Source organism: Acomys minous (assembly GCF_964271855.1).
Source record: "Acomys minous genome assembly, chromosome: 6".
Classification (NCBI taxonomy): domain Eukaryota; kingdom Metazoa; phylum Chordata; class Mammalia; order Rodentia; family Muridae; genus Acomys; species Acomys minous.
Window position 1 is genome coordinate 625198 of NC_140487.1, and position 71860 is coordinate 697057.

Genomic DNA, 71860 nt, shown 5'->3' on the forward strand with positions numbered 1-71860 from the left:
CAACTGTGGACTATTGTTCTAGGAAAAGAGGCCAACAAGGGCACATCCTCACCCACAGCATTTTTAACATTTTCGTAGCTATTTCAGAATCAAGATGCCCACTGAATGGCATTGCGTCCTTTCTAAAAGTAGACAAGAATTTAAGAAACACCCCGTGGTGGTGCAATTGTTCATTGCTTAAACTTGCTGCTGACTCATTTGCCCTTCGCTAGTTCTTGACCAACCTCGGTGGTGGCATCTGGTATTTACTACCCCCCCCCCCCCGTTCTCTCTTGTTGGGTTGGGAATCCAGGATGCAGTGACCTCGCCTCCACGTGTCCTCATTGGCTGGTGGGTGGGATTCTGAGGTGAGGTCCTTGAAGGGATGCCCTGGGCACATAGGTAGGCAGGCCCTCCTGCCCTCCAGGCTGACGTCAGTTATCTGTCACCCAGGGTGTAGACGCTTCAGGAGTGAAAGGGCTCTTTTAGCTCAAGGAAGCCAAGGTTCTCATTCCTCGTTTTGATAAAGGGTCAAATGACCCCTCCAAACAAAACCTTCAGGTATTAAAGGAGGAAAAAATATGATATTCACAATATTCACAAGACCCATTTGGATGAGTGTCTTCCCTACTTTACCTTAACTGTGAAATGCACCTTTTCACTCTCCTGAGGCCCTCTGCCTCTTGAAATGTCCTCCCTCTGAGACAGGCAATTTGATTGTGGTCCCTTTAACCTCCCCTCCCCCTTCTTGTGTCCTGTTAAGAAGCACTGACATCTCAGTGCTTCCAGGGGTGTGGGGGAAAAGGAGTTCCAGACTAGTTCTGTCTGGCCTTGAGGTGGAGGCATAGACTCGGTAGCCAAGAGCTAGGCTCAACACTGTCACTGCCAAGCCCAGGCCTTGGCCATTGTCCATGCTCACAGGCCCAGCGCAGGAGCAGTCCCTGGCATGCACGGAGGACTTTTGGGCTTGGGGCCAAAAGCCAGCCCTTTACCCTAGATGAGAACAAGCCTCGGAGAGTGCACCTCTTCCCTTCCCTTCTGGGTTGATGTAGCTTACAGAAATTTGGGGCTCTGTAGGGGTAGGGAGTGTGGGAGAATGGAATTATAGGATTACATCTTAGGACCACCTTCTCACCCACAGCAGACAGAAGGGGAGAAGGACCCACGGTGTGAGAGTGGGCAGCTCTCTTCCCTGGAGTTGATAAATTGTTAAAAAAAAGATATTGTTGAAGCTTGGTTCTTACTAGGCCTTTTCTCTTTTTTTGTCCTTATTACAAAACCACACACACACACGCACACACGCACATGCACACGCACACACACCACTCACAACACACAGTATCAGTTGTTCCTTTGGGGCCACTAAGTTCAGAGTCTGGAGAACTTTAGAGGTAAAAGAATTAACAGCTCAAGAAATTAAGACTTTAAGGGAAAGTAGAGTCAAGAGAACAAAAACCAGGAGTTATATTATCCTTACGGTTGATTTTGGTTCAGGGCAGAACACAGTCCTCGAACACACGACGTAAAGAGTGTTTTAGAATATGCCCATGATCGTTACCTTCCCTTGTACTGGGACAGAAGAAGAACAAGCTCAGACACCAGTTACAAAGGAAAAGCTCCTTTTTAGTTGAATTAATGTCTTCAGCAATTACATGTGCTCTCTCCGCACCCTTCTTATCTACAGTGTTAATTGTCCTTACTTTCTAAACTGTACATGAGCATGTGGCTCTTATCCACTCTTCTGCTCTCCCATGGCAAACCTGTTGAAAGGTGGCCAGTAACCACGCCACAGTCTGAACGTTATGTTGTCTCGAAATTTCTCCTGCCAAACAAATTAGTCCATTGCCTCTGAATCCAGACTCACTCAAGTCCCCAGGGTGAGGAGAACACGGCCAGAATGTGACACTGAATGGTCTCCAGCTCCACTCGTGATAGTCTCCATCACCCTGGGAGCCCTCACCAGCCAGAACGTCACTGCCTGTGTGCACTGGATAGTTTTACGTCAACGTGACACAAGCTGACATCATCTGAGATGGGGAAGCCTGGCTGCAGTTGGGTTCTGTAGGGCATTTTCTTTGTTGGTGATGGGAGAAGGTCCAGCCCTTTGTGGGTGGGCTCATTCCTGGACTGGTGCTCCTGGGTTATATAAGAAAGCAGACTGAGCAAGCCACGGGGAGCAAGCCGGTAAGCAGCATGCCTCCATGGCCTCCATTTCAGTTCCTGCCTCCAGGTTCCTGCCCCATTTGAGTTCCTGTCCTGCCTTCTTCCTTCTGTGATGAACTGTGGCGTGGAAGTATAAGCCCAATAAACTCTTTCCTCCCCCAAGTGCTTTGGTCGTGGTGTTTTGTTGCAGCAATAGGAACCCTAACTAGCAACATTCCTGGTCTTTTACCGTCCTGCCAGAATGGCCCTTTGAGCTCTGCTGTAGTGTTTAAGGGCGTCTTTAGCCCACGGGTCAAAACTCTTCCAAAATCTTCCTGCAAACCAGTTTCAAGGGTCTAAAAGCCAAAGGTCAGGCAGTCACGGCAATGGGAACAGATCGTGTGTGTCCATCACAGCCAGGAGACAGAGTGCATTAGATCCTGGTGCTCATGTGGCCTCCCCATTTTTTCCCTTTTTATTCAGTACGGGAACCAAGCCTATGGGGTGGTATGACCCACATTCAGAATGGGTCTTTCCTCCTCAGCTAAATGTCTTTGGTCTTTCAGAGCCTCCTTGCAGGGATTCCAGATGAGATACACATTTGGCTGGCCTCAGCAGCATTGTGGGACCTTGGTTACAAAGCCTCAGCGACCCTGTAACTCTTGCAGACACAGCCAGAGTTGTGCCGTCTTGATGATTCTAAATGCCAATCAAGCTAGTAATCACAACTCACCATCACAGGATCCCATTCGGTTAGTGCACAGGCCACCGAGCAAATTAACTAGCATGTCTGTGGCTGAGGCAGTTTCCCTTAAACCTGGCAGCATCAATGAGACAGGATTGAGGATATTTATTGAAGAATTATTTGTGACAGTGACAAATCAGGAAAAAAAAGTTTGGTCCATTTTCTGTTACTTTAAAAAATATCTATGACTGGCTAGTTTGTAAAGAACACAGGCTTATTTAGTGTATAATTCTGGAGGCTGGGGAAGTACATAAGCCTGCTTCTGACACCTGCTTGTTACCTGGTAAGCATCTGGAATGCACATTATGTTGGCTAATTGCCGTGCTCTATTACGCTTCTTAAAACTAAACTCTGGAAGCAAAGAAGCCTTCCCTTGTCTCCTACAAGACTCCTTACCTTGGGTCAGCCTGGCCCCTGGGTCTGTAATGGAGGTGGGGGTGGACAGCCAGCAGCCAAGGATAGTAAAAACATCATGTCCTTGAAAACTGCTGGGCGGTAAAGGAAGTCCAAGAGGCAAGAAACTCATCTACAAAGAGGAAGCTCAGTCAAGCAACTCCAGCTGACTGCCTCCACTTCCCCGTTAGCTTCTGCTGAGGCCTGTAAGCCCCAGCTTGGGGAGAGCTACCCTTGTTAGCTCATCCAATTAGGCTACACAAGTTGCCTAATGTTTAACTGCTGCGTCTGACTCTATGGTACTTGCTATGTTTTTCTTTTCTTTTTTCTTTTTCTTTTTCAACTTTTGCTTTCTACATACTTAAAGCAAGGTCTTGGGAGATCATCCTCTGGACTGTACAGAACGGGCCTTTCCACTGTGTCAAACCTTGCCAGAGCACATCTCAGGGTTAGAAAGAGCAATCTAGCCTGAGAGCTCACTGCGCTTTTGTGGTTATTGTGGTATTCGTTTTGTTTTGTTTTTTGTTTGTTTTTTTGAGACAGGGTTTCTCTGTGTAGCCTTGGCTGTCCTGGTCTCAGGCTGGCCTCGAACTCACAGCAATTTGCCCACCTCTGCCTCCCGAGTGCTGGGATTAAAGGTGTGCGCCACCACCACCCGGCTGTTATTGTGGTTTTCTTGGTTTTGGTTTAGTGTTTATTTAATGTGTGTGTGTGTGTGTGTGTGTGTGTGTGTGTGTGTGTGTGTGTGTGTGCGCGCGCGCGCACCTGCAAGCATGCAGCAACAACGAGTCACGGTGCAGTGCGGCCACACCTGCCACTGCATCTATGTGATATCGGGTCAGAGGACGATTGAGGGAATTGGATCTCTGCCAGCACCTAAGTCCATCTGAGTTATTGGGTTCAATGTCAGGCATTTTTCCTGCTAAAGCATCTTACTACCACCGCCCTCCTTTTTATACTTACCTATATATTTATTTTTGTTTCTGTCTTTGTACTGTGTTGGAGCTTGAACCTAGGGCTATTGGCCTTCATCTCCAGCCATTGTTCTTGTTTTATTTTGAGACAGGTCTTGCTCAGTTTTGGTGGAGGTTTGCATAGGAATGGTTGCTCTAGGCCCCTATATTTGAATCCTTAGTCTCTAGGGAGTGGGACTCTTTGCTAGGATTAGAAGGACAAGAGGTGTGGCCTTGGAGGAAGTGTGTCACTGGGGGGTGGAGGTGGGTGGTGCTTTGGGGTTTTGAACTTTCATTCCAGGCTTATTCTTGCTCCGGTTTTTCTGCCTGTGGATCAGGATGCAGCTCTCCACACTCCTCCAGCGCCATGCCTGCGTGCACTCCGCCACTCCGCCGTGCTCCCTGCCGGCAGCGAACTAAACCCCTGAAGCTGTAAACCAGCCCTCAATTAAATGGTTTCTTTTATAAGGTTGCCTTGACCATGGAATCTCTGCACAGCAAGTGACTAAGACAGTTGCTAAGTCTGGCTTCAAACTTCGGACCCCTCCTGCCTGAGCCCAAGCTGGAATAATAAACAGGCAGTACTCCTCCAAGGGAGAACTCACTTTTATTTTATTTTTATTATATTATTATTGTTGTTGTTGTTGTTGTTGTTGTTTGAGACAGGGTTTCTCTGTGTAGCCTTGGCTGTCCTGGACTCACTTTGTAGACCAGGCTGGCCTCAAACTCACAGCAATCCACCTGTCTCTGCCTCCCAAGGCCTATGCCACCACGCCCAGCTTTTTTTAGTTGTTGTTGTTGTTAAGGATGTCATTCTTAAGGTAATCTATTAATCCATGAATGGACTAGGCCATTCATGAGGATGCAGGGCCCTGGCAAACACTGACATGGTGGCAATCCAATTTCAACATGAGCTTCAGAAGGAACAAGCTGTATCTGGCTGCAATGGACTGAAATGTCCATTGGGAGGGGAGGGCACGAGCTGTGGCTTCCCCCGTGCTGTCCAGTTATTCAGAAGCTAAAATGAGTGTGCTTGGAAACAAAATACTAAATTTAAAGAAACACAGCAAGTTCTCAAACGGTAGGGTCAGTCTGACACCACTCATGTAAAATGAAAAGCACTCAAAGTATTGCTAGTTGTAATTTATGAGTAATACGGGGCGAGCACATGTATGAGGAAAAATATCCACTGATTGCAGGATAGTGGCTGTGTATTTGGAAAGAGAAAGGGGCACAGAGGTGCATCAGCAGCGTTTAAGGTCCTTTTTTTTTTTTTTTTAGAACCTGATGTAAATGCAGCAAAATGTTAGCACCTGCCATTTCCTTGGGGGAAGGCACAAGGCCCTCGCTTGATTTCTCCTTGTATTTTTTTTTTTTCTGTTTCTTCAAAACTGAGAGAGAAAAAGAAAAAGAAAATGGCACAAAACCCCAGCGGCACTCTTTACAAATTTACCTGAGGAGCACATGGGTGAGGGAGGACCTTTGGGCCTTCCTTCCCTGTGTTTCCAACAAGTGCTCAGATGTGTTTTTTCTCTGCTGCAGAAACGGACACCCAAAGGCGTCCACCCCCCTTCCAGCTGATTATTTCATGCCTTTGATCTCATGGCTCACAGAAGCTGACTCCCACTTCCCTCATTCAGATGTGGGGCGAAAATGAGAACACAGGAAACCGGCTGCACCAACCACCTCAGCAGCCTTCGGAGGCACCGATGTGTGAGTTCCAAGGCCGCCAGTTGCTTCTCCACCCAGAGAGAAATCCTACCTAGTTCTCTCTTCACCTGCCTTTTTCCCATCTCTCCCAGGGTTTCCTTGTAAAACAGCACTTCTTAGCCATTCAGCAACTCCTACTTTTCATTCCCCATGCTCCTTTTTTCTTGATTTCACCAGAGCCAAACCCTGAGACAGTGGTTCTTACATTCAAGTACACAAGGCGGCTTCTGAAGGTGTTTTTGGGCTCCACTTTTAACGCAGGACTGAGGATGATCAGGTGCTGACAATTGTCGAACCACAGGCTCTCTGAAGACATGGCAGAATGAACAAAACCAACAAAAAACCCCAATCACCAGACTGAAGCACTGGCCCACATCCACAGTGTGATGCTGAGCTATGGGTACCAAAGTGGTCCCTACTGTGAGAGCCTCGGCCCCAAAAGACCGAGCCCTGGATTGGGTCAGTGACCCTGTAGCCTCAGTGTTAAAGGAGTTCAAACAGGGACTTCTTGATTTTTCCAGCAAAGAAGCCACGTCCTGGACCACTAGTCTACAAGCTCTGTTTCCATCCTGGATGCTCTGACATACAGCCTTCAGGATGGGTGTGCACTGGGCCCCAAGAACCCCAGAAGGGCAGAATCAGATCTGACAATAATTTCTGACTCGACAAGCCAGACTCAGGGAAAGGAAGAGGGAAGGAATGAGATCGGAGGAGGGAGAAGGAAGGAAGAGAGAAGAGAGGACAAAGAGGAAGGCAAGAGTCCAGAACAGAGATGCTGACTGGGGTCACCAGCCGCCCCAGGACTCAGGGCACAAATGCAAAAGGGAGACCACCAACCACAGCCGTCCAGTGCCCTGCATGTGACCGCCAGCTTCACTGTTGGACCAGGCCACCATGGGGGAGCAACAGAGAGGCTTGGCAGACTGAAGAGGTGAGGACAGGCTCACAGGTGGGGCCGCTGAAGGAACCTGCTGAGGTCGTGATGGTTTGCAGGGTCACATGTTGTCACACTTATGGGAAGTGATCACTCCGGCAGCCTTTGATGTCTCTGCCCCAGCTGAAAACCCCTTAGGCTTCCTCACTGCTGCTCATCTCTCCGCCGCCCCCCCTGTCCCCCCCATTCCAGATAGATCTCAGCAGCGCCTCCCACCCCTACCCACAAACCTGCCTCCTGCTGCAACAGCTCCGGTTCTCATGGGGCCTTAGTCCAGCCTGCCTGTTAGGAGGGTGAGCCTGGGAGGGAGCGGGTACGTAGCCCAGATGTCCTGCACATCTCTCTGGTTACAGCGATGGTGAGGTCCGGAAGAGGAAGGAGATTGGTGTAAGATCTGCACGGCCTATAGCTCCAGCTTGAGTTAAATTCCAGCCTTCAGCGTCTGGGGAGAGGGATACCTACCTGCCGAGGTGCCCAGTGAAGCACCTTAAATCTCTGAGAGGGGAGCATTAGCCACCTGGAGAGATTTTCCATGTTGCCTCTCTGCATTCTCCTTCCTTCTTGATTCTCTTGGTCCCTTCTGTGCCACTCTGCTCACTTTCTTCCTCTCCCCAGGGCCCCTGACGATCCACAGGTGGGGACAACCTGTGCCAGGCTCTGCTTCTCCAGCTGGACAGCTGACCCCTCCAGCTCCTCAGGAAGCTGGGACTTCAGGAGCTACAGCAGGACAGCGTCTTCTGCCTTCTTCAGGTCTCTTCCCCTCGGTGACCTTTGCCCAGCGCCCTGTGGCCACCTTCCCCACTGCGTTAGGAACAAACAGCAAACTTCTTTCTATGTGGATGCTGAGGCAGAGGCCAGCACCTATGGCTGGTTACTAACACACACACACACAACACACACACACACACACACACACACACACACACACACACACGGTGAACATGCATGCAGAAGACAGCCATACACATGTGCTCAAGAGGATCCCACCCTAGAGCTGACAGGCATTAGGTCAGGATTGGGACCCACAGCCCCATAAGGAGGGTGTTATCAGCCCTGTTTTGTGGATGAGGAAACAAACACAGAGAAGGACTTTCCCACGAGCGCACAGCTAGTACCGGAAGACAGATTTTACTGACTCAGAAGTCCAGGTTCTTCCTACGAACGTTGAAAGCTGAAATCTTTTCTGAAGGATGCCCTCTAATGGAAACAGTTCCCCGAGGAAGCAGAACTGTGACTTGAGGTAATCTACTGAAGAGCAAGTGTCTGTCAAAACGTCCAGGTGTTGAGCCTAGAAACCGGTTTTGAGAGGTGACCTATCCCAAGGTGATGAGCAAGGTGTAAGCAAACTCCCTGAGGGGCGTCTCACACTAGCAACCTTCCCTGCCTACTCCCACCCCTCCCCAGGCTCTGTACCCCTTGGGGTGGGACTGCTCAGAAATTCCTAACCCGCTGGGAAAGACTGCTGTCCTCCAGGGTCAGGCAAAACCCTCACTCAATAGATAGAACGTAGGGTGAACTACCCCATGATGACCGCACGATGCCGCCCTTGAGCCACGTACACTGTTCCCACCGGCACTCTGGGAAGGGTGGCCTAGCAAATCGGCTTTATTGGGTCCAGAATTGGGAAGTCAGGGAGCATCAGGTCCCCAGCTCCTGTCTCACAAGATGCGTCAGCCGTATAACGTGGCTTCTTGACGTCGTGCCTTCTCGAAGGATGTCTGCCCGTCTCCAGGTGGGGGCGTTTGCCCTACACACCTCTAGTCCTCGCTTCTGACCTGGAGCTCAGCCTTCCTTCCTGAACCGCCACAGTGCACCCCCAGCCCCACTCAGGATCGCTTGGCACCCTTGAACTCAGTGAGGTTCACACACCAAAGTCGCCTTTGAGTTGCCTCCAGCGGCTTCTGCACAGGGACGGAACCGTTTGGGGGCTTTGTTAACAATGAAAGTGACACCGCACTCCTCGCCCAGGACTGCCCCACCCCACCCCACATCCCAACCCCCAACCTCCGCACCTGGGTGTGGAGAGCAGAGAGATCCCGATAAGGAAGGGCACGAGAGCCTGGCCTTTTCCAGGCCAGAAAGCACAGAGGTAGGATGGGGGGAGGGTATGAGACGGATACGCATGTGTGGCCATCCTTTGCAGTGCTGTGGCCTCACCACAGCTTCTGAGTTCTACCTGGCTCCCTCGAACTGGCAGGAGCCACCTGCAATTGCCATCACCTTTGGAAACCGAGGGCCCGGTGGTTTTAAATCTATGCTATGGCGATCCTCTGCTCTTTATCCCAGCACGGCGCTCACCTTTAGAAAGTTCCCCTGGACTTTGCCTCAACCCTCCTCTGTGGACACAAGCAGCCTCTTCTAAAGAGGATGATTTAGATGTCTCCAAAGTCGGCCCTTTTTCTCCAGCGTGCAGCCCTCCCTCCTCCCTCTAGGTGGCTCTGAATCAGAGGATAGCAATGGTACCCACTCTTGAGTAGTCAAGCGGTGACTCACAGGAGGAAGGAGGTAGCAGCCACTGACTCAGGCTAAGGGGAGGGCAGACGCAGTGCACCTCACCCTGCCGCAGAAGCTCACCACACCGGCTGCTGAGATCAATCCACATCAACCGTGGTGTTCCCAGTCACCATCCCCTCTGCACAGGATTCCAACACCCAGGCCTGCTTTGCATCTCACGTCTACCCAGTGCCGAGGAGGGCTGGACTTATTGATTGACAGTCCTGCCTGGAGTGCCCATGGTAGCCAGAAGCATCTACCCAGGTGGCCTTCTCTGGCCTTGACTGGAGCCGCTCCTATTAAACGTTGTCTACCAGGCAAGGATTAAAGGTATGGGGGTCACTGGGGTGCAGAAAGTCTTAGAACAGTGGTTCTCAATGTGTAGGTTGCGACCCCTTTGGGTATCCTGTATATCAGGTGTTTATGTTATGACGCATAACAGTAGACAATTACAATTATGGGAGTAGTAACAAAATAGTTTTATGGTTGGGGGGTCACCACAACATGAGGAACTGTATTAAAGGGCCGCAGCACTCGGGAGGCTGAGAACCTAAGTCTTAGGGCTTTACCTGTGGTCACCCAGCAACACGAAGGTATGGCCAGGGTGCTCTGGATCCATGTTGTATTCTTGGGTTTGGCATTACTCACCTGGAGCCCTTGAGGGTCTCTCCTGCAGACCACGCCTCCCGTAGATACTTTTTGGGGTAAGGGCTTCCTGGCTATGGTCGAGAGAACAGCAAGCCCAGACCGCAAAAAGATCCAAAGGAGACAGCTGTGGGAAGGTTTCAGAGAGGGTGCGGCTCCTTTGAGGCTGGGGCTCTCGCATCTGCAGATGGAGTTGGGGAAGCAAAGCCGGGACCTGGACGGAGGGAGGGTGGAGGAAGGAGGGAGAGAGAGAGAGGCAGAGCCTCAGGGCGCATGCATGCAGGCATCCAGGTGGCAGGAATCCCAGCTGCGGCTGCTCCTACCCACCCATGTCAATCTCATTCTTACCCGGCAGGCTGGTGGAGAGCAGGGCCGTCGTACGCCCTGGTGTGTGGAACAGCATGAATCTGTCTCCTCTTCTGCTCTGTGAGGAGGTTACGGTCTCCTGCTATGGCTGGGATTCAGCCGTCCCAGGGATCTTTTGTGTCCTGGATCCCACAGCATCAGAACACTCGGTTCCCCTCTGTGGACTCACCAAGAAGATGCTGTCCCTGGCTGGACAGTTCTGGGCATAAGGCACACATCTTGGTCAGCATCAGCAGATATCGTGGTATGAAGAAGAAAGGTAGAGGGATCGCCTCCACGTCCCCCCAACAGCCTACGTCTTTCCCCATCCTACCTGGAGGTCCCTGAGGCCCAGCCACAGAGAGCAGAGAGATCCCCGGCTGGGTGAACATGAAGGTGTTGTGCGTTGGATGGTTACTGCTTCTCAGCCATGTCCCAGCTCAGTGCCTGCCCAGGGAAGAGAACAGAATGCAGGATGAGACAACTTGGCTCCAGGGCAAACTGCAGAGAAGGACGGGGACACACACAAAGCTGTGGGGCTAGGAGGGCGCCTCTGTAAGAGAGATGCTTATGCTGCCTTCCTGTTGGGAGGCTGAATTCACTCTCAGGAGGGGACTCCTCTCCTACCCTGCCCAACAGCTATGCCCCAACCCCCCACCCCCCACTTCTGGATGTTCACTTTGGGAGATAGCTCCAAAGCAGACGGGGCTCCCGGGGCACGGGCTCCAGGGGCACGGGGCATCTCACTGTGGGCAGAAGAAGGCTGGGTCTAGCTGCTCCCAGCTTTGCCTGGCTCACCCCTCACAGTACGAGCCCTGAGAAACCTCTAGATCCTGTTCCCCAGCCCCCTTCCTGCCTCCCTTACCTGGCTGCAGCTCGTGCCAGATGAAGCTGGAAGAGGAGGAGGAGGAGGAGGAGGAGGAGGGGGAGGGGGAGGAGGAGGAGGAGGAGGCAAGGATAGGGAAGGGATGCACACGCTGCTGATGGGTTTGCACTGAGTCATGCGGGCTTGGAATCCAGGCCACCGGGCAGGCTGGTAAGTGCTATCAAGGGAGAGGAGCGTGGCAGCCCCTGCCTCCCCCGCACGGACACTCTCTCCTTGGCATTGACTCTGTCTTTCTCATACCCTCCCCAGGTTTCTCCAGGTTCTTTACTTCACACAGTCACCCAGTACCTCGGGTTATCCCCCGTGGAGGTCGCCCTTGTTCCTACATGAGGAAATGAAAGTCCAGCTCAAGGAAAAAATCCCTCCGGGTCTACCCAGATCTCCTATCTCATGCATCCCACATTGATGGGTCTTTAGAAGCCTCTAGCTCAGTGGTTCTCAATCAGTGGGTCACGACCCCTTATGGGGTCAGATGATGATGATAATGATGCTGATGATCATATAATCCTGCATATCAAATATTTACATTACAATTCGTAACAGTAGCCAAAAAAACCAACCAAACAAACAAACAAAAAAACCGGCAGCTATGAAATAGCAATGGGAAAAACAAACAAACAAACCAAACCAAAAAAAAGAGAAAGAAATAGCAATGCAATAATTTTAAGGTTAGGGGTCAGCACAGCAAGAGAAACTGTATTACAAGGTTACCCCGTTAGGAAGGTCGAGAGCCACTGGTCTAGGGGTTTCTCATCTCGGAGACATCTCCACAAAGAGGCCAGAGCAACCCTTTAAAGACAAGGGTCAAACCTAGCCATGGCTCGGTTGGTAAAGGGCTAGTTCAGCGCACCCGAGGCCCTGGGGATTGTTTTGGCCTCTGCACCATTGAAACTGGATGCGGTGGGGCACATACATCTGTGGTCCTAGTGAAGGATGGAGGCAGGAGGGTTAAAACCTCAAGATGATCTTCAGCTATGTGGAAAGTTCAAGGTTGGTTTGGGACATATAAAACCCTTCCTCAAAAATCAAAGGGAAAACAAGGGGAAACCCAGTCACCCAGCCATCCAAAGACCTACCACATCCCTGCATAAATCCTGTTTCTTTTTCAGCATCTCCCCATCTCAGTCAGACTAAAGGCCACAGTCTCCACCAAAGAGGTTACCAGCGATCCCATCCACCCCGCTGCCTCTCTCACTCATCTCCTATCCCCTGGTCCCTCCCTTTCCAGACACCCTGGAATTCCCTGCTTTCCATGACAGTGTCAACCCATGTGTTGGCCTCAGGATCTTTGTATATGCTGTCTCTTTACATGGAAGATCTTCTCCTGCATAGCCCAGATGCAGCCTCCACTCGCCCCCCCATCCTTCACCCCCTCATCCCCCCTTGCCCCCCCTCCCCCGCCCAACCCGCCCAGCTCTCTTCTCAAATTGAGGCTTTCTTGAAGAAGCTGTGCGGGCTGATTTTATGTGTTAACTTGACTGAGACCTTGAGCGTCCACTTATTTGGTCACGACACTGAATGTGTCTCCAAGGACATTTTTAAAGATGATATTAACATTTGTATTAATAGGCCAAGTAAAACAGTTGTCTGATGTGAGTGGGCCTTGTTGCAAAGCTGTGTGGTGTGGCTTGAGTGTAAAGTGTCCTCCATGAGAAGAGAGAGAAAGGGAAGGAAGGAGGGAGGGAGGGGGCAGAGCAGGAAAACGTGGCTTTGATCATTGCTCCACATATTTGGGCCTCGGAGTGTTAGCAAGGGGGCTGTGGAGGACAAGGCATCTGGGAGGACAAGGGCTCAGGGGACAAGGCCAGGACACCATTAGCCCAAACAGAGCCTTCGTGCAAATGAGAGAGACGTGTGTTCCCATGTCCAAAACTGGAGACACAGCTCTACTCTGTGCCAGCATTAGGTGAGCAGGACCCCACCAGGCTGCTCTTCAATGACAACTGTGGCTTTCTTCTCTCCAGCCACAAATGAGAGAAGTCCCTAAGTCCCGCCTCCAGAGGCTGCTCTGATTCCTCCTTCCTGCCCTCGGTCCCCAATCCCCACCTGTCAGCCCACCTACCCCAACTGTGGCTCTGTGATATCTAACAATAATGTGTTCCCCAATAAGACTCTCACTTCCGGGTTCGCTCCTGAGCCCTGACAGACCGAAAACCAGGAGCTGAGATGTGGAGACAGGTCCTCCGTGTCCCCGCTCTGCTCCAGCCTCTCCCACACTGGCCACAGGTCATTGGTCTAAGTTCTGTAATGTGCTTTCCTTAGGCCTCTCTCCTGAGGATCAGAAGGCATAAGGGGAATGGAGCCCATCCAGTATTTATGCCTTAGTGAGGCACGGTGGTATGGGGAGGGCGGATCTCACTGTAGCTCCAACATCCAACCTTAGCTTCCCCACTCTTCTGCCTGGCATTTTCTGCTCAGACAGAAGCAATCTCACCAGAGCACCGTCCTCCCTCTAAGCCAGCTGTGCCAGCCTCCCATTCCCCATCCCCTCTGTTAGTCTTGCCTTACCCCACAGAAACTTCTGTCATTGCCCACCTCGTCCTTCTCCTGCTCCAAACCCTCCCTTGTTGCGCCACCAACCCCACCTGCTTCCAGCAACTCCCCTTGGGCACCTCAAGCCCTTTCCCCAAGAGTCCCAGCTAGCAGTGAAATTCCTTCCCACCCAGCTGCCCACTTGGTAGATACCACCTGAGTGCCTGCACTCACCTTGCCCTGTGCTGAATACAGTGGGTGAGAAATGAGCCACTTACAGATCTTGCCTGCCAGGGGCTTCCAGATGAGAAGGCCAGTGTGGACATGTCTCCCTGGGTGCTGGGATCACCTCCAACAAAGCATCATCGTACGGCCACCTGAGGCATCTCTGCTGGAGCTGGGCCACCCTCCCATGCTGCGCAGCTCCTGCACCAGCAGTGACAGGACAAGGCCGAAGGTCTGTAGGTAAATGGTGGAAGACAAACCCAGGGCTGGAGGAGGCCAGGAAGCTGAGACTCCCCAAGACGGATGGGATGAAGGAGGGGATCCTGGGAAGCTTCTCCAAAGAGGTTATGTTTGGGCAGTGTGGGAAAGTTTGAGGTGGTTGGAGACAGGCAGGTGGAGAGAAACTGGAGGACACAAAGGCTCAAGACACAGAGATGGAGAGGAAAGAGACTTCTGCCACCAAAGCTTGGTGTTCCAGCCAGCCCACAGGCTTGCAGCTCTTCCAGTGGGCCATGGGCCGTCTCTGAAGGGTTTTGAGCAGGGAACTGAACTGGGGCAGGCTGATGTGGGAACTAGCTTTGTAATGATCTGATGAGCAGCAAGCAATGAGGTGCAGATTGGCTTATGTGGGTGGAAGAGACTGGGTTGCAGCAAGCATATGATATAATAGACAAGAAAGGATGGGGGTACAGGTTTTCTGCTAGGTGAAGAGGGTAGGGGGCACTGCCCCAGGAGGAGAGTAAGGTGGCCAGATGATCTACCATATGCAGCTCAATTCAATGAGGAGGGTGTTAGGGACGCAGGATGTACAGGGATAAGCAATGTCACTGTCAGTTCTCAAGGTGGAGGATTTGATAATGAGGATGGTACATGAAGGGTAACAGTGACAGAAGGAGGCAGAAATAGAAACTGGAATAGGGAGGGAGGCATGCGTTTGAAGGGGCAGGGGTCACTGTGCTATGGACACCTCCATTCTTCCAGGATGATTTTCTCAGCACTGTCTCCCCACCTAAGATGACAAGGTGGCCGAGGACAGCAAGGAAGGCTGCAGCCCCACCCTAGGAAGGTCCTCCGGGGTCAGGCTTTAGCCCAGACAAGGGAAGGACAGACGCCAAGCAGAGGCTGAGCCCAGGGGTTTCACTCCTAGCTCTCAGCACTGTGTGAGTGACCTTGGGTTACTCCATGTCTCTGTAGCAAAGCACTGACCACACTTAATTATAAAACAGGAGTGCTTCTGCCTTCCATCGTCCCCTAACTGTGTACTGTGCTGCCGCTGCTCCTGCCACCAAGGCATCTTTATTTTCTTATTCCTCATTTCTAGAGAGTCAAGGTCAAACCCCTAAATGACGTTTGAAGCTGCCCATTTGTCCCCGCCCTCCCCCCAACCCTCAACACCCCGCCCCGAGGAAGACCTGGTGCCCTTGTGATCTCCTGGACTGGACTAGTGGCTTCCTACCGGTCCGCTCCACAGGAGCTCTTGTTCCTCCAATGCCCCAAAATTTAAATGCAAATCTGCTTTTCTTCCTCTAACCACCTAACAAATCCTTAAGTGGTTCCTTGCCACTCTTAAAAGCAAATCAGTCTGATCGCCCGCCTTCTGCCCACGCCTCCCCTGTGTCAATCTTCCCCTCTCTCTGGATGCTCCGGCCTTATTGGCATGCCTCCAGATCCTTGAACACTCCAAGCTCGCCTTGGGGGCTTTGCCCTTGCTGTCCCCTCTGCCTGGAACAGTGTCCCTCCCACTTCCCTGGATAACTACAGCACAGCCTGCAGCAGGAAGCTTAATTATCACTCCCGCTAAGAGACCTTCCCAGAGCACCCAAATTAAACTGACCCTGTTAGTCCATTGCACACCGCAGCCGCGTTCTCCTCCCCGCACTTCATCTCCCCTTGCAAATATGCACACGTGGCTGTGCTTCCTTTGTTGGTGGACCTAATGTTTGTCTGTCCCACTGGACTAGATCCCCGAGGATCGAAGTCTTGTTTGACTTATTAGCAGCTATATACACAGCACTCAAAACTAGTGTTGATGGGATGAAAGGAAATGCAGATTGAGCAAGGAAGGATGGATGGCAAGGCAGGTAATAAACAAAAAAGAGAAGAAACAAGGATAGTCTGTACTAGGTTCAAAGTAGACTGAACCAAAGTAGACTGGCTGTGCTGGTGACAAAGTCCTAAAGAGAAGGACTCTGGCTAAAGGTGGGTTCCTGTTTCCCAGAAAAGCAGATCTCTAAGATAGTTTCTGTTTATCAGGGACCTCCCTGAATCCAACCTGCAAAGGATATAGTTCCTAGTCAATCCATACAGCCTGTACCAGCTCAAAGACCACCACCCTGCTGACTGTCATATAAAATCTACTTACTTTTTTTTTTTTTTGCCATTTTGTTTATCCCTGCCCACAATGCCACTGTGAGAGATAGCCTTGGCAATTTGATCCCCAATATGCCTTTCTCTCTATTCTTAGAGTGGTCCAGCTCAGTGGTTTCTCTGAGCCCTCCCTTACAGTCAGGTGGCAGGATCTCTGGGTCGAGGCTAGTCTAAGAGCTGGACAGACAGAAAGGGTGTTTGTCCAGCGTCTGCAGGGGAATGTGTCCTTCACCACTAGGTGACAAGGACAAAGCAAAGGCACAGGCTCCGTGCTCAAGGCTGGTTGCTTTCTGTCCACTGTTTCCTGGTAAGCAGGAGGCAGAAAAAAGGGGGGGAACAGGCAGAGGGAGATCAGGGAGTAGCCAGAAATGTGACCAAGAGAGAGCAGTCATTGTCAACAGATAAGTCACAGACGTCAGGCAGGACCAAGAGCAGAGGCAGTGGGGCGTGTGACCCAGGCCTCAGTGTCATTGACCAAGTGAGCAAGGTTGGGCATGGGGGACACGGCAGAACCTTGTCTAGGCTGCTGGTTTGGACCTATGTCTTGTCTTACGAACCATCCTGCGGCCAACAGAGAGTCATACTGTCCATGGTCCTTGCAAGCGGAAGTGGGTTCTACAGGCAGCAATTGGCCCCGAGGCTCTCTCTTTAAGGGCCACGCCTTCCTGCAGTAATTGTGATTGAGTGACCCTTGCCAGAGAACTCCAGGAGACCAGTTCTTCCAGCGGGCATATAATATTCGCTTCCACAATGACAAGGATGTGGTTTTGCTGCCATCAAAAGCTCGGTTGAAGTTTGGTAGCTGTGTTGGGAGGAGGAGGTCATTTAACGGGGGATTCGGGGGATTCGTGTCTTTCTCTTGAGAGCCAGATTATAAAGCAAGTCCCCCTCTGTGTCCCCTCCCTGCTCACCCACTTGCGCTTTCTACTGAACAGTGGGAAGCCAAAAAAGATGGTAGCATCTTGCTCTTGACCTTGCAGAACTATGAGGCAAAGTAAATGGATCTTCTTTATAAATGATCTGTTTTCAGACATTCTGTTACAGCAACAGAAATCGGACAAGACACTGTGTAATTTCATATCGCGATTTCGTCACCTGGTGGGTGACTCATCTTTCTCCAGCTTAGCTTCATTTTTCTTGATTTGTTGCCTGCCTGGCAACAAGTTGTTCCTTGCAATTTTCTCTGTTGAGTATTTATTTTCCTTAGTTCATGTTAAAATAGAAATATTTCTTAGTCAAGTGTTCCTCTCTAATTTATAGGCCAGTATTTATATTCTTTTTTTTATCAGCTCAGTAATAATATTTTCCAGACCTATTACAAGTTCTCATTGTCTTCATGGTTTCATTAGCCATAAAAATGAAACTAAATAGAGTAACAGTTGTTTAATTTAGCATATGAATCTTATCCTTGTTCTGAAAATAATTTAGATAAAAATAACGACTGTGTACACCGAATGGTGATGAATTGAGACAGTGCCATTTATAGAACGCCATCCTATTGGTATCTTCAGAGTTCCTTTCTTTCTGATGACAATGAAAGTCAACTCTCTCCCTCCCAATCTCATTCCACCTACGCAAACTCACATCAGGGAATTGCGCTGTGAGGTGGGGAGGAGCCTTAAATCCTGAAGGCTGTCAGCCCTCACTGGGACTGTCCACATCAAGAGGGGAGCGTGGACATTTTCTCCTGATGTCCTGAGACCCATAGATTTGGAGACTTCAAACAAAAGGCCTTTCCAGAAGGTCAGATGCCCTTTCATTTCAAGTACAGAGGAGGGAGGGCAGTACCCTGTAAGCTCGGAGATGAGGAGACACAAAGCCCAAAACTGCACAGCTGGTGACCATACTGCACCTGGAGGGGGTCCTCAGAGATGGGCTCCGTACTTCAGACAAGTAACCCGAAGCTGGTTCTAACAGATGCAAACAGAGAGCAGAGGGCTGGAGCAGGTTTTACAGCTCGACTAGGAAGGATCTCTCTCAGAGGAGCTCACTCTCTAGGCTGCACTCTGGGAGCTGCCCACTCTTCCTATTGCTGGGACGGAACACACAACAAAAGCCACTGTCCGGTCAGCAAGGCAGCTCACTCGGTAAGGGCATCTGCCTCCAAACCCGACAGCCTTAGTTCAACCCTAAAATCCGCATGGTGGAAGGGAAGGACTGACTCCCGAAAGTTGTCCTCTGACCTCAGCATGCACACTGCACACAGGTGTGGGTGCACACACGCGTGCAATAGATAAATGTAAAACAAACACACAAGCAAACAAATAACTGCAATGCAACCTAAGGAAGGAAGGGTTGATTCTGGCTCACAGTTTAGGGGTACACAGTCCACCATGGTGAGGTGACTGGATACACAGTCAAGAAGCACAGAGAGAAGAAAGCTGGGTTATCTTTTTTATCCAGTCTAGCAGCCTGGTCCATGGCATAATGCCACCCATAATTAGGGTTGATTTTTTTTCCCCATAAGTTAACCCTTGCACATATCCCCAGATGTTTTTCTCTTCAGGAAGTTTAGATCCTAACAAGTTGTCACTCAATATTAACCATCACACCCTCCGGACAGTGACCTCATCTTAGGCTAGTGATCACCACAGCTTCCTGGGCTGTGCTTCCTAATCTGGTAACAGGCCAGACCCGGACAAGAACATCAGGACCCAGAAAGTCTGCCATGACACCCTCCTACCCTCAGCCTAGGAGCACCCACTTCAAGTCTCTGGGAGCAGGCCAGGATCTAGTCCTGGATGCCCAGGTGGAAAGCCAGGATTCTGACTCTACAAAGGTTTTGCTTGGACTTGAGGACCAAGGCAACAGTTCATATAAAGCCCTGAAGATAACCCATCTGTGCCTACTCTTTGCCTCCCTCCCTTCCTGTCCTGATCACCATGTCTTCTCTAGGTCTATCTTTTCTCTTCTGGCCCCACCTATGTTTCTATTTTTACTTCCCTCAAACTAATCTTCCTAGAAACTTGACTTTCTTCTGAGGACAATAAATAAAGCCAAAGGAGGAACAGGCAGCAAGAAAAGTGAAGGGAAAAGGTTTTCCCCCACCCAGTTCCCACCCAATGACTAGAACGGGGAGGCCAGAGCTTCCCTGGGAGGGAGACCAGATACACACACGGCCAGTGTGTACCAGCCATTTGCTGAATGTCATGGCACCATGGCATCATGACTATGGCACCAGGGAAGAAAACTTGAACTCACAGACGTGGTGAGGACTGAGCCAGAGCAGAGCAGGCAAAAGCTGGAGTTAGTCTCACATCACCAGCCACTAGTGCAGCACTTGCCTTCCTGACCTGAGCAACAAAATATTGGAAGCAGCCCTCTCCTGCCATAGGGTCACAGGCTGCACAGGACTGTGACTGCAGAGACTAGGGAACCACACAAGGTGAGGCAGGCAAGTTTGCCTTAGACTTCTACCAAGGTGCCTGCGATCAGAACGCAGGGCTACTGGCAAGGCTGGAGGGTCAGGGTAGCTGGTAAGGATGAATTCTCCCCATGCCCAGCCTCATGTAAATTCTAACTCCCAATACCTCTGGATGTGACTGCCTTTAGAGAAAAGACCTTTAAGACAAATGGTTAGGTTAAAATGGGTTCTCCGTGGGGGGCACTATTCCCATATGTTTTCTTTTATTTAAAAAAAAAATCATTGTATGTATACATTGTACATTACTCATGATGCCATGTTACATAAGGGTGCTTTCACGCAACTATGTATTGTACACTGAGTACAATCCTCATGCCTCTCCTCTCCCCTTCCTCATACAATCTGTGTTGTGTGTGTATGTGTGTGTGTGTATGTGTGTGTGTGTGTGTGTGTGTGTGTGTGTGTATGTGTGTACACATGTCAGAGGCTGATGTCACGTGTCTTCCTCTCTCACTCCCAACCTTACTTTTTTGTTCCTTTGGTTGTTGTTTTGGGGTTCTTTGTTTTGTTTTGTTTTTGAGACAGGGTTTGTCTATATAGCCCTGGCTGTCCAGAAACTCACTGTGTAGACCAGGCTCACCTTGACCGCACAGAGATCATTCTGCTTTTGCCTCTAAGTGCTGGGATTACAGGCTTGTGCGACTACTGTGTGGCTTCCACCTTAGTTTTTGAGGTAAAACCTCTCACTGAATCCAGAATTTGCCAATGCATCAAGACGGGCCAGCCAGCAACCTTTGGGGATCTCTGCCTTCCCAGGGCTGGGATTATGGTGTGCACTGCCTCACTTAGCTTTTTTTTTTAGGGTTTGGGGATCAAACTCAGGTTCTCGCATGACTGCAGCAAGTACTTTCCCAACTGAGCCTCTGTCCCAGGCCACAATCTGTGGGTTATTGTTGTTGCTGTTGTTTTAATGAGTATTAACATAGGGTCTTACTGTGTAGCCCTCGCTGGGCTGGAACTCACAGAGACCCACCTGCCTCTGCCTTGTGAGTGCTTGCATCCATTGTTTGTGGCCCCATACCCAGTGACAACCTGTGCCGTTTTCTACTTGTAGCCTCCAGAGCTATGAGAGGGAGACTGTGAGCTCTACAGGAGCCCTGGTGGGCAAGTGGATGAAGGATGGGTTGCTATGCATAGAGCAAGACTTCATAAAGCCCTGCTGCTTAATATATTAATAATACAATAATAATAATTACTATTAATATTATTATTTTGTTTATTTTTGAGACAGGATCTCACTATGCAAGGCTGTCTTGGAACTCTGTAGACCAGGCTGTCCTCGAACTCACAGAGATCGCCCTCTGCCTTCCAGGTTCTGGCATTAAAGGTGTGCACCATCGTACCTGCTGCTGTGATGGGAGAATGGAACAGGGTTACCAAATTCATGCAAGGGCTGAGGTAAGTTTCCAACCCAGAGGCGCAGTAAGACCTCAGGAAGAGCAAGTGTTCAGGAGCGACTCTTGGAAGGCATCGCCCTTTGAGTAACAACTGGATGCCTAGGGTAAATGCCACACTGTGGGAGCAAGAGAAGGAGAAGATATTCAGCCTTCCAGGGCCAGAGCAACGCTCAATATATTTTAAAGGAAGAAAATATAAAACATATTTGTTACAGTACATCATTCACTATGTGCAGAAGATCATGACAATATTTTAGCCATGAGAAGAAATGGGAAAGTATGAACCACGGTTAAGAATAATCAACTCACAACTGTAAAACAACAGAAACCAGCCCTCAAAGTAAGAGACATGTTAGAACTAGTAAACACAGATGTTTAAAAATGCCTTACAAAGTGTAGGGACTTACAAGAAGAGGACACATACGTGTGCATACGGAATTTCCACAGAAAAATAGAAACTATAAAAATGACCCAGTAGGGCTAAGATGATGGCTCAGTGGAGTCAGGCACTTCCCACCAAGCCTGACCACCAGGGTTCAACCCCCAGGACACACATGGTGGTAGAACCAACTCCCACAAGTTGTACATATAGACACATACATACATACATACATACATACATACATACATACATACATACACACATACACACATACACACACATACATACACACACATACACACACATACACACAAACAAAAAACAAATGGGTTTATTTTTAAATGGGAGGCTGGGCCAGGCATGGTGGCGCACACCTTTAGTCTCAGCATTCAGAAGGTGGAGGCAGGCAGATCTAAGTTTGAGGCCAGCCTGGTCTACAGAAAGAGTTCCAGGACAGCCAAGACTGCACAACCATCTGTAACTCCAGTACCAGGAGACCTGACATCCTCTTTGGATTTTCACAGGCATGGAACACACACACGGTACACATACATACAAGTAGGCAAAACATTCATGCACATAAAATAAAAAAAATAGAACGGAAAAAAAAATCTAATAGACATCCTAGAACTTTACATTACCGTATCTAGAATTTAAAACTTAGTATCATAGTTGAGTCTGTAGATCTGACTAAAATACCACATAGAAGCTGGGTGTGGTGGTGCACGCCTTTAATCCCAGCACTCAGGAGGCAGAGGCAGGTGGATCGCTGTGAGTTTAAGGCTACCCTGGTCTGCAAAGTGAGCCCAGGACAGCCAAGGCTACACAGAGAAACCCTGTCTTGAAAAACCAAAGAACAAAACAAAAACAAAAAACAAACGCATAGAAAGATTTTTTTTTTCAGGTGAGCAGAGATTCCCTGACATATAGGACAATACTGTATAATTTAGCACGTGTACCTGGAAAATCAGAAGGAGAGGAAAGAAAAAATTGAACAGAAAAGAATAGTGACTGAACATTCTCAGAGCTTGGTGAAGAGCATTGATCTACAGATCCAAGATGCTCAAGAAAGCATAAGCAGGAGGGGGGGGGAGGGGAGATGGGGAGCGGGAGAGAGGGAGGGAGGGAGGGAGGGAAGGAGGGAGGGAGGAAGAACCTTATCAGTATCTTGAACACTGAGAACCAGAGGAGCAGGGACACCTTAACACTGCAGACTGCAGCTGACTTCTCAGAGGACACAGTGAGGAGTAGGCAGTGGAACATCTTTTCAGTGTTGAAGGAAAACAAACGCCCCTCCCTTAAACAACCTGCCAACGCTGGATTACGCACTTACTGAAAATGTTTTTTTTTTTTAAGATGAAGGATTAAACTTTCAGAAACATAAAAACCGAGAGAGTTCATTGTTAGCAGGTCTCCACACGCACACTGAATAAAGTTCTTCAAGCTGAGTAGAGCTCTTGCCAGTTAGACACTGGGGACCTACAGGAAGGAGGAACACTTGAAGTTAAGTACGTGGGCAAATGTAAAGGCCATTCTTTTTCCTTTGTTAATTGTTTTAAAGGCAACTATCAAAATAACATTGTTGGCTATATAGCATGTATACTAGTCAGATATATGGGGCTGAAGAGCTATCCCAGTGGTTGAGAGCACTATTCCACTCTCCTGGGATCTGAGTTTGGTTTCCAAAACAACCGTCTGTAAGTTCCAGGGGTCCAATGCCCACTTACGGCTTGCAGAAAACGCATGTGGTGCACATAAACTCATGAAGGTGTGCATGCGCGTGTGTGTGTGCGCGCGCGCGCGGGGACACACACACACACACACACACACACACACACACACACGAATGAAAGTAAATAACTAAATCTTAAAAGAAATCAAAGGTACGGCAACAACATCAAAAAGGCTAATGCAGCCTTGACCGCACGGTAAATGCTTACACTGTCTGAAAAGCAGTCCATGGCAAGTGGGCTGACTTGATGGTTAAGGAAGTGAATTCTAATGGCCGTGCACTGGGCATGAGAACTCTTAAGAACACTGTGCTGTGTGGAAAGGGCCAGGCAGGAAACACTGCGAACAGCATAATTCAATCTACTATGTGAGGCTACTTAGCAGGTGAGGCCACAGCTACAGAAGGATCAGTGGTGGCCTAAGGCCACTTGGGAGAAGGCCTTGTTTACAAAAAGACATAAAGAAATGTGTGTGTGGGGGGGGTTGTGTGTGTGTGTGTGGGGGTGTGTATGTGGGTGTGGGGGGGTTGTGTGTGGGGGGGTGGGGGGGTTGTGTGTGTGTGTGTGGGGGGTGTGTGTGGGTGTGTAGGGGTTGATTTGTGATGGTTAGTTTTTGTTAACATGACATACAAACTAGAGTTATGAGAGAGAAAGGGACTTCAATGGAGCAAGTGCTTGCGTCAGATTGGCACGTGTCCGTGTCCGTTGGGGACGTTTGTCTTGATTGTTGGTTGGTATGAGTGATGCCATCCCTGAGCCAGTGGTCCTGGGATGCGTGTCCGTTGGGGACGTTTGTCTTGATTGTTGGTTGGTGTGAGTGATGCCATCCCTGAGCCAGTGGTCCTGGGATGCATAAGGAAGGTAGCTGAACGTGAGTCTGGAAGCAAGCCAGTAAGCAGCACTCCTCCACAGCACTGCCTCACTTCCTGCCGGAGCTTGGGCCCTGGCTTCCCTTGATGGTTTATAAGCTGCAAGCCAAATAAACTGCTTCCTCCCAGGCTGGCTTTGGTCCGTGTTTTATCACAGCAACAGAGAAGCAAACTAGGACAAGTCGGAGTAAAACTGTACGGCCAGTGCGACCGGGTTTATGTGTGAGCACACCAACACTAAACATATCAGACTGGACAAGTGGACTGTCTTGTGCACAGACTATACCATGGCAGAGCAAAACCAAGGAGTCTGGATTAAAAACACGAAGAGCATAGACTATCCAAGCAGTACTGATCAAGCAAGATGCAGTTGGGCAGGGAGACTGGATGGCTGCCGCACTCTAGGCCGCCTAGCCCCTTGTGGGAAAAGTGTGGTGACCTCATACAGGGAGGGCGCTATGCCCAGGTGAGGAGGGCAAATGGATCTTTCCTCTCAGCCCTGTCCCGTGGTGTGCCCTTGGTAGCTGGACTGCTGTCATCTTTCTAATTAGCCCCAGAGCCCCTCTGCTCCTGCAAGTTCCTGGTGGCCATGCGGCTCTGCCCCCACCGGCCTGCTTAGTGTTCCTCAGACTCACATGACACCCCAGGCCCTCTGCTGTTCTTCCCGCTTTTCTCTCGGCCCTGGGTTTCGCTCAGTTCTCAGTTTCTCAACAAGGGTTCCACAGACACCCTAGTACCCTCTCAGGACTCTCTGACCTTTACCAGGCTTTATGTGTGTGTTTCTCAATCTGGTTTTGCTAAATCACTTCATGATGGGCTTTTATCCCCCATTTTTGAGATAGGGTCATCCTCTGTAGGCTGATCTTGTCTAAAACTTGGCCACCCCCACCCCCCCACCCCCACCCCCCCCACCCCCCCCACCCCCCGCCTCCCAAGTGCTGGAATGACAGGTGTGTGTCGGTAGGATGGGCCTACGGCTTGCTTATATCTGAGGCCTGGTATTGTCTGTGTCTGTCGTTGGACATAAGCTCGTGAGAAGAGAGATGGGTGAGATGACTAGAATCTTCCACGTCTCTTGACCAGTATTCCTTTTGAATTTTATTTTTAGAAGGCCTTTTGCTACGAACTCCACTTGGCCTTCATTGACTTAATGGGTTGTTGACATTTTCTTCCCGTGTGTGGCTTAGTTTTTCCTTCTTCTTGCAATTCATTTTATTTGTTTTTTTTAATTAATTTATTTATTTTGTTGTTGTTGTTGTTGTTGTTTTTCAAGACAGGGATTCTCTGTGTAGCCTTGACTGTCCTGGACTCTCTTTGTAGACCAGGCTGGCCTCGAACTCACAGCGATCCACCTGCCTCTGCTTCCCAAGTGCTGGGATTAAAGGCGTGTGCCACCACTGCCTGGCTGTGATTCATTTTATGAGCAGAGGTTTCTTTTTTTTTTTTTTTTTTTTGGTTTTGTTTTTGTTTTTCTCGAGACAAGGACTCACTATATAGTTCCAGCTGTCCTGAAACTTGCTACATAGACCAATCTGGCTTCAAATTCACAGAGCTCTTCCTGCCCCTGCCCCTGCCTCTTGGGTGCTGGGATTAAAGGTGTGAGCCACCACGTCCAGCACAGGCCTTTGTTTTTAACATGGTTGTTCTGTGTGTGTTTCTGGCTTAGAGTATCTTTCCTGTCCAAGTTCATACACTCTGTTATCTTCTAAACTTTGCCTAGTTTTGCCTTTTAAGCGCAATGTTGGATGTGGGAGCTGTGGCAGCAGGGTCACTCACCCTCCATGGAGAACCAGTTCCACCCCATTTATCGCAGGGTTCCATCTGAATCAGCAGTACCCCCTCCTCGCCAAGGGTCAAGTTCGCATGAAGCCAGTTCCCCTCTCCTGTCTGTCCCCACCCTGTGCCGTGCTGTCACAGGCAGGGCAGCCCTAAAGCACTTGGGGATTTCTGGAAGGCCAAGTCTTCCAAGTTCCTCTTCTCTGATTGGCTTAAAAGTTTTTATCCAAAACATAAATCACTCCTACCTTTAGAATAAGACATTTAGGTACTTACTGAAGTAGATAGATGTGTTTATTATTAAAAACTTAAAAATCAAGTTATCAAACAGCTTAAGTAGATGTTGTGAGCTAAGCTTTCAGATTTATGTTTTTTGATTGTGAGCCTAGCCTTTAGCGGCTGAGCCATCTCTCCAGCCCAGATTTATGTTTTTGAAAGACAGCATGGCTGTGTTCCTGTTAACCGCATTTTACCCCTGGCTGGAGAAACCATGATGGTTCCTATTGTTTCTTCTGTATTTAACTCTGTTCCTCAAATTTTCTACCATGAGCATAGATTATTTGTCATGAGGGGAAAAAATAGCTTTGTGATTATTTTTAGGTAATGATGTGTAACTATTAAAAAGGACCAGGGAAGCACCACAATCATTCAAACCCCCAGTCCCAGCTACTTTGAAATATAACAACAAAGGATACATATTGGGAATGATGGATGTGCTAACTGCCCTGATCTGATCGTTACACAATGTATACATACATCAAAAAAAAAAAAAAAATCACCCAGCATCCACAAGCATGTTCAACTACGCGCCAATCAAAAGCAACACAAACTGTACCAGGGAGACGGCTCACCGCATAAAAGAGAGTGAGTGCTATATACACATGAAGACTTGAGTTAAAATCTTCGGGACCCGTATAAATACTGATATAGTGGTGCCCGTAACCTCAAAGCTGTAAGGGCAGAGACAGGAAGATCACTGGGGCTTGCTGCCCCTCCCACAAGAGAAGAAAAGCACAGTTCAGGGGTGAGATAGTTAGGCAGCTTGGGTGGGGTATAGCATACAATAGGGAGGCCTCCTGGGGGAGCAGAGCTTTGGTTCAAGAGAAAGCACAAGAAGAAGCCAGCTTGAGGGCCAGAAAACTTGCTAAATTTGCATTTGGAGATGACTGGAGGGGGGGGTGAGTCTGGCTAAGATGCTGAGAGAGTGGGGGTTCTCAGAGCATTTGAATTAAGGTTGTGGGGTGTGGGGGTGTGTGTCTGAGGAGCTGAGTTCAAGGAAGCACTGGAGTAGGAGGGGCCAGAGGGCAAATCTGCCTGGTAACCAGCTGGGAGGGTTAGATGAAAGTAATGGGGGCCGGGTAGAGCAAGACGGAGGAAGAGGAAGAGGATAGGACATGGGAAGGAAAAGAGAGGGAAGCCAAAGGGAGAGCAAGGGAAGTTGGGAGAGGAAGAGAGGAGGATGAAACTGAGGTCTTGGGGTGGGGAGAAGGACGGGGGGAGGGCTACCTGAGGGGTCCTGCACTGGACCCCGCAAGAGCAGTCCAAGGAGGTCAGGCTCCAGCAGGGCTTGAGGAAGGGCACAGAGAAGACAGCACTGACACCCTTGGAGAACATTTTATCTAGAAGTTTCTAATCAAGGAGAAGGAGGCAGAAAGATTGCCTGCAGCGGCAGAAGAAAATGAGGCTAGCACGGACCCTCTGTGCACACGCTGTGGAGAGGGAAAAGGCAACAGAGGTAACGCTTGCTTGCTCGCTTGCTCGCTTGGAGGAAGTGATTAAAACAAGGGCACTGAGCCACCCTCTCATGTGTCTTCTCAGTGCCCCCAAGCTTCCCAAGAGCAAGCAAGGGCTCCTGCAGCCAATGGCAGCTCCTCTCCTCTGGCACACTTCCTGGTGTACCAAAGGAACCTCCCAACTCCATCAACTTTTTGTAGCTGTCAAGAAGTGTCAGCGCGTGAAGCTCCTTACATAAGTGATCTAGCCGAAGCCAGGGTACACTCTATTTATTTTGTGACAGGGCAAAAAATGGAAACTTTTGCCTCAAGGCAGAAATATAAAACAAAGACAGAATATGATAGCCTCTTTGGGAGAGGTCTGCATGTCGTTCGTGTCCCTGCTGCTCTTTGTCAGTGTGTGAAACCTGCGTGCCTACCTGGCCTCGGCGTCTGTTGTCCACACTCACCCATCAAAACCCTCACCCACCTCAGTCTATCAGTTCCTTTCTACTTTCAGAACTTAATCAGAATATATATATGTATATGTGTACATATACATATATATGTGTGTGTAAAACACAAGCTTGCAAAATGATGCAAACAAAAAATGTGGCCTTGTGTTTGGGCTCAAAGCAGCATGTGCCTAAAATCCCAGCATATCTGAGAGCAAAGCTGGAGAGTCACCGCATGTTCTAGGCCAGCCTTGTCTGCAGAGTGAGTTCCAGAGGCACACAAAAAAAGAAAACCAGAAACCGAAACACAACCAACAAACAATGAAAGGCTAAGGATGGATGTGGCTCAGTGGTACAGCACCTGCCGCCACACCAAACAGTCCCAAGCACTGTAGAAACAACAATTCAACACACCAATCCACCAAAGGAACAAACAAAAAAGCATGGTATCCGGCCTGGAGATGTAGCTCAGTTCTAATAGTACCTATCTGGCATGCATGAAGCCCCTAGCACTGCATGTACACGCACACTGGTGCACACCTATAATTCTAGTACTCAGGAAACACAGGCCAGAAGATCATAAGTTCAAGGTCATCCTCAGCCATATAACAGGTTCAAGACCAGCCTGAGCTAAAAACAGACAAACACCCTCTCTAAAAATAATAATAATAATAATAATAATAATAATAATAATAATAATAATAATAAAAGTAAAATTGTGCTCTTTAACCTCAGGAGGGCCTCATTATCTTACAATAAGCCCTAGTGGCCTCACTTCTCTGAGCCACTTCCAACTGTGACTTGCCTGTAATTTTCCTCCAAACTGGGAGGCAACTTTGACCCTGGTGGCCACTGAAGTCTCCAACCCCAGCATCTTCCTGGACCCTGTGGGTCTAGTCCCTGTCACTGTACTAGCTGTCTCTGAGACTCACGTCATGGGCTGCTCCTCTTCCTCTGCCCTGTTGTCAAATGCTGGTTCCCTTGACACGCCTTTCTTTCATTTCCCCAAGTTCTTGCCCTCTCCCTCTGCACTCTCTCTCTCTCCCTCTGTGCTCTCTCTCTCTCTCTCTCTCTCTCTCTTTCTCCCTCTCCCTCCCTCTCTCTCTCTCTCTCCTCACTTTCTCAGCTAAGATTTTGGCAACAGTAACCGGTTGTTTCATATGCAAACGTTAATTGGAACAAAAAATAAAATAAAATAAAACGTCACCATCAGAAGGCAACAGGAGAGTAACAGAAATTAACAACCCACACGCAGCTCGTTCCCAGCATGTGAAGTCTCTGAGTGTCAGGAGATACACTGAATCCACCTCAGGAGTGGATGCAAATGCTATGGTCATTTGAGACAATCCCAAGACACTTGAGAAAGTCCATCTCTAGAAATCCAAGCATAAGTTAAAGCCAGATAAAGAATGGATCTAAATGGGAGTGGAGCATATTTGTTATTAAATATGTTATCTGTTCTGTGATAGAAGTACATACGTATGCTCTACACACATAAAAAACAATTTTTTAAAACTTGACCTGAGCTGAAGGGTAGGCATATTTTAAAGATTCCTGGTGTGTACAGAAAATGTGCTCCTAGAATGCTTGCAACTCTAAAACCCAAAAAGACTGAGCAGTGCTGCCCTGTAACGCACAGAGTGTCCTTGATTGAAGAGATCACAAAGCGTGGCTTTATTTGGAAGTTCTAGTCAATAGGATCAGTAAAGAGAAAGAAAAAGCAATATCGTTATTCACCAGGGAGAGTTAAAAATCTGATTGTCTCCATTGAAACTTGAAGATCAAGTGAAAATTATGCCAATTGTTGAGTTGGAAAACTGTAGATGGTTTCAAAGGAAATATTGAAAAATTTTATTAGCAACAACCAGCTAGCAGTCATAATGGGAAAACATAAACTTGCACTCTGGATACCAAACAAAATATAACACTTCAGGAGGGGACAGCTTGGGGCACAGCTCATGTGCTGGGCGCTGATGGTAGGGCCACCACACCATGACGAGTAAACAAACAACCACAGGGTCAGGGAAGAATGCCAACCAGTGTGCTGCTTCTCCGAAGGAAAAGCTCGCCATTGCTGTAATAAACGGAGTCAGTCGGGAGCCAGGCCTTGTTTTAAGTCAGGAAGGGTCCGTGTTGTAAAAGCGTCCGGGTTCCCCTGGCTCGCCTACACACTCCGTCGCGCCAATCAGCGCCTCAACTGAGTTTTGAATAGAGTCGTATTTAAGGAACCTGTCGTTATCTGGACAAGGATCAGAGAGGGGATTCATAAAACTCTGAGGGAAAAAGGCTGAATGGGAGCCTGGCACGCTTGTCACATCAAATATGAAAACGTATATATCTTAAGCCCATAGTAATTGCCGCAGTGAGGTCTCAGTGTCAAAGAAACCGGATCAAAGGAGCAGGCCAGAAAATCCAATTGGCCTTTGGAGTTGGAGGGGGACCGAACGCGCTGTTGAGGAAGTGGGGCTTGGTTAACAGGAAGACTGCGCTTCTGATTTGATTTACTGCAGTACAAATCCTTTCTCTGTGTCAAAGACACCGCACAGCGGAAATGTTTTCAGGGGGAAAAAAAAAGACATTTGCGGGAAAAAGTTGATATGACACCTGGGATTTGCTTCAAAATAATGGGGGGGGAGGGTTCTGGGGAGCAGAGCTTAAACAAAACCGACTGCTAAGAATGGTTGACACTGGGTGGTGGAAATGTGAGACTTTGTATCACTCTTCAGCCTTCACTATAGGTACTTGAAACTTTACATATCATACAGATCAGAATCCTAGCTAGGAAAATATTCCCAACATGACACAAGATAAATATCCTTAAAATATGGTGTGGGGCCGGGGCCAGGGATCAGGGCCTCGTACTTACTAGGCAGGTGCTCCGCACTTGGCTGCATCTCTAGCCCAACAACTTCCTACAGACCTTTAGCTTTTTTTTTTTTTTTTTCCTGAGACAGGGTTTCTCTGTGTAGCCTTGGCTGTCCTGGACTCACTTTGTAGACTAGGCTGGCCTCGAACTCACAGCGATCTGCCTGTTTCTGCCTCCCGAGTGCTGGGATTAAAGGCATGTGCCACTATGCCTGCCATCCTTTTTTTTTTTTTTTTAATTTATTTATTTATTATGTATACAGTCCTCTGTCTACAGGTCTGCTTGCATGCCAGAAGAGGGCACCAGATCTCATTATAGATGGTTGTGAGCCACCACGTGGTTGCTGGGAATTGAACTTGGGACTTCTGGAAGAGCAACTAGTACTCTTAACCTGTGAGCCTTCTCTCCAGCCACTGTAACTATATCTTGAAACACTTCCCTTGATTTTTCCTCTAGGAATTTTAGGCCTTTAAAAAGGACATTTATTTATTTTTGTTTTGTGTGTACGGTGTTTTGCCTGTATGTGCACCTGTCTATCCTGTGTGTACGCAGTGCCAGAAGAAGACATCAGAATCTCTGACTGGAACTGCAGGCAGTTGTGAGCTGTCATGTGGGCGACAGGAACTGAGCCCAGGCCCTCTGCAAGGGCAGCAGGTGCTCTCAACTGCAGAACTGTCTCTCCAGACCCAAGTCTTCAGGTCTTATGCTGAGGTTGTGTTTTTTTTTTTTTTTTTGGAATGAATTTTTTCACAGAAAGATAGATAGATGGATAGTAGATAGATAGATGATTGATAGATAGATAGATGATAGATAGATAGATGGATGATTGATAGATAGATAGATGGATGATAGATAGATAGATGGATGATTGATAGATAGATAGATGGATGATAGATAGATAGATGGATGGATGATTGATAGATAGATAGATGGATGATAGATAGATAGATGGATGGATGATTGATAGATAGATAGATAGGGATCGAGCTTCATTCTGTACATGTCAGTATCCATTTCCCCCAGCATATCTGTTGAAGAGGCTGTTGTCTTTGAAAAACAAACACACAAAACTCTCCAATGTGTATTTTGGCATCTTAGCCAAAAACCGGGTGGTCATAGCTGTATGGGTTTATATCTAGGTTTTCTATTCTGTTCAATATCTAGACTATATTAAGAAAGAAAAAAAACCCTAATCAGCAAGAAACCAAACAATCCAGGAATGGTGTTGCATACCTTTAATCCCAGCACTTGAGAGGTAGAAAAACAAGAGGATCAGGAGTTCAAGGCCAGCCTTGGGTACATACTGTGCTTGAGCCCATTCTAGGATACATGAAACCTTGCCTCAAAAAAAAAAAAAAGTATCAAAATGAGCTATCAATAGTTAAAGGACAACTCATAAAAAATAACAGAAAATATAAGAAAATCACTCATTTGACAAAATATTTGTATCCAGATACAGGATAAAAAATGTTCTGATAATTAGTGTAAAATATTTTGAATATACTTAATGACAATGTACTGTATGTTTAACATGTTTTCAAAAAGAAATCAAAGAACCCAATCAATAAACGGGCTAGTGAAATGAACAGGAAGCTCTCAAAAGATGAAGCACAAATGGCCAATGAACACGTGAGAAAGTGGTCAACCTCACCAGCCATCAGAGAAACGCAAAGCAAAACCACAGTGAAATTCCATCTCACCCTAGTAAGAAAGGCAGTCACTTAGAAAATAAATAACAACAGATGCTGATGAGGATGTGTACTGCTGGCCAGAAATGTAGACTAGGCCAGCCACCGGGAAGTCAGTCTGCATCTTCCGTATGACCCAGGCGTCCCTGGGTTTTCACCCAGAGGACGTCATGTCAGTGTTTCATGAGTCACTTGCTCACCAGTTTATTGCAGCCTGTTCACAATACCCAAGTTCTAGAACTAACTTAAATATCCAAAAGCAGAGCAAAGGATACGGTCAGCGTGGCCTAGAGACACAGTGGATACGGTCAGTGTGGCCTAGAGCCACAGTGGATACGGTCAGCGTGGCCTAGAGACACAGTGGATATGGTCAGCGTGGCCTAGAGACACAGTGGATATGGTCAGCGTGGCCAGAGACACAGTGGATACGGTCGCGTGGCCAGAGACACAGTGGATACGGTCAGCGTGGCCTAGAGACACAGTGGATACGGTCAGCGTGGCCTAGAGACACAGTGGATACGGTCAGCGTGGCCTAGAGACACAGTGGATACGGTCAGCGTGGCCTAGAGCCACAGTGGATACGGTCAGCGTGGCCTAGAGACACAGTGGATACGGTCAGCGTGGCCTAGAGACACAGTGGATACGGTCGCGTGGCCAGAGACACAGTGGATACGGTCAGCGTGGCCTAGAGACACAGTGGCTACGGTCAGTGTGGCCTAGAGACACAGTGGATACGGTCAGCGTGGCCTAGAGACACAGTGGATACGGTCAGCGTGGCCTAGAGACACAGTGGATACGGTCAGCGTGGCCTAGAGACACAGTGGATACGGTCAGCGTGGCCTAGAGACACAGTGGATACGGTCAGCGTGGCCTAGAGACACAGTGGATACGGTCAGCGTGGCCTAGAGACACAATGGATATGGTCAGTGTGGCCTAGAGACACAGTGGATACAGTCAGCGTGGCCTAGAGACACAGTGGATACGGTCAGCGTGGCCTAGAGACACAATGGATACGGTCAGTGTGGCCTAGAGACACAGTGGATACGGTCAGCGTGGCCTAGAGACACAATGGATACGGTCAGCGTGGCCTAGAGACACAATGGATACGGTCAGCGTGGCCTAGAGACACAGTGGATACGGTCAGCGTGGCCTAGAGACACAATGGATACGGTCAGCGTGGCCTAGAGACACAGTGGATACGGTCAGCGTGGCCTAGAGACACAGTGGATACAGTCAGTGTGGCCTAGAGACACAGTGGATACGGTCAGCGTGGCCTAGAGACACAATGGATATGGTCAGTGTGGCCTAGAGACACAATGGATACGGTCAGTGTGGCCTAGAGACACAGTGGATACGGTCAGCGTGGCCTAGAGACACAGTGGATACGGTCAGCGTGGCCTAGAGACACAATGGATATGGTCAGTGTGGCCTAGAGACACAGTGGATACGGTCAGCGTGGCCTAGAGACACAATGGATATGGTCAGTGTGGCCTAGAGACACAATGGATATGGTCAGTGTGGCCTAGAGACACAGTGGATACGGTCAGCGTGGCCTAGAGACACAGTGGATATGGTCAGTGTGGCCTAGAGACACAGTGGCTACGGTCAGCGTGGCCAGAGACACCGTGGAATTTATTTCAGCCTTAAAGAAGAATGAGCTCACATCCTTGTAATAAAATGACAACTGGAGATGATCATATTAAAAGAAGCCAGACTCAGAAAGACAAAAGATTTTTTCTTTCATTTGTGACACAGGAAGTTGACTACGGAGGTCAGAGAATAATAAAGGAATTGGGTCTTTCCTCCCAGAGCACAAACTCAGGTTGTCGGACTTGGCAACAGGTGCCTTTACCTGCTGAGTTACCTAGCAACCCACACATGCTATTATTATGTAGCTAGTCATACACATATAAGGATATCTCATATATAAATGAAAGAGCACACTAGGTATGGTGGCCCATGTGTGATGCTAGCACTTGGGATGCTAAGGCAGGAGGACAGGAGGACTACCACCAGCTCAAATCCAGCCCTGGCTACAGAGTGAGATCCTGCTTCAAAAAATAATCAAAAGAGTATATGTGTATGTGTGTATATATATATACACACATACACATAATACACACATGTGTGTATAAAGAGTATATATATACACACATATATATACACACATATATACATATGTATATGTATATATTTCACACATATATATATACATATATCAAGTATATACAAAGTGTTCCATGTTTTCTTCTAGTACTTTTGTGACTTCACTTTTAACTTTTAAACATTTCCCCCTCTTTGATGTAAAGATTGACGGAGGAGCCCCCAGCTGTTGTAGCCTTAAGTGCTGCACAGCCTGCCTTACCTCTCTGCTGAGGTGCCATTTCAGGAGATGCTCACTTCCTGTGTTAACCTGATTCTCATCTGAGCGCTTCATCTGCTCTGCTGCTCTGACAAAATGTTTTCAGGACTTCTTTACCTTAATTATGTTTTCACAAAGAGCAGAGCTGGTCTCTTCTGAGGTGACTGAGGAGACTTTCCTGGGTATCTATGAGTGTTTAATTTTTTCCACAAACACTTAAGAATAAACTTGTCAGATTCCAGGAGTAAAAGATATCTAGTTAATTAAATATCAGGCATGATTTAAAGAGAATGAACATCATTGTAATACTTTGTATAAGCAATTTCCAAGTGAAGAGTGAGACTTTTATTTCTATTTTGTGGCTCCTTCTATTGTGATCCTCGGTGGCGTTGTGAATTCTTCACACGATCCGAATGTCTTTATGGCTATCGCAGTCACTTTTCCCCTTCCATTGTCACGTTAAACTTGTTGTTGTTTGAGGGATGCTGTTAATTTTCACATCACCAATCTCATAGGACTCTTACTAGCTGCAGTTTTTTTCCTGTCACTTTCTTGGATTTCCGACTTATGCAATCAAGTCATTTAACACTAAAGATACAATTTTGCTTCCTGTTCTGTAATTTGGCGCTCCATTTCCCCTTCTTATTTAACTGCTTTAATTACTACTTCATCTAACTGCGCCTTACTCTGGTGGGAATCCGTCCACAGTTTTATCATTAGCTAGCTGATGAGTCTGGTTTGAAATAAATAATAGAAATGGAAAAATAATACAAACGCAAGAGAGGTATTTCACAGTAGAAGAAATGAAAGTGGCTGGTGAGTCATGAAAAGATGCTCAGTTTTACATGCAGCACTCAGTCTGCCTGTTTTATTCATTTCATTCTGAGACAAGGTCACTCAGTGCAACTCAGGTGCCTGACTCAGGTGCCTCCCTACCTCTGCCTCCTGGGGTTTAGATGTGCACCACTGTTTCTGGCTGAACTTGCTTTTTAAATGGTAAAAATCCAGATTTACTTTTTGTCCCCGGTCCAGATTCTTTGCCCATGGGAAGCTCTTTGGGCCCTCGCCTCAGCTGCCCCCATTGGTGGTGGCTTCCTGGCCTAGGGCGTCAGTCCTGCCTCCCCCCACCCCCCTGCAGGCCATGACCCATTCGTCCCACCCACTGACATCGCTGAGGGTCACCTTCTCCAGACCTCTCCAGACAAGCACCCTCCCTCTTCCCAGGCCACCCCGTCTGACACCTGTCCTGCCACACACATTTGCTTTCAAGTGTTTGCTTAAATGTGCTTCTTACAACCCCCCACCTGGCCATGATCTATGCCTGACTGGTGCAGAGACCAAAAAGATTTTTCCTTCTGCATTCCAGAGCCGTTTAGAACCAGCTTCCAGATTTACTGTGGCCAAGGCATTTTTCCAAACAGAAAATTCAACCCTCGTCACCTTTCTTCTTAAAACTCACTGTTGAGCTGGGCATGGTGGTGCACACCTTTAATCTTCCCCACTTAGGAAGCAAAACAAGAGGATCTCTGTGAGTGCAAGGCCAGCCTGGTCTTCATAGTGAGTTCCAGGACAGCCAGGGCTACACAGTGAGACCCTGCCTCAAACAAACAAACAAACAAACAACAACAGCAACAACAGCAACGCCTCATTGGTGGCTCCCCATTACTACCATGGTGAAATTTATAATTGCTATAGTTCTGTTCTACCTAATCATAATTTTTCTGGGACACAAATGAACACACACACACACACACACACACACACACACACACACACATTTATGGAATTAAAAATACATCTTTTTTTACCTTCTCAATGACCACTTAGAGGAGCTGGCCCCACCTCCCTGCTGTCACCACACTGCCGAGGCCTACAGCATCTTGCATGGGCAGCCATGCAGCCCATTAGCAGAGCCCCTGGTGAGCCACACATTTAACTAATTTAACATTCTTAAAAATTCTTAGGTTGCTTTTATTTTTGCCCACAGAGGCCGGAAAAGAGTGTTGGATCTTCTAGGACTGAAGTTTTAGGCAGCTGTGAGCTGCCATGTGGGTGCTGGGAATTGAACCCTGGCCCTCTGGAAAAATAGTTAGTGCTCTTAACCATTGAGTCACCTCTCCAGCCACTAACTAATTTACATTTAAATTTTCTCATGTGGTCGAGCCCCTACTCTGATCTAGCCAATGCACAGGACATTCTCTACAGTTGTGTGGAGAGCGGGGACTGACTCTGACATGAATTCTGGTGCCCCATATTGGACCTCCTCCTCTTGGTGGTGAGGCCTGGTATCACTCAAAGAAAGAATAAGCAGGCTACCAAGATGAGACTTGATAGGCTGTGACCATAGAGTCGGGGAGAAGGTCCCCTGCAATCATAGACCAAGGGGAGGGAATAAGGGGAAAGCGGGAGGGAGGGAAGAACAGGAAGGATAACAGTTGAGTTGTAATCTGAATAAATTAATTAAATTTAAAAAATTCCTCATGTGTCTGCAAGTGGTTTTAAGACCATCTCTGCTGTGTCGGTTGACTAGACAGATCCAGACACCCATTAGATTAAAATAAGGGCTGAAGATATGATTCAGCAGTTAAGAGCACTGGCTGCTCTTCCAGAGGACCCTAGTTCAATTCCCAGCACCCACATGGCAGCTCACGGCTGTCTGTAACTCCTGCTTCAGGGCATTCAACACCCTTATCTGTAGCATATATCGCACAGACATATATCAAGCAAATGCACATGAAATAAAGATAAATTTTTAAAAAAGGACTTAGAATAAACAATCTCCACTTAGAGCGACAGCTGTTGCTGATCTAAAGCCTGCCTCACCCAGGACCAGAAGCGCTCTCTAACGGCCCTGTATTTCTAACAGGAATGAATGTTTGTGTTTGCAGAGCTTTGGAATTTTTCAGTGACTTCCCCATACTTTTACCATGACCTCCTTTAAGCAGCTGGTCTGATCCCTCCTGTATTTCTCAGAGAATCCCTTTTATTCCGGACAGTCCCTGTCATAACCCCTCTGTCCTACGCCTTCAAATTAGGTGGCAGCTCCTCAGCATGTGCCTCAGCTGTCAAGCTGAAGTGGCCCTGGGACCTCTCTCAGATGCTCTCCAAGGTGGAGGCACCGGTTCTGGAAACTTCTATCTGCCATTTTCGATTTAGTCTTCTCCTCCACACAGAAGGCAAGACCTCCACAGCTGAGCTAAAGTTTGGTCCTCTTTTCACTTTGTGTGTGTGTGTGTGTGTGTGTGTGTGTGTGTGTGTCTTTGAGACAGGCTCACACTAAATTTCCTGGGCTGGCCTAGAACTCACTATGCACCCCAGACAAATCTTTAACTTGCCCTCCTGTCTCAACCTCCAGAGCAGCTGAAATGACAGACCTGTGCTCCAGGCCCACTGTGAGAGTGTTGGTAATAACTTTCTTAAGTAGACCAGTGGGTCCTTACATAGCTGAAAAATGCCTTTGCTCTACCCCAAGGCTTCATGGTCATTTCTGTGGCTGCTGAACTCAGATTCGTTGTCTCTAAATTATAAAGGCCTGCTCTTCTCGCATTCTGGAGCCAAGAAAACTTCTCATGGCATTTTAATGTGTATTGGAATTTTATATATTTTCTCTGAGCTTTTTTTTTCTTTGTCTCTGGAATTTGAGGCCGGCACACACCGCTGCAGATAGATGTTCTTTTTTCGCTGGATCGACTCAGCAGGCACTTTACAGGCCCTCAAGCTTCAGGCTTGAGAATTTTCCTCTATTATTTATTTGATCATTTCTTCTCAATTTTCCCTGTTGTCTCTTTCTGGGATGCCTATTAGTCCAGTATGAACCTCCCCGATTGATTCTCCCTTCGTCTATGGTATCTTTTCCATACGTCTTGTTAGCCTGCTTCCTGGGGCTTCTCCTTAGCTGAAGTCTGCAATCCTATTGGATTTTTACAGCTCTGCTTTCTGGGAAAGCTACTTCCCTCTCCTTCAATTTTACTGCACATTTTCTTTTGGCAGCCACTTAAAAATGTTTTCATTTCCAAAAGTATTTCCCTCCTTGGAGTTCTCCCTTTCACTGCTGCCCCTGTGGATCTGAATGTGAGCCTTGCATGCTTTGTTTTTAGGTCTTTCTGTACTTCACATTATTTCTGTTTCCTCTGGGTCTTCCTTTTCTCTTTCTCTCCTTCAGCTTCAGCCTTGTTGAAGGCTACCCCTGGGGTTAGAGCCTATGGGGCCGCATCTATTCATATACGTAAAAATAAGACGTTGTAAGGGAGAGATGGCTCAATGGTTAAGAGTACCTACTAAGCCGGGCGGTGGTGGCGCATGCTTTTAATTCCAGCACTCGGGAGGCAGAGGCAGGCGGATCACTGTGAGTTCGAGGCCAGCCTGGTCTACAAAGCGAGTCCAGGACAGCTAAGGCTACACAGAGAAACCTCGTCTCAAAAAACAAAACAAACAAAGTACCTAGTGCTCTTGCAGAAGACCAGGGGTAGGTTCCTGGCATCCATATGGCAGCTCACTGCTGCCTCCAACTCCAGTTCCAGGAGACTCAATGCCCTCCTCTGATCTCTGAGGACATTTGCACACATATGGTTCACACACACACACACACACACACACACACACACACACACTCAGGCATGGACACATATACTTATATATGTAAGAATTAGACATTGGTTATTTGAGAGATGTATGTGTATGTGAGGTTTTTCTCAGTAGATCTATTTGGTTGACAGCCGTTTGTCATATTTAGGGGCCTGGAGGTGTCCCAGAAGGAAACTTCTAGCCCCCTACTGAAAGATAGAACTCTGGTTAAGAACAGTTTGATTAAACAAGGCTGTGGCCTGTCAAGCAACCCCTGTGTTTTGACCGCAGCTCCCATTGGTGCTTCTCCCACCCCATGCCCTTTGCAGACCACCTCTTGGGGGCGGGGGGAATCTCCAAAAAGAAGAGAATCCTTTCTTTTTCCTTCCCCCACTCCTTCGCTGGGCACGCCAAGCTAATGCCTCCGTTCTCTTCTACGTAGCTGTGTAATACCACCCCCTGCTTTTAGGCTTGTAGAATTTAACAGGAGCTTCCCTCTGTGCCTGGCCTTTCTTCATAATTCCATGGTACACACCCCGCCCTCCCCCCCCCCCATGCCTATAATTCTAGAACAGTCTGAAGAGGGCAAGGAGTCAGTGGTGTATGTGTGTGTGTGTGTGTGTGTGTGTGTGTGTTAACCTGTCATCTTATGGGCTTTCACTCCCAGCTAAGCTCCTGGGGGATAAAGGATGCCTCTGTACTCCCAGAGTACACTTGGTGCACTGTGCAGTGGATGGCAAAAGTTAGTCCAGAGTCTATAAACTACCCACTGTGAGCTAAACTACCTGGTTTCTCCAAATCCTTCCTGCTTAGTACAGAAGACTGGTCTGCAGAAGAAGGGGCACCGGAATCATGTCACAGAGAGAAAGGCTCTGTCTGGACAGAAGTGTTGGGTGGACAGGTGGAAGTATGTGGAGCTAGCGACATCCGCCAAGTAGCAGGAAAATCTCCTGTAGGAGAATTGTCCCTTGATGTGTAGCCTTGACACACCCAGGAGTGTCAAGACAGAAGACCCTGAGCGACAGTTCTGTTCTTCCTATGCGGTTCCCTGGTTACAGCCCTAGGCAGGTAATGAATCCCCACTCCGGAGCTGTTTAAGCAGACAGCAAGAAGAGTTGCTGCGGAGGGAATTCAGCTCTGGTTGACCGATTGGGGCTAGGTCCTCTCTCTTGCCAGAACTGAACATCCTCTTCTATAGCAAACCTCTGATAATAGTTCTTCACTATCCTAAAATTAAATAACAGAAAAGTCCACTTTCAAGAAATAAGAAATTAGAGGGGAAAAAAATCAATTTAACTCCCTAATTGATACCTAAAATTAAATCGACTTAGATTACAACTCACAATGACAAAGCATACATTTCGGCTTGTAAAAAGTATAATCTCTTCTTAACTTATATACAGAAGTGATTCTAGAGGGCTCAAGGGTGTAAATGTGTAAATTCCGCTCACAGATTGTTGTGAACTGTTTTACTGCTTGGGGAAATAAAAGCTCTGGCAGATGAGGGGCCCATCAAGGCTGTTTGTGCAAGCCTGTTTTGTACACTGTACACAGCCAGACATGCCTGGTCTCCTCCTCCTCCTCCTCCTCCTCCTCCTCCTCCTCCTCCTCCTAAATGCCAATTGTGCGCCTCTAATCACTTCAGAATTCCTCCAGGGCTTACTGCTGCTTGAGGCGCCCTGCACTAAGTGAGTACTAAGGCTCCCTCCAAGCCTGAGACCCCGAGAGTCTTCCAAAGGCTGAAAGAGCAAACACCAGAGGTAAGAGCAGAGATCTCCTGTCCCTAGGGCCACCTGAAGTCTGGAACAGAGCAGCAGTTGTAGTTCCAGGAACCTGAAGGACTTCCCTTTCTCCAAACAGCTCCTTACACACAGCCAAGGGGCCAGTAAGTCCCATTACTCTTCCTTCATGAGGAAGGCTCACGGATAGGCTGTGACTGCCCCTGCCTTTGACCTTCATCAGACGAATGCCACGGCACCCATGTGTGAGTGGTGCTCTCCTCCGGCTCCTCAATGTCCTCCCTTCTTGCTTCTCCCTGGCCATTGCCCAAACCTGAAGGAAACCAGTCACCTTTCCTGAACCTCTGTGCCTGGAAACAATGTAACGTGCTGCAGGCTGTTGGGGGGCCACAGCAGACAGCCCGGCTGACTCACTCCTCCATCCGGCTCCCAGGAGCCTTAGCCCACTGTTCTCTTGATTGGCAGAAGATGAGCAAGCCTCTCCCCAAGGGATACAGGAGATAACAGTGAGTACCACTTTAACACTCCTCCTCTCACAGATAAACTCTGCTCTCAGCATGACTAGCACTTCCCTTCTCTGCCTCCTCATTCTTGGCCTTTTTTTTTTTTTGACTCATCCTCAGAAACCTGCTCATTTCCTCTAACCCAAACAGGAAACGAAGTCCTCTGTGTCTTACCTCTCTTGGAAACAACTGGTCCATTGTTTCCTCTTCCCATCCACCCTGAAGTAACATCTGCACTTGCATCTTCTCTCTTAGCAGCTTCTACTGATGCAATCTGCTCTCTCTCTCTACTATATGGGTCACTAATGGCCTAAGCATTAGCTCCTGTTTCCAGCCTTCATCTCTCACTTAGATGCTTTGTAGCATTTGATTCCTGAATTATGCTCTCTGTACCCACCTAGAGTCTCTGGTTTTGTTTTCATTTTCTGACCCATTCTCTCATGCAGTCTTTGCTGGCTCCTTCCTCCATGCTCCAATCCTCTCTCTCCCTTTCCCTCTCCCCCTCCCCCTCCCCCTCTCCCTCCCTCTCCCTCCCTTTCCCCCTTCCCTCCCTCTCCCCCTCCCTCTCCCTCCCCCTCCCCCTCCCCCTCTCCCTCCCTCTCCCTCCCCCTCTCCCTCCCTCTCCCTCCCTTTCCCCCTTTTCTCCCTCTCCCCCTCCCTCTCCCTCCCCCTCCCCCTCTCCCTCCCTCTCCCTCCCCCTCCCCCTCTCCCTCTCCCTCCCCCTCCCCCTCTCCCTCCCTCTCCCTCCCTTTCCCCCTTCCCTCCCCCTCTCCCTCCCTCTCCCTCCCTTTCCCCCTTCCCTCCCTCTCCCCCTTCCCTCCCTCTCCCCCTTCCCTTCCTCTCCCCCTTTCCTCCCTCTCTCCCTCTCCCCCTCCCCCACTCTCCCTCTCTCTGTGTACAGTGAAGTTCTGTGTGCTGTGGGTCCTCCTTTCTATGTCTTTAAACTGGGCTCCTCACTCCCATGGTTTCAGCAGCCCCTGGACACTGCGGGCTCTCAGATCCACATCCACTTCCTTCCTTGGTTATGGTTCCACACAACTGGCTGCGCAGCCGGCCTCAGCTTCACATGCCTTTATCTCACTGAACCTCCACGCGTGTGTGAACTACTGCAAGTCTTACTCAGCTTCTGATACTTAGACCAGAGATGCTACCTGCTCCTAAATCCAGGGGGTCTCCCATCACGCTCCCCTGTCTTTTCTAGCACCTTACTGCCCACTTCCTCCCTGGGCCTTCGTTTACTTTTCTGTATTTTTTTTCACCTTGGAGAACAAAAGACTCACATTGTTCTCCCTTTTTCTTGCCAGAAACTTCCATTAATTTTCATTGTCCACAGCTAAAGCCATGATTCCTCTGAAGGGTCTAGAACACCGTCTACCAGCCTGTCCTGCCCCTCTCACATGAAGTCATCCCTGCAGGGTTCCTCTGCTCCCAGGACAGAGAAGGGCACATTCCTGTGCTCCCCTGGATCCCTGGATTCCTCTCGTGCTTCTGCAGGCACTAGCTTCACCTCTGTGTTATAATCCACATCTATGTGGCCCCTTCACCCATTCCTCTTTGAATAAGTGATGCCCAGAATGGCACCATCATGTAGAAGTGCTCAAAGGTTATCATCAGAGTGACCAGACTGATGAGTCACCAGAGGGATTGAGAGAGAGAGAGAGAGAGAGAGAGAGAGAGAGAGAGAGAGGGAGAGGGAGAGAGAGAGAGAATAAGGGGGGAGGGGAAGCCCTTATCTGTTTTTTTTTCTATCATAGGCCTTTTTCATTAATTAATATCTATCTATCTATCTATCTATCCATCTATTTTGAGGCACAGTCTCACTGTATAGCTCTGGCCAAGCTAGCTTCAAACTCACAGAAACCCTCTGCTTCTGCCCACCAAGAGCTGGGATTAAAGACCTACATCAGCCACACCAAGCAAAAAGCTCATTATGCCAATTTTTAAGGCGTATAGAAGTTACATGGAAGTCTCACTAAACTGTAATGCTAATTCAGCAGACTGAGGTGGGGCCTGAAAGTCTGCATTTCCAGCAGGCTGCTGGGGCCTCTTGATGTTGCTGGCTTGCTGATCACCCTTAGAGGGAGCAAGGTCCCATCCCAGGCTGATGCTCTCAAACCTTGCTGAATAAGGTCGGTCGGTCACCTGAAGAGCTTTCTAAAGTCCTAAACGTTTTACTGATGAGATCAGGCTGGGGAAGAAAGCTCACCTGGTAAAGTGCTTGCATAAAGCCCTGAGTTCGACTCCCTAGTACTGAATAAAACTGCTTGTGGTAGCACCTGGTAGGCTTGTGTTAGCCCCAGCACTCACAAGGTGCAGGCAGGACGATCAGGAGTTCTTAGCTACATAGCAAATTTGAAGCCAGCCAGAGATACCCTGCCTCAAGAAACACAAGACCAAAACTTAATTAATCAATTAATTAGAACATCTAGAGGAGGGAGTTGAAAGTGAATGTCCAGGTGTGTGGTCTGGAAGGCTCTGCCCCAGGTTATCTTTCAGTGGCGGAGGACCCTAAGTCCTGGGTGCTCATTAGAATTGCCCGAGGAGCTCTAATTAAATCACTGTTAATGCCTGGACCACACCCACAGTAGTTAAACCAGGGTCTTTGGGGTGGGTCTGAGCATCTCGAGAGCTCCCCAGGTGAATTTTCCAATGTCCCCCAGGGGGGTGGAAGCCTTGTCTTCGGGCTGTGCTTCCAAGGAAAGGTCACAAACATTGGGGAACACCAGTGCAGAAGAAAGTGTGGGTGTGATGTCAATCTTGAGCCTCCACTTTCCTGTTAAGTGCTATATAACCATAGAAAAGACGATTTCAACTCACTCCAACGTGGACATTAAACAACCACACATCCTTCCTGCTCTACCTTAATTTGAGCTGATTTTTCTGGAAAGTCCTCAAGACCCTGTTGGCATGTGGAAGAGTCTACACAGGGCCTGTCTTCACCTCACTAATAAGTTGTGACCCCTTGAGTTCAGCCAGCCAGGCTGACTGCCTACGGGAGAACTTCCTCGCCATTATGAGCACACGGCTAGAAGATCAGCCAGGAAGCAGATGGTTTATTAGCAGCCAGGCCACCGAAGGGGGAGTCAGGAGGACATGGATTTGCTTCAGACTGAGAAGCAGAATCAAACACGAGTCCTTGAAAGCAGGCTGGCCTGGAGCCTGGAGGCTACACACACGGTGGGCTGCTCAGCCCTACACAGAGCTAGGGTTCATCCGCTGCTGGTAGCACATGGTGCCGCACAGCCACCTGACACTGATAGTGAGCCTGCAGGTCTTCCACATCCTCGCGCACCACAGCCTCGCTCATGAGAAGGTAGATCACAAAGCAAACACAGAGGCCTTTGCTTTAAACTTGGCTTATGGCTCCCAGATGCATGAGCTCCAACCTCGGCTTCCTCTGCAGCTGTCACCGTTATTTTTTTGCTTTGTTAACACACTCATGCTGCCCATAGGCAGTAGAAACCCTGAACCTCAAGGTAAAGGGGCCAAGGACCCGGTGGGGATGGGAAAGATGGCCGATTCCAGGGTGGACAGATTATAGTATAGGGCCTGTTCACAGGGGCTTTTGAGACCTTTTTTCTTCTAAGATTAGGTTTCTCTGCAATTAAAGCTTTAGCAGTCTTTGTTGTTGCTTTGTTGTTGTTGTTGTTGTTGTTGTTGTTGTTGTTGTTAAATCCTATAGGAAGGAAAGCAGCCAACTAAAAGGCACAGCAAGTGCTCAGGGTCATGGAGAAAGGCCTAGAAGGGGCCTGTTGACTGAGCTGAGTTAGAGGTCAAATCTTCAGGAGTCTGGAGCCAAGATGAAAAAAAAAATAATAATGACATGTACTTTTTTGTCCCCGGAGGAATTTCTGGACCTAACCTTGGCCAGCCATGTCCCGTCACTTCCCTGAGGCAGACGAGGCTGGGAAGGTCTTGACTCACACATCCACTATGTCACCATTTATTCTCCACAAAAGACTGGGTCGGTAGGACCCAACAGGAGCACACTTGTACAGGAACCCACTTTCTCTATAGATTGGGATGATTTTTTCTGGGGGGGGGGTTGGTTTGGTTTGGTTTGGTTTGGTTGGTTCGTTTTGGTTCTTTGAGATAGGGTTCCTATGTATAACCTTGGCTGTCCTGGACTCGCCTTGTAGACCAGACTGGCCTCGAACTTACAGAGATCCGTCTGCCGTCTGCCTCCCTGAGTGCTGGGATTACAAACGTGCACCACTATGCCTGGCTTAGATGGGGATTTTTTTTATCCCACAGAACGAAGTTCTTAAAGATTCATAACACCATCGAACTAGAGGAGCCTCCATGCTCATCCGTCCTCCCTCAGTTACTGCCAGAGAAGAATATGTCTGCCCGAAGCCACACTTCAGGGGAGAGACTGAGGATGGCTGGGACCCAGGTCCCAGGTCCCAGGACCCAGGACCAAGCTCTTGAATCCACCCTGACCATCGCAGTTGAAATGTTGGTGTTGGGGCTGGAGAGATGGCTCAGTGGTTAAGATCGCTATCTGTTCTTCCAGAGGTCATGAGTTCAATTCCCAGCAACTACATGGTGGCTCACAACCATCTGTAGTAGGATCTGACTCCCTCTTCTAGTGTGCATGAGGACAGAACACCCATATATGTAAAAATAAATAAATCTTTAAAAAAAAAAAGAAAGAAAAGAAATTTTGGTGCCTTAAAATGTAAATCAGCTCACCAGCTCTACGATTTGGACCAGAGGTGTCAAAACTGCTTTAGGTTTTCTACCATGGCACCCCAACTTCAACCAAAGAAAAGCTGCAGAGGATTCTGGGACATCTGGAGACTGTTTCTCACTGGGCCTGCTTTGGGAATGCCTCTCTGCAGACATTACAGAGAGAGTATACACCTCTGTCAGGAGACCTAAGCCAGAGCTCGATCTGGGTGATCAAGTCTTATACTTAGCCTCAGATTCCTCATAAGAAATGTGACCCTCTTGCAGAGATATCATGAGGAGGAGAATGAACACAGCATTGTATTCGAGAGCTGAAGATTTCAAGAACCACCTTGACATCTAAGCGCCAGAGAATACTAACAACAGTGAGTTTCCTTGTTTTCTCCAGATGTGTCTCACCCTGCAAGAAATGTTCCCCACCTCGCCAGGTCTCCTCATAGCCAGGCCAGTAGCCGGCTACCTGATTCTCAGTCCAAGAGTCTTGCCTCTCCACCAGTGCATGAAGTGATCTGAACATGTCCACCAAGTCCTCCTATAGACACTCATCGCTACCACACAGCATGACTCTCACAAACCCTTTTAGTTTATTCGGCCCCGATGTAGTCCTGAGTGCACTCCTCATGTGGCCCTGGATGGAACACACCATATTTCAACCCCAGGCTATGAATATTTGACTAAGACACTACTGCCAAACATATGTGATTATAACATACTAGTCTTCATCATAAGGCATCATTTGATGGCCCCATGAAAGGCATTGATAAATGCTCCACCTATTTCACTCTGGGAATGAAATGGCTAGCCCAGGGTTGTATAGGCAGGAGATCTGGGGCCAAGTGAGTCTCACAACTACTCTTCCAGTGTTGGGTGTCAGCCCTGAACTTGAAACCTCTGGGGCAGTGGTTCTCAGCCTTCCTAATGCTGCCATGTTGTGGTGAACCCCAACCACAAAATTAGTTTTTGATGCTACTGTATAACTCTAATTTTGCTATTGTCGTGAATCTTACTATAAATATCTGTGGTTTTCGATGGTCTTAGGTGACCCCTGTGAAGGGAGGGGTTGTTCTACCCCGTAAAGGAATGTAGCCCACAGGTTGAGAGCCACCACTCTGGGGGAAGCCAAAGCATTGTGTGTAAGCACTACTTCTCTATGCTGAAATGAAGCTCTCACAGTCAGCTTCGCCCTTAGAGTGGCTAAGGGAGGCCTCGGAACTGCAGGTGCAGAATCAAAAGGCTGGCCACACAGGACACGTGTGCTTTATGAGAGGCTCCTCACAGAGAAGTAGACAAGGAAGACCTTGGCTCAGTCCCCTTGGGCTCAGGGATCTAGCTGGAATACAGTGTGTTGGTCAGGAGGTTTGTATGCAGTCCTTCAGGTGAGAAAACGCCAAGCTTCTTGGCCCCAAGAACGAACTGCCACTTTGGTGTGCAGGTCCTTACCCCATCCATTATTTAGGAAGCTAGGGGATTCCAGATAGGGCCAGGGTTGGGTTTGTGTGGCTTTGGCCAACCTGGAGCCAGCTGTTTCTTCTATATGCCTCCATGGATGCTCTCTGACCCAGGGAGAGGTTAGACTACAGTTTCTGATTGATGGGGCCCAAGCTTCTCCCTACCAAGAGAAGTCGAGACCCTGGTGAAAAGAGATCCTCATCAGGCAGCTGAAAAGTTACCACCTGACCTGGGTCAGCCTTCCTTGAGCTCCAGGATGCTCCAGCCTCTCAGGATCCCAAGCATCTTTGGGGAACAAAGCAGTGAGCTCTTCCAGCCAGATCTCAAGTGTTAATACAATGTTGGTCAGGCACCCTCAGGACAAGCCAGCTCCCAAGCTGTGGGCGCCATCACTCAATCCCCCTCATGCAGATGGAGAACCAGAGGTTCATCTGGAGGACCAGCTCAATCAGTCAGCATGGGGCTGAAAGGGAACCTCTGAGGCCTGTGCTGGGACTAACGTTCCATCAGTTCAGCTTCCTGTCGGGCACCTGGCAATGAGGACCAGCAGCTGCTCTGGTTTGTGATGCCCATGGTCAGGCAAGAAGAGCCGTAGGAGTCTCTCAGCCACCCAGTCTAACACTATGTGCTAGCTTCAAGCACAAGGCCAGCCACCTTCCCTGGCTCCTCCCCTGAGGTCCCTGCTCTGAATAGCCAGAGAAGCCAGAGCATCACAGGTCACACTTCCTGTACCTGTCTGACCATGGCCACTCTTCCCTTGAGGCCCTAGACAGATGTTGCCCAGCTGAACATGGAGGGAGGAAGCTAGGGAGCTAGCGAAACCTGACAAATGGCCAGAAACGGGCCTAGGCACACGACAGGAGGTTAGCACTCCTGGAAGAGTTAGTTTCGGCTAAAAGCCTGGGGGAGGGGCGGGGAGGTTCGTTGACCTTTAGTGGAAGGCACATCTTACTGTTTGCATGTGTGTCCACACTGCCACCTCTTTAACCTGGTCACACATAGCTTTTCTGTCGTGAAATGAACTCACTTTGGAGAACAGCAATTCCCCCTGTACCCCCCAGAACCCGAGGAAACACTGAAGATTTCACAGGGGCTGAGCTGTGAGACGAAAGAGCCACTGGACTAGGATGGCTTCCAGCCCTTTCCTCTTCCCCAGCCAGGGGGCTTTCCCTTGCCTCTCCCCTGGTAGCTTAGCAGCAAACAGAACAATGCGTGTTTCAGAGGAAAGGCCATTTCCTGCTGACAGTGTGCATGGCCCCTCCAGGCCCTAGAGCGTCTGAGGAGGGGTGTCCAGTGCCCCAAGGCCAGACCTCATTGGGCACTGCTGGCCTTGGCAGTACAAAGACAACACCTGGATCTGCCCTGGGTCAGATCTGACAATGTTGGGTTAATCTTTCCTGCCCGGAGAGGCTGTCTAATGAAGAGGACTGTCTGAAGCTCAGGCTTCTGGGACAAGGTGGGACAGAATGCCAAGAGCTGACTTCTTCCCCCTGCTTTCTTCTGCCAGTCCCTGGGCTGACTGGGGTGTCCCGCAGGGCCCTTTTAGCTCTTCCTGGAGGAGCTGGGATGACGAGGAGATTCCTGAGGAGAAGGGACTGAAGTGTGTCTAGGACCTTACTGGTCATGAAACCCAGGAACGCAGTGAGCCTCGGGCAGTTGCTTTACCAGGGTCCACTTGTGCTGGAACAAGTGTGTGCTGCTGTCCCATTTGCTGAGTGGTCACAACCTAGTATGTGTGAATTGCATAGAACTCTGTCACACACACACACACACACACACACACACACACACACATTCTCCCTGGAGACTTCCTGGGAAGCCCAGGGCATACTCTTACAAGAAACTCCTCAAATATTATTCCACACAGACCTCCTAAACATGGCATCAGCTAAACCCTCTGGACACTGGAAGGGAGTGGTGACTTCAGACCCAAGCTCGAGTGGGAAGAGAGACAAAAGGGGGATGCGAGAGTGGGGAGGGCGTGTCTTGAGGACTCCCCTCCCATCCCCATCCTTCTGCCTTCAGAAGGCTTGCCTTTTAGGAAGTGGAAATCTCGCTGTATTCACTTAACTGATTTAAGTGAGAAAGGAGAGCTTACCACAGAGAGGGGGCTCCTAGCTGTCTGACCTAAGACTCCTGTATGGTGTGTATGTTGAGAGGTTGGGAGAAGGACCTAGAGTTGGGTTCTGGAGCTAGATAGAAGCCGACAATGCCCAGGTCAGGAGTAGTAGGCTGGGGCCAGGGCCTTCGCTCACTGCCAGGCCTGAATCCCAGAGTTGGCAAGGAAAGAGGCAAAGGCTACGCAAAGAGGTGCTGGCCTGGAGCTGTCCACGGCGAGGTGCTGAAACCGGAGAGCCCCGGCCTAAAAGGAGGAGCCCAGAGGATGCTGTGCTTCCTTCCGCCACAAGTCAGAGGGGGCGGGTAGAAGGGGATTCCCTCTTCTACTTATCCTCAAAGAAAGTACATGAGCGTGTTGGGGCAAGAAAGCAGGTTGAGAAGTATGCAGCAATCTGAAGCTGTGGTCAGCTTGGGGAAAGCGGGCCAGGGTCCCCCTGGGAGTAAGGTGCAATCTAGGCCAACAGTCGGGGACCAGCAGGGAAAAAGCTCCAGCACTCAGGGAAGATGTCACGAAGGCATAGCAAGGAAGGATACGCCAGGCATTCCCATGTACACGGGTGGCACAGACACATTTGCACATAGACACCCCCCCCCCGGGAGTTGGTCCACATACAGTGTATGGACGCATCAAACGCACCCAAGCAGTCCTGCTCACCTTCTCTAAACACCAGCACTGGTTCCCACCAGGCCACCCATGTACCTCTCCAGACTAACATCACCTTGGCCCGTGTGGCCTGGACGTCCCTCCTGCTTTGTGTCTGGGCCTCAGAGGGTGACCCCAAGAGAGGCACAACCAGTAAGGGAGCCCTAATTCTAGCCTGGAACCAGGGAAAAGCTGAAGTGGAGCAATCAGCTCTTAGGCCCACAAAGAGGGGGTGCGATAAGCATAAGAGTAGCTCTTAAGACACCCCTCTTCCTTCCCTAAACGCCCATTTACGGTGCCAGGCTAGTAGAGGAGAGTGGACGGAAGTGTGCCTCCCTCCCAAACTGAAGACACCCAGAGGACCAGCGCGTACCTGTGCGTGGGAGGCCCCGCGTGGAGCCTCCTCAGCGAGTCCGGACCTGCTGACTCCTCGGGCTCCCCTTGGACAGATGTGGGTTAAGAGTGGGGGTTACCCTGCTTGCCCTCCACACCGCCTCCTGGATGTCCGTGAGCAACGGAGAAACTCCGTCCAGGGCAGCGGGAAGTTGCCCGTGTGAGAGCGCTGGGAGGGGGTTGTCCTCCGGTCTCAGGATTTGGCCAGGGCGGCTGCGCCCCCGCACCCGCCGCCCTCACCACCTCGCCGGCACCTTCCCGCCCGCAGACTGCGCGGAGCCTGAAAGCCGGGAGCCCGCCCGCCCTCCTGGAGAGTCTGCTGCTGACCTGCATTGACGTCATTGCGTCATTAGGTTTCCCCTGGAAACACTGGCTCGCCCAAAATAGTAACACATTAATTCAGGCCGGGGGAGCAGGAGAGACTGTTTGTAACCCTGCAGCTAACTCTGCGCGCAAGTGAGCGCGCAGCAGCCCCCACCCCTCCCGAGAGCAGCGCCAGCAGCGCTCACGTACTATTTTGAGAACAAAGGAAGGCAAATTATAGAATCCCAGAGAGAAAGAGAGAGTGCGGGGGACGACGAGACTCTCGCCTTGCACACACACACACACACACACACACACACACACACACACACACACACGTGTGCGAGCCACATCTGCATCTATCTACCCTCGGGTGGGCGGGTCCGCGTTCAGGCTCTTTCATGGACCTGCTGTGGTGTGTGTCAGAGTCTAAGTGTCCCGGATAGGTTCGAGTCAGGATTTAACGTTCTAACGGGATTAAAAGACTAGCTTCCTCCTAACACCCACTACTCCGCAGCTCAGGCTGTTCGGCCCACTTTGCTTCCCCGCTAGGGTCCAGTGCACCTCTGGAGCCAGAGCACGAGGTATTCCTCCAAGAAGCAAGGCCACCCTGCAGAGATCCATCCTACCGCCTGAGGTTCGCTCTACCCTTGGGCGAGGGATAGGGCTGAGCTACACGGGCATGTGGTCAAAGAGGGCTCCTCCTTTTAGAAGGTCGAATGATTTGGGAAAGTCTGGAAACACAGTAGCTGTTGTAAATTCCGGAATCCTTCGGGCCAAAAAGCGACTCACTCCTCTGAGGGTTACTTCCTTCAGACTCCACTTCTGCGGCAGGCAAGAAGGAAGCTGGGGAGCGGCAGAGCAGGTTGTCTAAGAGGGAGCCCCTGACCTCACAGGTTCTTAGCGTCTGCACCCCCCAGTCTGAGCCCTTGATTTAGTCTAGCTCCACCAGAACAAAATAGCACGCCTAGCCTAGGGCTGTCCGCCAAGAGATCGCGAGCTGAACCCAGAGAGCTCTGCTGGAGCAAAAGGCCAGCTTGCAAATCCCTTGGGGTTTGCTGCTGGTGGTCCTGCAGATGGAAATAGGTGGGGAGTAGGACGGGGCATTCCCCTTTCTCAGGGGGGCCTCTCGGGAGCCCTAGCAAAGAGCATCCTTAGGTCTCTGTTTCCTTCCACTGTTGCCTCACCCCTGCTCACACTTACCCGAGGAGAAGTGTGCATCTTGTGCCCCACGGCTCCTGTCTGCCTGTCCCTGAGTCCAGAGCCCACCTCTCCCTCTGGACTTGCACATATCACCTGTGTCCAGGTAGCTTCCTCTTGGCCTCAGCTCCTTATTAGCCACAGAGAAGGCCTTCCTGTCCCTATGAGTTAGGAACCAGAGAAGGAACAGGATTTGGAATAGACAGGCCTGGTCTGATCCCTGGGGAGCTGTGAGACCATCTTTTCATGTCCCTTTCATGTCCCTGAGCCAGGGTGCCCTTGACTGTGAAATGAGGCCATGAGTCTCCTTGTTTTAGTTACCTTTTTCATTGCTCTGACAAAAGCAATGTAGGAAAGGAGGGGTCAGTTTGAAGAAATGTAGTCCTGTAGGAAATACGGCAATGGGAGGGGTCACAAGTCAGGAAGCAGATGGTGATGGTGGCCGATGCACTACTGACTACTGTCTTTACTACCTTTTTTCTTTTTCTTTTTTTTCTTTCTTTCTTTCTTTCTTTCTTTCTTTTTTTTTTGTTTTTGTTTTTGTTTTGTTTTTCGAGACAAGGTTTCTCTGTCCTGGACTCACTTTGTAGACAGACCAGGCTGGCCTTGAACTCACAGCAGTCTGCCTGCCTCTGCCTCCCAAGTGCTGGGATTAAAGGCGTGTGCCACCCCTGCCTGGCTTAAGATTTTTCTTTTTATGTGTATGGGAATTTTGCCTGCATTCACAGAAAGAAACACTATGTGCATGCCTGGTGCAATGAATGCCCCTGGGACTGGAGTTACAGACAATTGTGAGCTGTCGTGTGGTTGCTGGGAATTGAACCCTGGTCCTCGAGAGGAGCAGCCAGTGCTCTTAAACCATGGAGGGGTCTCCAGGGTTTCCCCCACTTTTTATTCTGTCTGCAACCCATTTCATGGGTAGTGCCAGTCATACTCAGGGTGTGTCTTACGGCTCCAATAAACCTCTCTGAAAATGCCCTCAAGTCACACCCAGCAGTGTATTTCCTGGGTGACTCTAAGCCAGTGAAGTCGGAAGTAAATATTAACCTGCAAACCACAGGGCTGGATTGCAAACGCAGGGGAAGATACAAGAATGTGCTGAAGAAAGGGTGCGCCTTCTTCCTCCTCCTTCCCAATGACCAAGTCTCTCAGCTATGAGTGAACCTACCTTCCCCACCTCCCTGTCTCCTCCAAAGATGATACTGTAGGCTCTCTTCCATAGTACCCAGCAGCCTCTGTCTGCATGCCCTCGCCCCAGCAAAAACAGTTCTAACGGTTTCAGAGTCAAGTTCAGCCAAGTGGTAGTGGTGGTTGTGTGTGCTGCTGCTGGTGGTGGTGGTGATGGTGAGGTGGTGGTGGTTGTGTGTGGTTGTGTGTGCTGCTGCTGGTGGTGGTGGTGATGGTGTGGTGGTGGTGGTTGTGTGTGGTGGTGGTGGTGGTTGTGTGTGGTGGTGGTGGGTGGTTGTGTGTGGTTGTGTGTGCTACTGGTGGTGGTGATGGTGTGGTGGTGGTGGTGGTTGTGTGTGGTTGTGTATGCTGCTGCTGGTGGTGGTTGTGTGTGCTGGTGGTGTGTGGTGGTGGTGGTGGTGATTGTGTGTGGTTGTGTGTGCTGCTGCTGGTGGTGGTTGTGTGTGGTTGTGTGTGCTGGTGGTAGTGGTGTATGGGGGTGGGGTGGTTGTGTGTGCTGGTGGTGGTGGTGTATGGGGGTGGGATGGTTGTGTGTGCTGGTGGTGGTGGTGCTGGTGGTGGTGGTGGTGGTGGTGTGTGGTTGTGTGTGCTGGTGGTGGTGGTGTATGGGGGTGGGATGGTTGTGTGTGCTGGTGCTGGTGCTGGTGGTGGTGGTGGTGGTGGTTGTGTGTGGTTGTGTGTGCTGGTGGTGGTGGTGGTGTGGTGGTTGTGTATGGTTGTGTGTGCTGGTGGTGGTGGTGCTTGTATATGGCGATCTGGCTTTCTCCTGCCCTTCATGTTTATTTTCCAGCAGGACTTGGACCAAGCCTACGTAGTGTGGACATCTATGCACCGCCCTTCCCTTACCAGCACTTCTGCCCCATTAAGCTGTGGCCTTCATCTGCCTGCCCAGCTCCCCACCTGGACCACTGCAGGCCACATGTGGTACTCCCCTCCTGTTTTCTCCTTCTGGCACAGGGCCTGGCACAACAGCCACCATGTGTTTGTGAGCAGAGACTAGTAGTCCCTCTTTTGAATGTCTATTTCCATATACCTGCCCCCCAAATGCAGAACAAACCTGGGCTCCTAGGTGCAGGCCTCCGATCAGCCTCCATGGTTCCAGGACTTCATGCTATTCATCTCTGACCACCCGCAAGGAGCTCCTGCTTTTCATCATTTGAACGGCCATTCTCTGAGGAAGGAGCGCAGCTTTCTCAGTAAATCTCAGAGGTCTTACCTGTTAGGTCCAAAGCCTGCCACCTCACCCCCACCCCCTGCCTCAACCCCACCCCCTGCCTCACCCCCACCCCTGCCTCACCCCTGCCCCTGCCTCACCCCCACCCCTGCCTCACCCCTACCTCCTGCCTCACCCCACCCCTGCCTCACCCCCACCTCCTGCCTCACCCCCACCCCCTGCCTCACCCCTGCCCCCACCTCACCCCCACCCCTGCCTCACCCCCACCTCCTGCCTCACCCCCACCCCTGCCTCACCCCTGCCCCCACCTCACCCCCACCCCTGCCTCACCCCCACCTCCTGCCTCACCCCCACCCCTGCCTCACCCCCACCTCCTGCCTCACCCCCACCCCTGCCTTACCCCTGCCCCCACCTCACCCCCACCCCTGCCTCACCCCCACCCCGCCTCACCCCCACCCCTGCCTTACCCCTGCCCCTGTCTCACCCCCACACCTGCCTCACCCCCACCCCTGCCTCACCCCCACCCCCGCCTGGCAAGTGGCATTGCTGGTGAAAATGTCCTAACAGAAGGATTTTGGCCAGGTAAACAGAGGATTGTTATTGGGTAAACTGACACCTAAGGGTGGGCTTCTGTTCACCAGAAAAGGTGATGACCTTTAGCAGGTCACCTACCTTGGGCAAGGGCATCTAGTTCCTGGCCAATCCAAACAGCCTGCATCAGCTCAAAGACCCTGCCCTGCCCTCTCTCATATAAAATCCATGTGCTTTTCTGCCATGCTGCTTCTCTCTGCCCCCCCCCCCCATGAAGATAGCCTTGGCAGTTTGATCCCCAGTAAACCTTTCCTTCTGGCCATGAAAGGGTCCAATTCAGTGACTTCACTGTGGCCCTGATTTACACCTCCTCACATTCTATGTGGTTTAGCTACCCCAGCAGGCACACAGTGAGTGCTCAGGCAATGGCTGCCTACCTGAGCTTTGCACGAGAGACACCCCATCTGTGCACACCACATCACCTAATAAAGCCAGTGGTGCTGCTGATTGCTGTGGGCTTCCACCAGAGAAGACCCCTCGATCACTGTGTTGTAAGCCAATAGGAGGTCTTTGTTAGCCAGTGGCTCCACTGGGTGTTCAGGACCCCAGTGTAGCACTGAGCCTTTCTCAGGGTGGGCTTTTAAGCACAACAAGCATGTTCTGGATCAATATGCTTCAGTTAGCAAGAACAATTAGCCAGAAGCAAAAAAAAAAAAAAAAAAAAAAAAAAAAAAAAAAAAAACCCAAAAAACAAACAAACAAACAAAAAACCAAAAACAAAAACCCCAAAACAAAACAAAACAACAACAACAACAAAAAACCTATGAGAGCCAAAAAGCAAGGCGAGCACATTTGCACATTTAGAGATTTTTCTGCTGGAACTATGACCTTTGATGGTTGTAGGCCTTTGTTTTACTTGTGGTAAGTGGTACTGTGTGCTGAGTTGTACAGCCTAAATGTCACTTCCATCATGGAGTCAGTTGGGCTAAGGTCTGGGGCCCTAATCAGACCCAGGGGTTTGTTACACTGATGAAACCTCTGCAGCCCAGTGCTGGGAGAGACCATCACAGATGCGTCTCAGGCCCCCCGGTCCCCCAGAAGGGTTGTTCCAGGACAGCGTCTTCCCCACTTTCCCTCCACCTGAGGGAGACTGCATAGAGTGTCTGGCTGTGAGTATAGATGATGTAAAGGTAAAAAAGGAAGCGGCCCACAGTCTGACCAGTGAGTTGTTTTGTGGGAAAGCCAGTGTTTACAGTCACAGACAAGACTGCTCCCACACAGGCCCACAGCAGTGTCTGGGGGCAGCTGCTACCTGTCCCACACACGGGCCTGTGACGAGTTCTTTCTTTTGCCGAGTGTCTCCTGGCCACATTGCCCCAAGACTGTCTTAGTTTCCGCTGCAAGTCTCTAGAGGCCTAATGGGTCTTCTACTTTAACACTTCTGAGCCTCCAAGGTGAGGATGGAGGATTTCCACACCTCACTTTGCCTCTGGAGCACTACTAGGGCCTCTCCTGACATTTTAGAGGCCTAGGTCAAAGGGCCTCAGTCAGGCCTTCCCAGGTAACTGGGCTGGTTGGAGGATAAGGAAGGCAGGGATTAGGAAGTTAAGATTCTGGGCGTGTGTGCACACATGGCGGGCATTAAAATGCACTGGGGACACCTAAGAGGTGCTTTGGAATATAGAGGCTGCTAGTCACTGACTGGGTTGGATCCATGGCTGCAGAAGCAGAAAGATTTCAGATCAGAACACTATTTGGAGTATTTGCTTCTGGGTCAACTCACTCCTACTGCTTTTCTCTGATGAGCTCAGTTCACATTCGCATGAAAGAAAGAGTCAGAATAACTCAAGTAAGAGCTGGGGGGACACAAGCTCCCCCACAAGTCCTGGGGCTTTCTGTGGGAAGCAGGGAAGCCAGGGAAAGGACACCTCCTGCTCGCCTCAGCCTTGCTCCCAGGCCTTGTTCTTAGGACTTTGCTTTTGTTTTGTTTCTGGTTTTGAGGAAAGGTCTCACTGTGTCTTCCCATATAGCCTGGAACTCACTGTGTAGCACAAGCTGCCCCCAAACTCACAGAGATCTGCCATCCTGAGGCCTAGTTTTTGGACCTGCAAAGGCAAAGTGAGTAACATAAGCATAGAGTCAAGAAGAAAAAGGCCCTGATCTGGGATGAGAACTGGCTTCTCCTCCCAGCACGGCCTGAATCAGGATAAGGGATGACTGGTCCCCTCCACCCAAAACTCCAGACTCTTTGACCCATCTGCAGAGGTGGAGAGACCTACTGACAGCCTCAGCTTTGGTGGTGATTGGTTCAGAGCTACAGGACTGCAGGTGACACAGTCATCGACTCTCTTGAGATTTGAAATAGTTAGCTGGCTCTCAATAACCATAGGCCGCTTGCTCCCAACCAGCCCTCCATGTGCAGAGTGGTGGCGCCAATGACAAGGCCCCCACAGGCTCATGTATTTGAATGCTCGGTCCACAGATGGTAGAACTATTTAGGAAGGATTAGGAGGTGTGGCCTTGTTGGAGGAGGTGTGTCACTGGGAGGGAAGGATGCTTCATAGTTTCATTCATTCATTCATTCATTCATTCATTCATTTTGGTTTTTAGAGATGGTTTCTCTGCCTGTCCTAGAACTCACTCTACAGACCAGGCTGGCCTCAGACTCAGAGATATGCTTGCCTCTGCCTCTGAGTGCTGGGACCACCTTGACCACCACCGCCATGCAGTTTGGCTTTGATATTTTAAAAGCCTCACACCTCTCTCAGCTAGCTCTCTCTGCCTCGTGCTCAATGGATCAAGGTGTGCACCTTGGCTACTGCTCCAGCAGCATGCTTGCCTGCTGCCGTGTGCCTCACCGGGTTGGCTATAGACTCCAAGCCTCTGGAACCTTGGGCCCTAAATTAAACATGTTCTTTTACAAATTGCCTTGGTCATGGGCTTTTGTCATGGCAATAGAAATGTAACCAAGACACAAACTCTCATCCTCCGCTGTCTGACAGCCTCGTATGGAGGGGTGTCATGGCTCCCGGGTTCTTCCCATCCCTCCAGGAGACGCTCCACTCTTTCCTTTGATCTTTAGCAGCCTCAGTTGGCCCAATGCCACCTCTGCTTAAATTGCTTCTTCCTCACTTCCTGGTCCTTGACCACCACTACCAAATCATATCATCCCAGGCTCTGTTCAGGTTTTGCTTTTAGTGTCTATCTGCGCACCGGTCCAACCGGATGTCATCATCTCCATCCTTATTTTTGTGACTCTCATGTCTACACCTGAGATCCTGGAAGCCCAGCTCATATCCAGGCCCCTCTCCGCCCCCCACCCCACGTTTCACTCCTCGGGAGCCCCTGTCCAATAGCCACATTCTCCGAGCTTCAGGGCTGCTTAGGGTGACCCGCTGACTCAAGAACACCACTTGGCAAGACCCTGAGCTGTAGCCTCGCTTTCTGATAGTGGGGCGACTGCGCTTGTTGCCGTTCGGAGCGGAGGTGGAGGTAGCTGAACAGCTAGTGATGAAATGTGCAGAGTCTGCCAAGGATCCAGAGGTATAAAGCCAAGAGGAGCTGGGTCCAAACCGAGGAGTGGGGTGGGTGCCAGCTTAGCTGGGGTGGACAAGTTGTGCCACCTGCGTTTGGGAGAGGGAAGGCTTAGGCAGGCTGGGAAAAGTAGGTCAGGTCTGCAGGGGGATGGTATGGACCGAACCCCCAAAGGCAAGGACACAAAGGGGCTAAGGGAACGGGAGGAACAGGGTGGGAACGTCTTGGTAAAGCAGTTCTCGACCTGGCTTCTCATCAGAGTCCCTGGGAGCTAATTTTGCTCAACTTAAAGTGAATGAGAATCTATTCAGATCATGATTCCCAGAAAATTACACATTCATCAGTTTGGGGTGAGGCCCGGGGATTGATAGCATTTAATATTTCACTTGTACTTAGTGATTTGTTGGCGGTTTTGTACCACACTATTGGAAATTATTTGTAATTTGCAATATAGTTCAAGGAGTCGAGACTTGGAAAGGAGAGAAACCTTCACTGTTGGAATCTGGCTCCCGACTCACTGGCCAGGAAGGATGCCCTGAACTTCCTGTGTCTTCCTTCCTCTCCTGTAGAATGGTGGCAGTAATACTACCGGCATCTTCCAGGGCCGTTTGTGGTGCCATGAAATAATGCTTTTGTACTGAGGCATTAGGCATTGATCCTGTTAAATGACTTCCCAGATGGTCCTAATATATAGCCAGGGCTGAGGACTTCAGCAGAAAGCACAGGTATAAAAGTTCAGAGAAAATGGCCTGTATACTGGGGACTTGAGTATTGGTGACAGTTATCAGAGGAAGGAGAAACTAACGTGTCCAGGTGAGGACTTATGAAATCGTCCTGTTAAGCATAAGTGAAGCCCATGTTTGGGGGTTTGAGGGTGAGGAACAACATGATGACACAATGCTATTCCAGCAGTCTGGGGGGTGCAGTCTGGAGTGAGAGGAAGGAAGCTAAAAGGGACTGGAGAAATTGGGGAAAAAAAAAAAAGGAAGTGTTTGAGAGGAAGCACAAAGGAAAGGTAACTGGGATTTTAGTGCCTGAGTGGATGTAAGACCTTAGACAGGTGGAGGAAAGAGCATTAATGAGCTTTCAGGACCAGGAGACTAAGGATAGCACCTGTGTTGGCTGGGATTCTATTCAACTGTGTATCAGCAGCTTAAACATAATCCGTTTATTTCTCTACCATTTAAAGGATGGCAGCTGGGCGGTGGTGGTGCACACGCCTTTGATTCTGGCACTCTGGAGGCAGAGGCAAAGGAATCTCTGAGTTCCAGGCCAGCCTGGTCTACAGGGTGAGTTCCAGGACAACCAGGGCTATACAGAGAAACCTGTTTTGAAAACAAAAACAACAACAACAACAAAAAAAAACAAATCAACAACAACAAAGTGCAGATGTAAGCAGTTCATGAATGTTATGGTGTTCTTGGTCCCACAAAGGCTGTGGCGGTCCAAGCTCCTGCCATCTGTAGTCTCATGGAATTACATCCTGGTACTTGGGGTCCAGCATCCAGAAATGGAGAAAGGAAAGGAGAGAAATGGCTAAACAGGGCTGAAGGCGTTGTTCCATTGACAGAGTACCTGTGAATTATCCATGATGACCCGAGGTTGATCTCGTCCCCTGCACACATGATATATGGTGCCATACACCTGTATTCCCATAGTTTGACAGAGGCAGGAGGATCAACCATTCAAGGCTATCTTTGCTTACATTGTCTAGCATACATGAGACTCTGGAAAAAAAAAAGGCAGATCCAGGGTCTCTTGAGAAGGTTCCTACAGCTACTCTCATTGTTTATTTATACTCTTTTGCCGAAGACATAGCAGGCTTGTATCTGCTAGAGCTTCTATGATACCCCTTGTGATCGAAGTGGAACCTGTTTCTGTGAAAGAGAGGAGGAATTCAAATACCAGGCGTCAGTTGTCAGGGAAGAACTAATAGTCCCCTTCCCCCCCTTCCCCCCCTTCCCCCCCCCCCACCACCTCATTTCCTTAAATGATGAATTTGAATCATGGAGTTCCACTGAGGGAAAACTTTATTTTTAAATAAATTGAGCTGGAAACCTGACTGCAGAGTAATGGATTATAAGGTCTGATTCCAAGGCGGCCCTGAGATCTCTGGCTTCTGTCGCACACACCTGTGTAATCCCTCCCTATGCATAGGAGTATGGAACGCTGATGTGAGTTTCTGAGGGAATGCTTGGGGCAACCTAGAGGAGACGCAAGGCAAATGTAGGGGCTTAGTGAGGGCAGACATGGTCCATGAGGAGGAGGCAGGTGGGGGGAGGGGAGAATCTTAGCCCAGTACCCAATATCTTCCAGGAATAGCGTCTGCCTCCCTCTCTAGACGCTGCTGTTGGCCACGCCCCTTAGCAGCTTGACCGGCTCTGCCCAACTGCTCCTTACTTGCTGGTTTCTTCTCCACAATGCCTGGCCTGTCCCCCTCCTGTCCCCTTGACAGTCACCTCCTACTCAAGCTTCCCGAACCCAGCCACACATCACTTCACCACTAACCCACACGGACTATTAGATGTCTCTTTGTAGTACCTACACGTCACCTCAAGCCTCACTCACTCCACTGTAGTGAGACATTAACAGTTGCTTGTGAGCTTATCTCCCTTGCAAGCTTCTGGAAGGCAGATACACAGCAGATTGTCTTTGTAGCCACAAAGTGTAGCCTGGTGTACAGTGAACTCTCACATATGTGGGCAGCGGACTTTAAAAAGATCTGCCGGGAGCTGGTATCGAGAGAACATAGGACAAGGGACATTTATTCTGGGCCTGGTAGACAGAATGGGAGGACAAATGTGGAGTGGGATGCTTTCAGCGAGGACTCATTATAAATCAGGCTCCGTTGTCACCATAATTTTGGCACCTTCTTTTTTCCAGATAGGGTTTCTCCGTGTAGCCCTGGCTGTCCCGGACTCGCCTTGTAGACCAGGCTGGCCTTGAACTCACAGCAACTTAAGTTTGGCATTTTCAATAAGCAAGGTCTGGTGAACATTGGCTTAGCAGTAAGTAGCATAATCTTCATAACTAAGGTGATAGGGTGCAGGTGGGTTAAGCATATCTATTTCCAAAATGCAAAATGGCTGGAGGAAGAGGAAGAGGAGGAGGAGGAGGAGGAGGAGGAGGGTAATAATAAATCTAGCATTCAATCCATAAATTACTGACTGTTTCGTGAGGGGAGATGGTGAAGGGAGGTGGGTGTGAATTCAAGGATGACACTCTGGTTTCTGATTCAAGAAACTAGGTAGGCCAGGCGTGGTGGCGCACACCTATAATCCCAGCACTCTGGGGAGGCAGAGGCAGATGGATCTCTGTGAGTTCGAGGCCACCCTGGTCTACAAGAGTATTCAGGACAGCCAAGGCTACACAGGAATACCCTGTCTTGAAAAAAACGAACAAACAAACAAACAAAAAAGAAAAAAGAAAAGAAAGAAAAGGAAACTAGGTAGAAGGCCGAAGAGCTGGGCCAGCGCTCTTGGCAAGGGCCTTAGTTTGGTTTTCAGCACCACGTCAATCAGCTCCTAACCACCTGCAACTCCAGGTCCCAGGGATCTGAGGCTTCTGGCTACCTGCCAAACACACACACACACACACACACACACACACACACACACGCACACGCACACGCACACGCACACGCACATGCACACGCACACAAATAAAATACAACAAATGTAAAAACACTGGATGGATATATGGAAAATACTGACAAACATGTGTATTTGAGGAAATGACATTTTTTTATTATGCTCAGTGTGTCCCTGACAGAGACCAAATGCAAAGATCCCTGAAAAGGCAGAATACTCGGGTGAGGAGAGACAAACCCCCTCACCTCATTTGGTAAGTTAGCAGTTTGCTGGCCTACCAGGTCTGACTAAGTCAGTGTACCAGTGTACAGGGAAGCAGGCTGGCTTAGCTTGGTTCTGAAGCCCAGGGGCTCTTTCCACTACAGGCACTTCCTCGGTCAGGAAGTTTCCAGGGTTGCGGGTTGCTCAGCTGTGTCTGCCCTCCCCCATAACATCTCTATAAATAGGTAAGTTAAGGGAACACAGTTGCTCCCAGCCAAATGGTTCTAGTCTCTTTAGATGTCTCCATCAATATCTGTGAATCAGAGTCTAGGAATGAGACTAAAAAAGCCATCTTTATTTAGGATGGAGGAGAGAAGGAGGGAGAACTGTGATGTTGCTAGGAATAAACTGCTGCTTTTGTCTTCTCCTCCTGCGGAGGCCAGAGGAGGTGGACTTGGGACTCAGTTACACAACTGCTTCTCAGGGAGGAGGATCACATGGGGGGGGCGCCGGAGGGAGGGTCTCCCTTCCTGCTCCCACTCCCCTGGGCATGTTCAGCAACATCTGCGGGGGTGGGGGTGGCATTTGAGGTTATCTTGACTAGCAGTGGGTGGGTACGGCTTGTTTCTGGTCCTAGTGGGTAGACGCCAAGGATGCTGCGACAAGGCTGCAGTGCACAGCTTCCACATGGAAGAGTATCTGAAAGTCATAGTGCAGGGGTGAGCTGCCTTGAATTGGAAGGGGTCTGTTTTAACCTCTTGTGCAGGTATGAGTCTGTGTGTGTGTGTGTGTGTGTGTGTGTGTGTGTGTGTGTGTGTAAAGACTAGAGGACTAACCCTTAACTGTTGTTTCTCAAGGACCATCCTTTTTTTTTTTTTTTTTTTTTTGAGACAGGGTTTCTTACCTGGCCTGGAACCTGTTAAGTAAATAAGACTGGGTGACCAGCAAGCCCTAAGAGTTTTCCTGTGTCTACCTCCCCAGCGGTGCTGGGATTCAAAGCATATCTCACCATGCGAAGCTTTTGTTTGTTTTGTTTTAACGTGGATCCTGATGTGTTTGTAGCACACACTTCACCAGCTTAGCCCCCTCCACAACCCTGATTTAATTTGTTGCGTGTAGGGTTTGAGGCCTTATGCATGACCAGAACTGGGCCACCATACTACATCCTTGGCTTTCGACTTCTTCTGAAACACAGAAAGAAAAAAAGAAGACTCTTGATTGAAACATCAAATGAGCTAATTGCAAGATGAAGTTATTACGGTTTATAAATGCAGGTTTGTTGGAAGCCGCTCTCAGCCGCCATGTAGGGGGAGGGAGATAGAGAAAGAAGAGAGAGGGAGGAGAAGAGGAGAAGGAGAGATACGAAAGGGTGGGTGGGGCAACCAAAATGTCTGGATTATATCATGAAGAGCCTCTGGCATAGGGTACGCCCCACCTCTGAGCTGGGGAGTTCAGGGAACAGGGCAGGGTGTGGCAGCTCCGCCCTGCCTGCCACACACAAGGTCTGAGGAACGTCTGAAACCAGACAACTCTCCGTTTCCTTTAAAGGGAACAGCTCGTTGGATTGGACTGATTGTTGAAGGCTATGGATGGTGAGTTACCGATTTGCAGAGGAATCCAGCTCTCTCAATGGAGTGCCTTCCTCCCATTTGCCCCTTCTCAACGCTGACTGGCTGATGTCCCAAAGTCTCCAGGGAACAGCTTCACAGGTGTCACCACGTCACCCTGCTCCTGTGGCATGTCCACTGTGACAAACTATCCTGTGTTGTGGCCTTCTGTGAGCTAAACAACCAGAGGCCATGTTTGCGCAGAGGGCAGTGTCAATGCCTTCCCCGCCTAGCAGGCTCTGAGTGAGGCAGTACAAAGGGCCTCAAAGCGGGTGCTGGGTCAAACACACCATAACCAGCATTTATATTACTCTTTCTACATGGGTTAAAGAAAGATCTTTTTTTGTGTGGCTAAGATAGCTAAGTACAAACAAAGCTATGATTTGTCCTTTCTTTCACTCCAAAACTGTACTTTCCACTGTTATATCCACTAACTGCTCATGGCTACCTAAGCTTAAATCATTTAAGGGTCAGATAAAGGGGGGAGGAGGTGGTCACTGATAAAGAGCTTGCTTAGCATTCATGAGGACCAGGGTTTTATCCTTAGCAACAGTGCGAGCATGTGCACATGTATGCATGCACCCACGCACGTGTATGTGTGTGTGTGTCCGTACACATGCACACGCGCGCGCGCACACACACACACACACACACACACACACACACACACACACACACGCCACACACACAAATAAAAATATTTCTGCCCTCATGGCATTGGCTACATTTTCAGAGCCTGGGACTCACGTGTGGCACACAGAGGACATTTCTGTCATGATAAATGTGGTGGCACACCATTTCAAAGGAAGACAGCACTGGCCATCAGGAAGGCTGGAAACACATCTTAGGGCAACCCCAGAGTAGAAACCTGAATTCTTTTTACTGATCACAGTCTTTACTGCTTGCAATGCATGACAGGCTGTGAGGATCCACATTTGTTTCCATGTTCACACCTTGCCTAGGCGTGTCCCAGGGGGTGGGGGTGGGGGGGTGGCTCTGCTCGCTGAAGCGGGAGCCTGCAGCATAATTGCACCTGAGGAGGATTGCTGACTTACCATTCACAAGGCGCCGTTGATGCTGTAAGGGTAAGGAGTGTCTGAAAAGCTGTGAATAAAGCGTGTTAAGCTTTTCAAACACCACAGCCATAAACATGGGACCCGCAGCTCAGAGCTCAGGTAAACAAGGCCGGAGCCGCTGGTCCTGCTGTGCCTCTACCAGCCTACAGGGGCCCTTCCTTTCTCAGCTCTCATCTTCCTAGTGCTCTCCTCTCCTATCCCGCCCCTCACTGCCCACCTATACGGGTGTCTTCACATTGTAACTGCTACTCACAGCCCCTTCTAGGCTCAGGAACAGATTGCTCCCCCGTTTCTATGACCTGGGACTGAGCTCATGTGATGAGTCTGGGTGGTTTGCAGAAGCCTTCTCTGGTCTGCTGATGGCCAAGTCTCTCTCTCTCTCTCTCTCTCTCTCTCTCTCTCTCTCTCTCTCTCTCTCTCTCTCCCTCCCTCCCTTCCTCCCTCCCTCTCTCCCCACCTTCTCTCTCTGCCATAGCCACCAGCAACATTCGAGATGACCTGTGTTCCACCATCCTGGATGCCTGAGAGGCCCCCATGTTGACAACTCTGGCAGGAACAACCCTGTGTTGTTTTCTTTTTTTTTTTTTCTTTTTTTTTTTTTTTTAAGATTTATTTATTTTATTTATTGCATATGAGTGCTTTATCTGCAGAAGAGTGTATCAGATTACATTATAGATGGTTGTGAGCCACCATGTGGTTGCTGGGGATTGAACTCAGGACCTGTGGAAGAGCAGGCAGCTCTCTTAACCACTGAGCCATCTCTCCAGCCCCCCTGTGTTGTTTTCAAGCATTGTTACTTGGGGACTTTCTTGTGTATTTCCACATCAGCCTTACTGCCTGAGAGCTGCAGTCTGTGTCTATTAGCCGAAGGTGTTTCCTTAAAGTTTTTTATATTTATACCAATCACAAAACTTGGATGCTGACACCCCTGATCTATTTACTAGATCGGTGCCCTGGACACTTGAAGGAGGAGCCCTTCACCTGCTGGGAGAGGGAGGTAAGTCTTCTCTAAACTCGCTAAGGACCAGCTGTCTTCATGGTCCTGTCAAAACAGTCTCAAGGCAGACAGCATCTTCGGAAAAGCTCAGCGATTAGTAGCATCAAGGAGACCAAGGCGAAAAAATAACACTGGGAAGGAATTCACAGGGCCTGTGCTGACCTAGGAGGCAGAAGTCACCCTGCTGTCAAAAGGGACACATGACTCTTGGTGCAAAAGAAGTGCTCGCTCATTCATTCACAAACGTTCACTGAGCATTTAGTATATGTGTGGTTGAGTGTCACAGACACTACGTTAGACACCGGGGAGGGCAAGCATAGATAAAGCAACAACAACAACAAAACCAACCTCAGTGTGGTGAAGAAAATAAATGGAGATGAGGTGGAATAAGTCGGAAGAGATGAAGTAGGTGACCTCTTTACAGAGACAGCGTTTGAGCAGAGCCTGGTCTGCTTTTGCACTGCTTGGCCACAGTACCTCAGACCAATGTAAAGCAGTGAGAAGTGCAGACATAGGGGAGGGGAGTAGGGGGGAAGCGGGAGGGAGGGAGGAATAGGAGGATACAAGGGATAGGCTAACAATTGAGATGTAATATGAATAATTTTAAAAATCAAGGTTAAAAAAAAAGAAGTGAAAAGTGTTCATTTCCGCTCCTGGCTCCGCCACCGCAGGGCTCAGTCCATCATGGCAGGCAAGGCATAGCAGGATGGTTCACATCAGGGAAATAGGGCCGATGGTGAGGCAGGTTATGCTGGTGCTCCGCCTGCCTGCTCTCTCAGTTTACTTCATCTTGGGGGGTTGGGGAGGGGCTCCTGCCCACATGTAGGCTAAGTGTTCCTTCCTCAGTTGACGCGCTCAGGAAACACACTCATAGGCACACCTGGTATGTACCTCACCAGTCTCTTGGGTGAGTCTAAATTCGGTCGAGTTGACAGTGGAGGCTCACTATTGTACCTGCATCAAAAGGTGCCGGCTATGCATAGAGCAGAACGTTCTAGACAGACAAGCAGCCATGCAGAAGCCTGGGAGGGAAAGGGTTTGCTACTCTGTTAGTGGGGTGGGAAGAAAAAAGGGACCTACTGCCAGGACAGCAGGGGCAGGCAGGCAGGCGCATGGAAGTGACGTAAAGTGAGAAGAGGTGGTCTGAGAGTTGGGCTGGATCTATAGTTGGAACTGAGGAAGGCTTGGGGACTCTGGGAGGAGAGGAGGCCATCTTGGGAGAATGTGGACCATGAGTCAGCAAAGCCTAGCTGCAAAGGCACAGCAGGAAAGTGTTACAGGCTTTGCAAGTCCCAAGGTCTCTGCTGCAACCACTCATCTGTGTGGAAGCAGATTCAGTCAATACGTAAGGGATGACTGTGGCTGCAGCTGATAAAATTCCACTTATGGATGATACAAATCCAAATCCCATAATATTTGATGTCATAAAGTGTTATTCTTCTGCTTTTCCTCGTGTGTGTGTGTGTGTGTGTGTGTGTGTGTGTGTGTGTAATTTTTTTTTTAAATTTGTGTGACTTATACAAAACCAGGCAGCAGCTGGTTTGGCCCACAGGCCATGCTGGGTAGGACTCTGTACTGAAGTCTTGATTCATAGCCCTCAGGCCTTGGGAGCGGTTACAGGGGCGGGGGTGGGGGGTGGGAGGTGGGGTTGCAAGAACTCTGTCAGGTGTCGAAGGCTGGTGTGTGGCTCACCAGAGCCGTGGGGCTGGATCCCAGGCAGTGCTGATGAACAAGGTGTGGGACTGGGCCCGAGTGGAGGTGGAGGTGACCGCAATGGTGCCATTTGTTATGAGGGGATGGCTGGAAAGGAGCTGGTCTCTGGTAAGAAATCTGACTGATCACTCTACTTCTATCTGTGTCTAGAAAGGCCTGGAGGATGCCAGTAGGATGTCCCCACACCTGGATTTTTCCCCCTAGAGCCTGTTGTTTCCAGGGTACGTGATAATGCCTCAGGCAGATGACCTCTGGCCATTCTTCTGCCTGCGTCAGTGGCAGACTATTTCCTTAGGCAAAGGAGAGCCAGCAAAGCCTCACTGCAGACAGGACAAGGAGTCCCCTCTAATTCAGCACCTCAGCACTCCATCCCCCATGTTCCAGCTCCAGCTCCAACCAGGTCATGGTAACTCCTCAGGCTGTGTGGGGAAGTGGCTGCATTAGCTCGGTTCTAAAACTCCCAGCTAGCCCCCACTGTCCTGTGGCATCCCAGTGTGGCAGTGGCCTTAGCCACCCAGGGGCAGGCTTCTGTTTCTTGCAAAGATCACACTTGGGCTGGAGTGCTCTGCATCTTGATCATAGCGTCCACGTGAACCCATGTGTATTAGTTCCCCTCTTGTTGCTGTGATACACTCTGTGACAGAGGTGAATTTAAAGGGAAAGTGTTTATTTTGGCTTACATTACTGCGGGGTCCGTCCATCACTGGTAAGGTGTGGGAGCGGGAGCAGGAGGCTGGATTCACATCTGCACTCACCACCGCCACCGCCACCACCGCCATGGCCACTGCTATGGCCACCACCACCGCCACCACCACCAACAATACTGCTGTCACTGCTGCTGCCACCACCACCACCAGTGCCACCACAGCCTGGTTGTAACAGTGTAACCATAGTTTTACCATGGGGAAAAGAAGATGAAGGGTACAGGAATTTTCTATGTAACATTTCTTACAAATGAATGTGAGTCCACAATTATCTCCAAAAGTTTCATCAACTAGGACACATACGAGGTGGCTCTGCAGGTAAAGGCGCTTGCCACCAAACCTGATGACCTGATCTTGATCCCCAGGGTCCATAGGCTGGAAGCAAAGAACCAAGTTCCACAAACCTCTGACCTCCACAAACATATGTGTGTGTACACACACACACACACACACACACACAGCCTGCTCATCCAGAATCCAGTAGCAGGAATGGCATTCCTTAGACTCCCAATTCAGGATAGACTTGCCAGTTTTCCCAGAACAAGAGCCTATGGTCTAGCAAGTTTAGTAAGCTGTCTACAGTTCTCAGTTAAGTCAGATTTGCACAGTGCATAGAATTGAAAGGTCCAGATAATCCCTGCAATAAACACATTGAACTTTGTTAAAATAAGCATTTGTTTTCAGTGCCTGGTGTATCAGGTCTTTGGAGAAAAGCGCCTCTGCTACAGACCAGGGACACACCTGCTGCACCGACATCTGCCTTTCTTGTCTCCTCGGCTGAAGTTCAGCCCATCTTCCCTTCGCTGCGCTGGGTGGGTTGGAGGCCTAAGCGTCCCCAGAGAGGCAACTAGTATTAGGTTGATTTATGTTCTGGAGTTAATGAGCCATCAAGTGTTATTATGAGATAAAGGAGGAGGGAGAAAGGGGCTCCTGAGGGGGCAGTTTCCTGAGAAAAGATGAGGCTCTGGAAAGTGCTCAGAGATAGCCCCAGAAAGGCCATCTCTTTGTGAGGAGGGTTATTTGAAGCCCCAGCATCCAGTGGATGTTGAGGAGTATTTAGGCAGGGCGGGGTGGGGGGGGTGCAGATGCGGGGCTGGGGTCCACCTATCCTGACATGGTGCCACCACCAGAACACAGGCACTGGCTTCTACTGTCACCCTTCCAGTTAGCCTGTCCCAGTGAGCACCTGCCAGAGCGACCCATCTTTGTGCAACATATCTGTCCCCTCTCAGCGCTACCCTTCCCCACCCCCCACATCCCTATACTCCCCACATCCCAGGAAAGGAAGATAGCATCTTGAATTTTTAATGTGGTGGTGGAGGAGGCCAGTGCCTGGAGGACCAACTGATACCAGGTCTGGTTCCGTGGCTACTGATGCCTCCTCGAGGTGAACATTGTTCCCTATACCATACAGAAGAGAAAAACGGGTGCTCGAGCGCTGTAAGATATGCCTGAGATTAGACCTCAAGCAGGACTTATTCAAAAGCGTGGCTTCTTGGCAGTGGTCGACCCCACCCCTACGCTGCCCTCAGCCTTCCACGTGACCCTGTCCAGCGCAGCAAGAGACTAGCATCTGCTCCACTTCGCAGCGAGATTTTTTTTTCCTAGAGCAGTTGTCACCAGGTCCCTACCCCCATTTACCTTTTCTGAGATCAGCAAATAGTTACGGGGTCTCCGATAGTCCTCAGGATAGGTGGTGCCTCATTTGATCTCATATCTCCCGGAATGGCAGGCTGGGAAAGGGGACTTCAAATTAAAACCTTACCACCAAGAGCACACAGACAGAACAACGACATTATCTATATTTTTTATACCCAAGAAATCACCTCCAATCGACATATTGGCATTCTTCCTCTTCTTCTTTTTTCTGCTTTATATCTTATGTTTATACATGAAAAATGTATGCACTACATAGTACCTCATCCCTTGCCTCAACAGCTAGCCCATAATAAATAAACCTGTTAGGTAACAAGGATTAACAGCCTTGGAGGCCACGGAGGAAGGACCTTTCCCCTGTGATCAGCTTTGGGACCCATCTTCCATTTCACTGGTAACTCTAGAAAGGAAAGCATCAAAATTGCCCTCTTAAAAGATAAACTATTGACGGTGGCACATCCTTTCTTCCCCTAACACTTGGGAGGCAGAGGTAGGTGGATCTCTCTGAGTCTGAGGCCAGCCTAGTCTACATTACATAGTGAGATCCAGGCTAGCCAGGAATACACAGTAAGACCTGTTAAAGCAAAACCTTTTAATTATGGTACAAAAAGGTGTAGAACTGCGCCGTTGTAGACCCAGCACTTGGGAGGTTAAAGCAGTAAGATTAAGAGTTCAAGGCCAGGGCTGGAGAGATGGCTCAGCGGTTAAGAACACTCTGGCTGTTCTTTCAAAGGTCCTGAGTTCAATCCCCAGCATTTACAAGGTGGCTCACAACCATCTATAATGAGATCTGGTGCCCTCTTCTGGCCTGCAGGCACACATGCAGGCTGAATACTGTATAAATAATAAATAGATCTTTTAAAAAAAAAAAGTTCTAGGCCAGTCTTAGCTACATGAGACCTTGTCCCCTACCCTCCAAAAAAATTATGTATGTAATGTATCGACAGGAAATGTATGGCTTTAATTCACACCTTTCCTTTACGTAATCCACCCAGTGCTGTACACATCATTCAGGGCCTCTCTTTTTCTTTCTCGAGTTTGACACATGTTGGTACTAATGTTGCCATTCACCGCTCACGACTGCTAAGTGAGGAGAGAGGCCTGGTCTCAGGGCCCACGAGACTTGAGGAACGGAAGGGGCAGCTGGGCTGCGATTGTGCTCAGCCTCTAGGCATTTGCTTTAAAGGTTCTTAACTTTTCATTGCACTTCATTTTTTAAAAAGATTTATTATTTATTATGATGTAAACAGTGTTCTGCCTGCATGTGCACCTGCACACCAGGAGAGGGAACCAGATCTCATTATAGATGGTTGTGAACCACCATGTGGTTGCTGGG

General features: G+C 49.3%; 1 long non-coding RNA gene across 1 annotated transcript; it reads right to left on the minus strand.

Moving 5' to 3' along the window:
- Positions 1 to 13336: 13336 nt before the first annotated feature.
- Positions 13337 to 51279, minus strand: LOC311600896. Its single transcript, XR_014780398.1, has 3 exons — positions 51031 to 51279; positions 13976 to 14156; positions 13337 to 13496 (listed from the first exon to the last, which is right to left on the minus strand). It is a non-coding gene; the product is annotated as an uncharacterized lncRNA (long non-coding RNA).
- Positions 51280 to 71860: the final 20581 nt, after the last annotated feature.